Here is a 71,667-nt window from a genome sequence, read left to right on the forward strand (position 1 = left end):
CATCACCGTTTCCATGTCCCAACCCCCAAGGATGACGAGTTTAAAATATCACCCCAACACCACCTTCTCCAGGTTGAAGTCTTGACTGTGTGGAAGAAGCTGATACTGAGCTGATGCGAGCAAATGTAGCTGCCACCGCCAGTGTCAGAAACACAGATCCAAACAGCAAAATCATCTTTTAAACCCACCACTGCAAAATTCAGGGCTCAACACTCTCCACTTGTGCCATTCAGCTGTCTTAGAAAGATGAACCGGAAATCGCTATGATAGTATAAACGGGGACAACCATTCCCTTGAGCAGGAGCACACTCAACCGAGGAATTTCTTGCGCCCCTATACCATCACAGAAGGACAGGACGCTCACCTATTTCATCACAGGAGTCAGAGAATAACTCCGTGCATACATTCCCATCCCCATTTCTGGTTCAGTCTGGGCGGCTGTGCCGATTTTAATCTAAAATGCTATTGAAGCATACATTTCAACAATATCCTGTACTGTCCCCCGAGTCTTTGATGTTTTGTCGAAGTCGATCAATCTCATCTTTCAACATTCTCATTCAAGGGATCTCCACAGCCTCTGAGGATATCAAACTGAAAGATTCAGCTCATTCTCAGTTCCCACATGTCTGTCACTGTTCCCTGGGTACTGATATTGAACATGTGCTGTTCTTCCGAACATTTCCTCTGCTCGTATACTTATTGCTGCTTGCAAGCATCCTGTTCTGTGGTTACTGTGATCGTGGTTGTCGGTAATTGAATTGTGACCACAGCAACCTCGATTTGAAACCAAATCACGGCACTTAGTATTCTCTCCGTTGTCCTTTTTTTGACAAATGCTAAGAAATTAATCATTTTACCTTCAAATTCCGCTCTCTTACATCTCTGCGTTTCATTTATCAGGATTCAAACACACCCGTTGTCGGAGACTCCTCTCCTTCCCACGATCATTAAACCGCATTTCCGTCCCTCCCCCCATTTCTCTGAGGCAATGCACAATCTATCACTCTCTTTCACATTCATACTGTTCTGTCTGTGCTGCTGCTGCGGTCACTGTTGTTGGGTGAACGTGCCCCACTCCCACCATCGGGACCTTCAAACAAGTCGATCCATTTGGATACCGCGGTTGTGAAATCAATCCCCATGTAGCAACATTTACTGACATAGGCCAGAGACAATTGGAGCGTCAGGCTCATGGAAAATACGCAGGGCAGTTTGGGTGCAAAGACATTTTATTGGAAAAGATCAGCTTTTGTGGCTTTCTGCGTTGGTCTTGTGGTAATTTCATAGGAATGATAATCCAGAGACCGAGGTAATAGTCTGGGTACTCGGGCTTCAATCCCACCACGCCATGATTGTCAAATTTGGATTCAAAAAATATCTGCAAGTAAGAATCTCATGATACTATAGATCCATTGACAATTGTTGAAAAAAAAATCTGTTCCACTGATGTCATTTCGAGATGGAATTTGCTATCCTTACTTGGTTTGGGCTGCATGTGACTTCAGACACATAGCAATATGGTTGAGTCTCAACTGCCCTCTGGGCAATTCGGAATGGCTAATAAATTCTGCTTCGCCAGAATCGGCATCATTCGAATCCAGAAATTTTAAAACAAATGCTCATTAGACTCTAGCAAGAGTGTTGTGTGTAGTTTTGCAAGTCACATTACAGCAGGGATGTGATCACACTGAGAAAATTGCAGGAGATATTTCCCGGGATACTGTTTGGGCTGAAGAGTTTCAGTTGTGAAGAAAGACAGGACAGAGTGGAGTGTTTGTCGCAGCGTAAAGGAGATGTAGAGGAGACATAATTGAGTTAGGGTATGGACAGGGTTGACTGAACGAGTTTCCCATTGATGGAGGGATCGATTAGCAGGGGCCAGAGACTTAAGGAGAAAGGCAGAATTGTTTGAGAAGATGTGCGAAAAAGCTTTATTAGCCAGTGGGTGGTTGGAATTTGGAATACACTGTCTGCATTTTTTCAGAGCGGCAGAAACCCTTAGAACCTGAATAAATATTCAGATTTGAACTTGTGATACCAAGACATATAAGGCTGTGGGATAAACATTGTGAAATGGGATTCAGTTCGTTAGGCAGTTGTTTTTGACAAGTGTCACCACAATTGGTTGAAGGCCCTCCTTTGACACTCTTGTTCTCGGTAGTATGGTTAGTGTCCACGCCTCTCACAGGGCTCAATTCTCCACTGGGGACAGTGTAAATGTTTAAAAACTGTCACTCCATTCACAAGTGCGGGTATTGATATTTGTCCTTCCATTCTCGATGGGACATGTCACAGGAAGGACAGTGCTGCCTGAATCAAGTGAGGAATAACAACAGCTCTCAGGGAGGCAGATTGTCAGTGAAAGTGCAAACACGTGACTTCTGAAAACTGCACCTTGTTACGGTCTTGGAATGAAAAACATTCGGCAGACTTGTTCCGAATTGAAGTGTTTATTGAAAGCAGGAAAATGAGGAAGAAATAGCGTAAAAGCATTCAAATATGACTGCATAAACATTTCGCGCAGCACAAATCAGATTGTAAAGCACAGAGTAGCGTTTCGATACATTGAATTTGGGTTGATTTGCTTTGATGAGTCTGAGTTACCAGGGTATAAAGCGATTAAAAATGATTCAGGTTTTGCTCACTATGATGGAACATTGGCTCAGTAATTCGCATTGCTGTTCGTTCTGAGGGTTATGTTGATTGGCCAAGTTAAATTGCCCTCTCGTGTGCAGGGATGGAATTAAGTAAATTAAGATGAATTAGCTTGGGTAATGCGGCGACAATATCAGAAGTCACAGGACGCCAGGTTATAGCCCAACAGCTTTATTTGACATCATAATGGGGAGAGTTGCCCCTCTTCTGGTGAATTATAAGGGAATGGGGAGGAGAGATAGGTCTTGCAGAGATGCTCTTCAGAGAGTCAACACCGGCTCGATTGACTGAAATGCTCTTTCTGAGGTGGAGGATTCTGTGATTCTCTCGGAGAGGGTAATGACGGTATTTACTGGGGTGTAAATCCATTAGAAACGATGCTGACGGGGTGGACTGAGGATGAGATTTTATTCACGTGTTGTCTTCGAAAATTTAGAACAGTTCTCCCTGAACCAAGAAAGACTTAGTTGGGTTTTTTTCAGGTTATGAAATGTTTATACAGAGTCAGTCGGTGAAAAATTCCCTCTTTCAAGTAAGTAAACATCGAGACGCTAGACATTCAAAACCTTTGATAAAACCTTTGAAGGACAAAGAAATGAGGAGAACAGAATCGCTGTCGCTCCGAGAATCTGTTTTTCAAAATATTTGGAAAGGCACATTTGGTGACATGCAAGGAATAAATTTCACAAGGAGGGAGACAGCGTGTGGCTTGGTAAAGGTGTAGGGTTTGCGATGTTGTCGGTCTGAAGTTTCGGGGGAACAATGTCTAAGTGGGTTGACTTTAAATGTAAAGAAATTTCGTGAACGTGTGCAGCTGAATAAAATTCGGTTTCAAAAACTCTGGATGTTTAAAGATTTGGCATAATATTCTACCTGAAGCATTGTAAATGGATCTGAGTGGATTTTTCTCGTTGTGAAGGAATGATATTAATAATAATAAGAAGTGACCAGTTGCTTGGAGATCGAATTCCAGCTTTAATCATATGCGTTAAAGATGTGAGGAGAAGCACCCTGATATTTGGTCCATTTTATACTCGGTGAAATCTTCCAAAGCAACGAGCAACAAAACTGGTGTGTTTTCTTTTGCATTTTAACACTCTGATTTTCTAAGCAATATTTTCCTTAAGCTGAAATAAAGTCGGAGCAAATTTGAATACAATATTAATCGTTACAATGAGATTTATCTAATTCACTTCTGATTATTACAATGAACATTGTGAGGTTGCAGCAAAATTAAAATGAAACGAACAAAACAGCGTTTCTTGCAATTTAATCCAATTCAGGCTCAGCCATGTCAGAAAGGCCATTGAGCAACAACATCGCCTTTATTTCCCTCTCCATGGCTCCTTCTTCACGTGAGGGAGAAAGTGACTGAAGAAATTATGAGTCAAATATAGGTATGAATATGACGGAAAATTCTTGTTCTCTGTTTCATTCTGACACAGTTCTGACTCAGAATGTATCAATGACAGCTATTCATTCTGTCGTGCATGGCTATTTATTGGAATTTGCTATTATTATAATTCTGGTGCATAGAGAAACACAATGGCGTGGATACGATTCCGCTCAGCAAATTTCTCATCTCTTACTTTCACCACATGTGTCCTGATGAGGTGACATGTCACCGCTCTACAAAATGTGTTGCGAATACTGAACGATTGTGGTGTTGGGTTATTACACCACTGTGCTCCACATTCACGAGTTCGAGTTACACTCTGGTCCCTAACATCACAAACCACTCCCGCAGTTTTTATTGGCACCTCACACGTCTGGTATACACTGGATAGAGAATCTTGTTCTTGCCCTTCACTGCACTGGAGATTCACAATAATCGACACCACATTAAAGTCGAAATGCAGAGTGAGAGAAGTCATTCTATTCAATTGTAGATTAACTTGGTGTAATGAGAAAGAATGCATTTTTCTTTCCGCCCCATATTCCATCTTGTCTTTCTATGAATTTGCATCGAAAGAATGAGGAGCACAAGTTTATCCAGTGGGCTTGCACATGAGTATCTTAACCTAACACTTCACACAATGATCTGATCAGTAAGTCAAACAGTGACTCGGAATTGGAACTGCAGAAAAATTCTCCAATGAAACGAACCTTTCATTCTTTCACAAATTTCTGCTGTGTGTGAATCATACAACGAACCATCATCCAGCGTGATCACTGACTTGCCAATTGTATAAGGTCAATCAACGTTCTTCAGCATTCACTGCTTCTGTACACAGCCACCTGTGCGGTGCCCAGTGTCATTTGTTATCCCCAGGTCACAGTACATTTCGCCTTCCTGAGTTTATGAACTTTTTCCTGATCTGTCTGATCTCTTGAATAAACCTTTTCTATCACTTCATCCCATCCCCCCACAATTCTGAACTTATGAATAAAATAATGAGTTAGACAAAATGTTAAACAAGTGGGAGTTTGCCAATCAGCCCATGGAGTCTGCCCCACCATTCAACGAACTCATGGTTGATCTGATAATCTTAAACTCCTTTCTGCTCACTTTCCAAGAAAAATTTTCATTATATTTCTGATTAACTATCTGGCACAGTTTAAAAACACCCAACAACACTGATGGCACAGATTTTTTGGCCACTGAGCAAAGAGATGACTTCTCATTTCTGAATGAGATGGACACTATCTAATTCTGAGATTATGTCCTCTGGTGCTCTCGTCACAGCATGGGACAAAACACCTGCCTGTATCTACCCTGTCAAGATTCCACGAATATTGAACGTTTATGATTGGTGTTACATAATGAGAGAGTACCCCTCCACCTCCATTGTGTCGAGGAGAATAGACCCAGCCTAACCAATCATTCCATGAAGGTCCATTTTATACAGAGTTGGCAACATCCTCGTAAATCACTGCTGTCCCCTGCAGCGTCCTTACTTATTATAAAGACAGGTGGAGAAATTTCGGTGATGAAATGGGCTGACATTTCAGGCGCAGACGGGAATTGGAACTCGAAATCAGAAAGTGATTGGAATCGGATTGATCCACAGAAGGACCAAATACAGCGATGATAACTCTGACAAATGAGAATCTAATCATATTCGATTGACATTCAAAGGCTTCATTGTAACTGAAGTTCTCCGTGTAACCCGCCTGGGAGCGAGTATTTAGGAGAAATGGAACCTGATCGCGCATATAAGAAGTTGACGACAAAAACATGTCCGTCAGTCGACTTTGTTTGATTATTAACTCAACTCTTATCTCCGTGAAGCCTACATCGTCCGCAACGCACAAATTAGATGTTGAACAGAACTCTCTCCATTTGCCTAGGTGAGTGCAGCTTCAATATCACTGAAGGAACTGGACACCCTCCATGACAATGCAGTCACTTAACTGTACATTGCTCAACACCTGAATATTTATTCCCTTAACTGCTCAGGCACAATTTCAGCAGAGTGCACCACATAGAAGATTCACTGGAGTAAGTCATCCAGGCTTTGTTGACAGAACCTTCAAAGCTCAAAGACTGTACCGACCATAAGGACAAAGTTGAAGATGCACTGAAACGTCACCATTTATGAATTACCCTCCAAGGCACATACCAGCATGATTGGAGAGGAAGCAGTGATAAATTCATTGAGTGGTGAAGCGGTCTTGATGGGAAAAGAGTTATACTCGAGCCCTTCACATTTTATTTTACAATTTTGAAAAATGTTGATTATCGCATTGACCAGACTTGTGCTCATTCCTTTATTTGTTTCCGAAACTGGCGTTTGCTAAAAATCGAATATCATTCTCAGACTGAGGTCAACAAAGAGTCTCTCGTACTACTGATCTCCCTGTTCAACAATCTTCAGAGATCTGTGAAAATCTACTCCAAAATCTCTTTGTTCCTGTACACCGCTCAGAATCCTCACTGTTATTGTTTCAATTCTCCAAATTCCTTACCACGTATTGGTCTGGATTCAAATCCATTCGTCGTTTTTCCTTTCCACCTGATTGATACATCACTGCAATCCCTGATATTATTCATCATAGTCACCTACACGACCAATTGTTGCATCGTCTGTAAACATCTAAAAGTGACTCCGACAACTAAGTTTGAATTATTGATCTACATCAGGAAACAGTGGTACTCCACTGGAAACAGGCATCCAAGCATGGTTCATTGCTGGATGGGATGAACACCTGCAATAACAACAGAATCGGACCCTTGCTATCATTCGTAAACCTGAAGGCAACTCTGCAGGATGGTTTCCTGACTGATTCCTTCTCACATAGGAGAGTGGTGAATGACCTGTCCACATTGTGACTGAGGAAGTGAGTTTACATTTCAGCGGGTAATTGAATCCCTTCCTGCAGACCCAGCCCCCATGGACCTGACTTCATGGAGGCGTCGGTATCCTTGTGTCTATATAGTTTGGATAATCAGCTGAATTTGAGACCACGCTGAGACGATTCCCAATTTTCCCCATCATCCATGCATCTTTTATATCCTTCCTTATTTTCCCACGGAGTGTGGCCATCATAGTCTGAACAACAGTTGTTTTTCATCCTTAAATCTCCTTGAACTGATCCAGAAGGAATTTATGGGTAAATCGTACTATTGTTGATCTGAAGTTATATGTTGGCAAGTCTCGTTAAGGACAGCAGATTCCCCTTTTGAAGGGTCATGACTGCATAGGCTTTCAGCAAAGTAAAACTTTTTGTCACTCGTCCTCTGAGCGGGTTTATATTCCAGATTTTATTCATCGAATCTAATTACCAGTAGCTGCCATGCTCCAGTCTCCAAGTGTTGCTGGCCCAAATATTGCCATTACATTTGCAGATGAAACGAAGATTGGTGGAGTAGCAGAAAGCATAGGGTACTGTCAAAGAATGAAGGAGAATATAGATAGGGAAGTTGAGCGGAGAAGTGGCAGATGGAGTTGTATCCAGACAATTGTGAGTTGATGCATTTTGGGAAGTCGTATTCTAGAGCCAAGTATACAGTAAACAGAAGAGTCTTGGGTAAAATTGCTGAGAAGGTTGATGTGGGAGTTCAGGTTCTTTGTACCTGAAGGTGGCTGCACAGGTGCATCGAGTGGACAAGAAGGCATATGGCATGCTTGCTTTCATCGGTCCAGGCATTGAGTGTAAGAGCTGGAAGGTCATGCTAAAATTGTACAAGATTTTGGTTCAACCACACTTAGAATGCTGTGTACAGTTCTGGTTGCCAAATTACCAAAAACGACGTGGACGTTTAGGAGAGGGTGCAGAGAAGGATAATGAGGATGTTGCCTGGTATGGAAGATGCTAGCTCTGAAGAAAGGTTGAGTAGGTTACGTTTGTTTTCATTAGAAAAAACGAGATTGAGGGGGACCTGATTGACGTCTTCAAACTCATGAAGGGTATAGACAGTGTGGATAGAGATAAGCTTTTTCCCAAGGTGAGGGATTCAATAATGAGAGGTCACACGTTCAAGGTGAAAGTTGAAAAGTTTAAGACAGATAGTCATTGGAAGTATTTTACACCGAGGGTGATAGGTGCCTGGAACGTGTTGCCAGCAGATGTAGTCGAGGCAAGCACGGTAGATTCATTTCAGGTGCGCCTGGACAGATGCATATGTAGGAACTGTGCAGAGGTATACAGATGCTTTGGAATTGGGTGATAGGTTAAGACAATGGATTTGGATCAGCTCAGGATTCGACATCCAAAGGGCGTGTTCCTGGGCTGTAAATTTTCTCTGTTATTTTTTCTTCTTTGTTCACAACTCTGTCAATTTCATGCTACATTACTGCATCTCAGAGAATGATATTGTCAATTCTAATTATCACAGAGGGAATGAGAATATGACATGTGGCTGTGTCGGAATGAAAGTGATTTACGCTGGTCTGGAGTTTTTACTGGGAGCAAGAGGCTGATGCGGAGACGATGAGATCAAAAACAGCTGACTGTCAACGTAACAAAACAGCGCATTGTTCAGGAAAATTTCAGAGAATGCTTTCAATTAACCGACCTCTCGCTGAAGGCTCCAGCACGCTTCAGCAGAGCCAATCTGTCGTGCGGGTTAATGCTGGTGTTGTATCCTAATACAACAATTATGCTCTTCGTCCCCGCCTTTGACCAGGAGCACTCCCAGCTTTGGCATTTCTTGCGCCTCTGTGCCGCCATAGAAGAACAATGTGCTCACCTTCAAGCCAATCAATCCATTTCGATACTATGGTTGTGAGATCAATTCTCATGTAACCGCTTTTACCACATGGACCAGAGATTATTAGAAAACCAGGCTCTGGAAAAGGACACAGGGCAGCACTGAGGAAAAGAAAATTTATTCGAAAATACTTCTGTCTGTGGAATTCTACATCATTTATTTCACTTGCTCATTCAGCTCTGTCTTGTCTATTGTGTGCAGTTCTGCAATTCGCATTATAGAACGGATATGATAGCACTGGAAATGATGCAGGAGAGATTTACCAGGATATTGTCTGGGTAGAAGAGTTTCAGTTGTGAAGAGAAATTGGACAGACTGGAGTTGTTTTTCTTAGACTCGAAGAGATTGAGAGGAAACGTCATTGAAATGCATAAAATAATCAGGAATATGGATGGCATAGACTGAAATCAATGTTTCTCTTTGATGGTGAGATCGATCACGGGAGATGGGGCAGGGTGGCATAGATTTAAGGAAAGAAGAGGAAAGATTTGAGTGAATGTGCAGACAAATGTCTTGAAACAGCCGTGGGTTGAAATCTGGAACTCAGTGCATGCAAAGGTTGCAGAGGCAGAAATCCGCATAACTTTCAGAAGTTTTCAGATGTGAATTTGTGATGCCAACACGTACAAAGCTATAGGCCAAGTAATTTTTAAAAGTGTTCCGATAGTTAAGCGAATGTTAATTTACAGTATTAGCAAATAGGCTTATTTTTGAATAGAAATCCTGGGTAGTACCACGCCTGTCACTGCGTGAGGTCGGGTTCAATTTGCTTCCAGGACAGGCGCTTTCATATTGGGAGGGCTCAGTGGGTAGAACTGCGCCATTCAGCGTCAGAACCCCGCCTTCGATTCAAGTTTTGTGTGACTGACTGTGTGGAATTTGCACACTCCTGCTCTCTCTCTCTCCCGTGTGAGATTCCTCTGGCTGCTCCGATTGCTTCCCACAATGCAAATGTGTGCAATTCAGGCGAATGGCAAATGGCAAACAAAATCTGAATGGACTGTAAGTGCTGTAAATAAGAGACAAAATCAGAATTGCGGCTCGGGGAAAACAGATTGCTGAAATTCACTTTTTATGGCCCATTCTTATTATGTTCTTTCTTTGTCTCTTTGCAGCATTGTCTGGGAAGTGGTAGTGCACTCAGGCTCCAGTCTGTTTTAAAGAGTAGTTTGGAATTTCCCTGTTGTTAGGTGTGTGATTACTTTATGGTTCATGCCCCCCGAAACTCTCACATTTAGCAATCATGCTCGCTGTGTCTGAAAATGCATTTGGTTTTCCAGTTTTGTTTGTGTTCCGTGTTAAATGCTTTCTGTTTTGAGATTCGCTCAATATATTACGAATTAACAGGGTTTCTGAGGTAACTTCCAGCTGCAAAAATCCTCAACTGAGAATCTGGGAAACTTTCACGGAGTATGGTCAGTCGGAGCAAAAGTAAGGAAGTCGTTCGTTTCTGCAGTGTTTCACAATGCTACCTTTCCCGTGAGCAGTCGAACAGACTAAATGATTTTGCCACAGACTGCGACGGTAAGCTCCGCAAAAACGTAATTCTTGAAAGCAGGTGTAAGCAACACAACGTTATTGGGGTACACCGCGTGGAAACAGATACTTCGGTGTATCTCGTCCATGCTCACCACATTGCCAAAATTAAACAAGTTTAATTAAACAACGAGCTAACGGAAACAGAAAGGTGAAAGGTACAATGGCTTCAACTTTCAGTGCTGGATGCCACTGAGCTGCAGCGGGGGCGCCTGCGGTTTGTTTCTGTAGTGTAGTGGTTATCACGTTCGACTTACACGCGAAGGGTCCCCAGTTCGAAACTGGGCAGAAACTGTTTTGCTCTTCAACTGCAGCCTTTGACATCGACAAGAACGCAGCTTTCTTGCTTGCTTTCCCACGTGCAAACCTGCCTTCGAGTTTGCTTGAATAAATCTTCTCTCGTCGTGCAATGCAATGCGATTCCATTTAATTACTGTGCAAAGCATTGTAAAGTTTTTCTCCAACCTGGTTCTGATCATATGCCATTCTGTTTGAGAGTCTAGTTACCCCCTTCTGATCCTTCCACGAAAAGCATTACCGCATTCGCATTCCTTGCGCAGGCGGCCCGGTTCAAAGACAGGGAAGAAGCTGATGTGCTGGTGTCACAGTGCACCACGGATTCTTCAACTAGTCTGTCTGTCAAATGTATCCCAAAGTCGTCTCTGAAAGACCTCATCTGGAAGGTGTCTGTCGTTATTCAACGTGCGAGAATTGGCACCAGAGGTCCTGAATCATGTTTTGGAGCAGTTCACACGTTAGTGGCTCATTCAATCAGCAACAGCAATGAAAGAAATTACACTCTCAGAGGAACCTCTGGACCTGTGCTTTCATAGCGTCGCTAGTATTAAGGTGCGCCCCGAGATCTAAGCCACGTTGGAACTGAAACGGAGGAATCGACAGAGAGGCTACAGAATGACATCGCATCCATTTGGTTTTCTTTAAATCACTGACGAGCAGGAAAATGTAAACGGGGAGGGCGAATGGGGAAGTGAGGCAGTTGCAGCTCTGGAGAAAGTCCTTCTTTGTGATTCACTCAGCAACCAGAGACGTGACGGTGACTCAGGCGTGAGAGCTCTTCACATCATGAACAAACAGCAATCAAGGGCAGTTAGCACCTCTTCCGGAGTGGGGGTGGGGTGAGGTAATTACCATTTGACTTCTGTTACTATGTTCAGAAACTGCCTTTTGGATTGAGGTGAACAGAAACAGCATTTCTAAAAAGCACCATGGAACTTGTTAAAATGTATTGAGTCGCTTTTTCTCATCGATTCCCACACAGGTATCCAACTCAGTTGGTATCCATGAGGCTCATGTCCAGGTGTGATAATCTCTGCAGCAAATTGCACGGTTAAGGTAAAAGGCAAGGAAAGTGGCATCTCGAACCGGCCCCGAGGTCAGACCTTTCTCACAATGTAATCTGTCGTTCTCGGATTGTAATACTACCTCCGCTTTTAGGATGGAACATTCTTTGGGAACCTTATTCTGCAAAACAGACACAGTGCCTGAAACTATGCTGCACGGTATGATTTGGGACACGGCCTGCTCAGCTTTGTGCATTTTCCCTGTAGTCCGGTGTGTTTCATGTTCCGTGTAAACGTGTAAGTTGTCCTGTTTCGAGCAATGGGTTTAATCATTTAGCAAAGCAAGAATCGAAATTGCAGTAATGTCAAGTAGCTCATGGTAATTTGACCCAATCATAACCGATCATATATTCTCACGCACTCACAGATACATTTGTAGCTGAATCCAGTCTGAGAAGATAGACTCAGCTTACCAGTGATTTTTGTCTGGATTGATCGGCTATCGTTAACTGCTGAGAAATTGATATTGTAGACGGGCACATCCCAGCAGCTGTGCGAGTCGGAGAGGGATCATGGAACCTTTTTCACTTGAGTTTACATCTGTTGTTATGCAGGAACACAATTGGAAGTGCAAGAAAATGGAACCCCGGGCGTGTTGCTAGTGAGGCCGAGCGGTCTTAAACGTTGGATTAAGGCTACCGTCTCGCCCGAGGGGTGGGTTCGAATCTCACCGCTGCCGTTTCTGCGGAGCTGCTGGTTTAAATGCTGTTTCATTCCCCTGCTGCATTTCTGTTTGAAACAGAAGCAAAATGAGTTTGCTTTCCGGGGAATTGACTGCGGTGTGGGAAAGTGCCGAATTTTCCAAAGTGTCTGTGCTGTCATGATCGTGTTCGCCTCCCGCGCGGAAAATCGCCAGCGGCTCCACTGTTGCTTTCTGTTCCAGGCAAGTTGAGCTTTTACTGGAACCGAATGGAGACTGTTATTTCATCGTTGTTGCGAAACAGAGTCCTACGGTGACTCGACTCGTCGTTATTTGGTTTTCTGGCCAATGAGAAAATTTTCCAATGTCTTTCGATGTCATATGTTATTGAATTTCTCCCACTTCCTCCTTTTCCGTCCTGGAGTCATCGGAAGGGAAAGGTAATCTAATCGAGACTGTGATTGGTGAAATTCACTTTTTATGGCCCATTCTTATTATGTTCTTTCTTTGTCTCTTTGCAGCATTGTCTGGGCAGTGGTGGTGCACTCAGGCTCCAGTATGTTTGAAAGAGTAGTTTGGAATTGCCCTGTTGTTATTTGTGTGATTACTTTATGGCTCATGCCCCCGGACTGTCTCACATTTAGCATACATGCTCGCTGTATCTGAAAATGCATTTGGTTTTCCAGTTTTGTTTGTGTTCCGTTTTAAATGCTTTCTGTTTTGCGATTCTCTCAATACATTACGAATTAACAGGGTTTCTGAGGTAACTTCCAGCTGCAAAAATCCTCAACTGAGAATCTGGGAAACTTTCACGGAGTATGGTCAGTCGGAGCAAAAGTAAGGAAGTCGTTCGTTTCTGCAGTGTTTCACAATGCTACCTTTCCCGGGAGCCGTCGAACAGACTAAATGATTTTGCCACAGACTGCGACGGTAAGCTCCGGAAAAACGAAATTCTTTAAAGCAGGTGTAAGCAACACAACGTTACCGGGGTACACCGCGTGGAAACAGATACTTAGGTGTATCTCGTCCATGCTCAACACATAGCCAAATTTAAACAAGTCCCATGAAACAACGAGTTAACGGAAACAGAAAGGTGAAAGGTACAATGGCTTCAGCTTTCAGTGTTGGATGCCACTGAGCTGCAGCGGACGCGACCGCGGCTTGTTTTTGTAGTGTAGCGGTCATCACGTTCGCCTTACACGCGAAAGGTCCCCAGTTCGAAACTGGGCAGAAACTGCTTTGCTCTTCAACTGCAGCCTTTGACATCGACAAGAACGGAGCTTTCTTGCTTGCTTTCCCATGTGCAAACCTGCCTTCGCGTTTGCTTGAATAAATTTTCTCTCGTAGTGCAATGCAATGCAATTCCATTTAATTACTGTGCAAAGCATTGTAAAGTTTTTCTCCAACATGGTTCTGATCATACGCCATTCTGTTTGAGAGTGTAGTTACCCCCTTCTGATCCTTCCACGAAAAGCATGACCGCATTCGCATTCCTTGCGCAGGCGGCCCGGTTCAAAGACAGGGAAGAAGCTGATGTGCTGGTGTCACAGTGCACCACGGATTCCTCAACTAGTCTGTCTGTCAAATGTATCCCAAAGTCGTCTCTGAAAGACCTCATTTGGAAGGTGTCTGTCGTTATTCAACGTGCGAGAATTGGCACCAGAGGTCCTGAATCATGTTTTGGAGCAGTTCACACGTTAGTGGCTCATTCAATCAGCAACAGCAATGAAAGAAATTACACTCTCAGAGGAACCTCTGGACCTGTGCTTTCATAGCGTCGCTAGTATTAAGGTGCGACCCGAGATCTAAGCCACGTTGGAACTGAAACGGAGGGATCGACAGAGAGGCTACAGAATGACATCGCATCCATTTGGTTTTCTTTAAATCACTGACGAGCAGGAAAATGTAAACGGGGAAGGCGAGTGGGGAAGTGAGGCAGTTGCAGCTCTGGAGAAAGTCCTTCTTTGTGATTCACTCAGCAACCAGAGACGTGACGGTGACTCAGGCGTGAGAGCTCATCACATCATGAACAAACAGCAATCAAGGGCAGTTAGCACCTCTTCCGGAGTGGGGGTGGGGTGAGGAAATTACCTTTTGTCTTCTGTTACTATGTTCAGAAACTGCCTTTTTAATTGAGGTGAACAGAAACTGCATTTCTAAAAAGCACCATGGAACTTGTTAAAATGTATTGAGTCGCTTTTTCTCATCGATTCCCACACAGGTTTCCAACTCAGTTGGTATCCATGAGGCTCATGTCCAGGTGTGATAATCTCTGCAGCAAATTGCACGGTTAAGGTAAAAGGCAAGGAAAGTGGCATCTCGAACCGGCCCCGAGGTCAGACCTTCCTCACAATGTAATCTGTCGTTCTCGGATTGTAATACTACCTCCGGTTTTAGGATGGAATATTCTTTGGGAACCTTATTCTGCAAAACAGACACAGTGCCTGAAACTATGCTGCACGGTATGATTTGGGACACGGCCTGCTCAGCTTTGTGCATTTTCCCTGTAGTCCGGTGTGTTTCATGTTCCGTGTAAACGTGTAAGTTGTCCTGTTTCGAGCAATGGGTGAAATCATTTAGCAAAGTAAGAATCGAAATTTCAGTAATGTCAAGTAGCTCATGGTAATTTGACCCAATCATAACCGATCATATATTCTCACGCACTCACAGATAAATTTGTAGCTGAATCCAGTCTGAGAAGATAGACTCAGCTTACCAGTGATTTTTGTCTGGATTGATGGGCTGTCGTTAACTGCTGAGAAATTGATATTGTAGACGGGCACATCCCAGCAGCTGTGCGAGTCGGAGAGGGATCATGGAACCTTTTTCACTTGAGTTTACATCTGTTGTTATGCAGGAAAACAATTGGAAGTGCAAGAAAATTGACAGGCCGGCGTGTTGCTAGTGTGGCCGAGCGGTCTAAGGCGCGGGATTAAGACTCCCGTCGCGCCCGAGGGGTGGGTTCGAATCCCACCGCTGCCGTTTCTGCGGAGCTGCTGGTTTAAATGCTGTTTCATTCCCCTGCTGCATTTCTGTTTGAAACAGAAGCAAAATGAGTTTGCTTCCCGGGGAATTTCCTGCGGTGTGGGAAAGTGCCGAATTTTCCAAAGTGTCTGTGCTGTCATGATCGTGTTCGCCTCCCGCGCGGAAAATCGCCAGCGGCTCCACTGTTGCTTTCTGTTCCAGGCAAGTTGAGCTTTTACTGGAACTGAATGGAGACTGTTGTTGCGAAACAGAGTCCTACGGTGACTCGACTCGTCGTTATTTGGTTTTCTGGCCCATGAGAAAATCGTTCCAATGTATTTCGATGTCATATGTTATTGAATTTCTCCCACTTCCTCCTTTTCCGTCCTGGAGTCATCGGAAGGGAAAGGTAATCTAATCGAGACTGTGATTGGTGAAATTCACTTTTTATGGCCCATTCTTATTATGTTCTTTCTTTGTCTCTTTGCAGCATTGTCTGGGCAGTGGTGGTGCACTCAGGCTCCAGTATGTTTGAAAGAGTAGTTTGGAATTGCCCTGTTGTTATTTGTGTGATTACTTTATGGCTCATGCCCCCGGACTGTCTCACATTTAGCATTCATGCTCGCTGTGTCTGAAAATGCATTTGGTTTTCCAGTTTTGTTTGTGTTCCGTGTTAAATGCTTTCTGTTTTGCGATTCTCTCAATACATTACGAATTAACAGGTTTTCTGAGGTAACTTCCAGCTGCAAAAATCCTCAACTGAGAATCTGGGAAACTTTCACGGAGTATGGTCAGTCGGAGCAAAAGTAAGGAAGTCGTTCGTTTCTGCAGTGTTTCACAATGCTACCTTTCCCGGGAGCCGTCGAACAGACTAAATGATTTTGCCACAGACTGCGACGGTAAGCTCCGGAAAAAAGAAATTCTTTAAAGCAGGTGAAAGCAACACAACGTTACCGGGGTACACCGCGTGGAAACAGATACTTAGGTGTATCTCGTCCATGCTCACCACATAGCCAAAATTAAACAAGTCCCATGAAACAACGAGTTAACGGAAACAGAAAGGTGAAAGGTACAATGGCTTCAACTTTCAGTGTTGGATGCCACTGAGCTGCAGCGGCTGCGACCGCGGCTTGTTTCTGTAGTGTAGTGGTCATCACGTTCGCCTTACACGCGAAAGGTCCCCAGTTCGAAACTGGGCAGAAACTGCTTTGCTCTTCAACTGCAGCCTTTGACATCGACAAGAACGGAGCTTTCTTGCTTGCTTTCCCATGTGCAAACCTGCCTTCGCGTTTGCTTGAATAAATCTTCTCTCGTAGTGTAGTGCAATGCAATGCAATTCCATTTAATTACTGTGCAAAGCATTGTAAAGTTTTTCTCCAACATGGTTCTGATCATACGCCATTCTGTTTGAGAGTGTAGTTACCCCCTTCTGATCCTTCCACGAAAAGCATTACCGCATTCGCATTCCTTGCGCAGGCGGCCCGGTTCAAAGACAGGGAAGAAGCTGATGTGCTGGTGTCACAGTGCACCACGGATTCTTCAACTAGTCTGTCTGTCAAATGTATCCCAAAGTCGTCTCTGAAAGACCTCATTTGGAAGGTGTCTGTCGTTATTCAACGTGCGAGAATTGGCACCAGAGGTCCTGAATCATGTTTTGGAGCAGTTCACACGTTAGTGGCTCATTCAATCAGCAACAGCAATGAAAGAAATTACACTCTCAGAGGAACCTCTGGACCTGTGCTTTCATAGCGTCGCTAGTATTAAGGTACGCCCCGAGATCTAAGCCACGTTGGAACTGAAACGGAGGAATCGACAGAGAGGCTATAGAATGACATCGCATCCATTTGGTTTTCTTTAAATCACTGACGAGCAGGAAAATGTAAACGGGGAAGGCGAGTGGGGAAGTGAGGCAGTTGCAGCTCTGGAGAAAGTCCTTCTTTGTGATTCACTCAGCAACCAGAGACGTGACGGTGACTCAGGCGTGAGAGCTCTTCACATCGTGAACAAACAGCAATCAAGGGCAGTTAGCACCTCTTCCGGAGTGGGGGTGGGGTGAGGTAATTACCTTTTGACTTCTGTTACTATGTTCAGAAACTGCCTTTTGGATTGAGGTGAACAGAAACTGCATTTCTAAAAAGCACAATGGAACTTGTTAAAATTTATTGAGTCGCTTTTTCTCATCGATTCCCACACAGGTTTCCAACTCAGTTGGTATCCATGAGGCTCATGTCCAGGTGTGATAATCTCTGCAGCAAATTGCACGGTTAAGGTAAAAGGCAAGGAAAGTGGCATCTCGAACCGGCCCCGAGGTCAGACCTTCCTCACAATGTAATCTGTCGTTCTCGGATTGTAATACTACCTCCGGTTTTAGGATGGAACATTCTTTGGGAACCTTATTCTGCAAAACAGACACAGTGCCTGAAACTATGCTGCACGGTATGATTTGAGACACGGCCAGCTCAGCTTTGTGCATTTTCCCTGTAGTCCGGTGTGTTTCATGTTCCGTGTAAACGTGTAAGTTGTCCTGTTTCGAACAATGGGTGAAATCATTTAGCAAAGCAAGAATCGAAATTTCAGTAATGTCAAGTAGCTCATGGTAATTTGACCCAATCATAACCGCTCATATATTCTCACGCACTCACAGATAAATTTGTAGCTGAATCCAGTCTGAGAAGATAGACTCAGCTTACCAGTGATTTTTGTCTGGATTGATGGGCTATCGTTAACTGCTGAGAAATTGATATTGTAGACGGGCACATCCCAGCAGCTGTGCGAGTCGGAGAGGGATCATGGAACCTTTTTCACTTGAGTTTACATCTGTTGTTATGCAGGAACACAATTGGAAGTGCAAGAAAATGGACTCGCGGGCGTGTTGCTAGTGTGGCCGAGCGGTCTAAGGCGCTGGATTAAGGCTCCCGTCGCGCCCGAGCGGTGGGTTCGAATCCCACCGCTGCCGTTTCGGCGGAGCTGCTGGTTTAAATGCTGTTTCATTCCCCTGCTGAAATTCTGTTTAAACCAGAAGAAAAATGAGTTTGCTTCCCGGGGAATTGACTGCGTTGTGGGAATTTTCCAAAGTGTCTGTGCTGTCATGATCGTGTTCGCCTCCCGCGCGGAAAATCGCCAGCGGCTCCACTGTTGCTTTCTGTTCCAGGCAAGTTGAGCTTTTACTGGAACTGAATGGAGACTGTTGTTGCGAAACAGAGTCCTACGGTGACTCGACTCGTCGTTATTTGGTTTTCTGGCCAATGAGAAAATCGTTCCAATGTATTTCGATGTCATATGTTATTGAATTTCTCCCACTTCCTCCTTTTCCGTCCTGGAGTCATCGGAAGGGAAAGGTAATCTAATCGAGACTGTGATTGGTGAAATTCACTTTTTATGGCCCATTCTTATTATGTTCTTTCTTTGTCTCTTTGCAGCATTGTCTGGGCAGTGGTGGTGCACTCAGGCTCCAGTATGTTTGAAAGAGTAGTTTGGAATTGCCCTGTTGTTATTTGTGTGATTACTTTATGGCTCATGCCCCCGGACTGTCTCACATTTAGCATTCATGCTCGCTGTGTCTGAAAATGCATTTGGTTTTCCAGTTTTGTTTGTGTTCCGTGTTAAATGCTTTCTGTTTTGCGATTCTCTCAATACATTACGAATTAACAGGTTTTCTGAGGTAACTTCCAGCTGCAAAAATCCTCAACTGAGAATCTGGGAAACTTTCACGGAGTATGGTCAGTCGGAGCAAAAGTAAGGAAGTCGTTCGTTTCTGCAGTGTTTCACAATGCTACCTTTCCCGTGAGCCGTCGAAGAGACTAAATGATTTTGCCACAGACTGCGACGGTAAGCTCCGGAAAAACGAAATTCTTTAAAGCAGGTGAAAGCAACACAACGTTACCGGGGTACACCGCGTGGAAACAGATACTTAGGTGTATCTCGTCCATGCTCACCACATAGCCAAAATTAAACAAGTCCCATGAAACAACGAGTTAACGGAAACAGAAAGGTGAAAGGTACAATGGCTTCAACTTTCAGTGTTGGATGCCACTGAGCTGCAGCGGCTGAGACCGCGGCTTGTTTCTGTAGTGTAGTGGTCATCACGTTCGCCTTACACGCGAAAGGTCCCCAGTTCGAAACTGGGCAGAAACTGCTTTGCTCTTCAACTGCAGCCTTTGACATCGACAAGAACGGAGCTTTCTTGCTTGCTTTCCCATGTGCAAACCTGCCTTCGCGTTTGCTTGAATAAATCTTCTCTCGTAGTGTAGTGCAATGCAATGCAATTCCATTTAATTACTGTGCAAAGCATTGTAAAGTTTTTCTCCAACATGGTTCTGATCATACGCCATTCTGTTTGAGAGTGTAGTTACCCCCTTCTGATCCTTCCACGAAAAGCATTACCGCATTCGCATTCCTTGCGCAGGCGGCCCGGTTCAAAGACAGGGAAGAAGCTGATGTGCTGGTGTCACAGTGCACCACGGATTCCTCAACTAGTCTGTCTGTCAAATGTATCCCAAAGTCGTCTCTGAAAGACCTCATTTGGAAGGTGTCTGTCGTTATTCAACGTGCGAGAATTGGCACCAGAGGTCCTGAATCATGTTTTGGAGCAGTTCACACGTTAGTGGCTCATTCAATCAGCAACAGCAATGAAAGAAATTACACTCTCAGAGGAACCTCTGGACCTGTGCTTTCATAGCGTCGCTAGTATTAAGGTGCGACCCGAGATCTAAGCCACGTTGGAACTGAAACGGAGGAATCGACAGAGAGGCTACAGAATTACATCGCATCCATTTGGTTTTCTTTAAATCACTGACGAGCTGGAAAATGTAAACGGGGAAGGCGAGTGGGGAAGTGAGGCAGTTGCAGCTCTGGAGAAAGTCCTTCTTTGTGATTCACTCAGCAACCAGAGACGTGACGGTGACTCAGGCGTGAGAGCTCTTCACATCGTGAACAAACAGCAATCAAGGGCAGTTAGCACCTCTTCCGGAGTGGGGGTGGGGTGAGGTAATTACCTTTTGACTTCTGTTACTATGTTCAGAAACTGCCTTTTGGATTGAGGTGAACAGAAACTGCATTTCTAAAAAGCACAATGGAACTTGTTAAAATTTATTGAGTCGCTTTTTCTCATCGATTCCCACACAGGTTTCCAACTCAGTTGGTATCCATGAGGCTCATGTCCAGGTGTGATAATCTCTGCAGCAAATTGCACGGTTAAGGTAAAAGGCAAGGAAAGTGGCATCTCGAACCGGCCCCGAGGTCAGACCTTCCTCACAATGTAATCTGTCGTTCTCGGATTGTAATACTACCTCCGGTTTTAGGATGGAACATTCTTTGGGAACCTTATTCTGCAAAACAGACACAGTGCCTGAAACTATGCTGCACGGTATGATTTGAGACACGGCCAGCTCAGCTTTGTGCATTTTCCCTGTAGTCCGGTGTGTTTCATGTTCCGTGTAAACGTGTAAGTTGTCCTGTTTCGAACAATGGGTGAAATCATTTAGCAAAGCAAGAATCGAAATTTCAGTAATGTCAAGTAGCTCATGGTAATTTGACCCAATCATAACCGCTCATATATTCTCACGCACTCACAGATAAATTTGTAGCTGAATCCAGTCTGAGAAGATAGACTCAGCTTACCAGTGATTTTTGTCTGGATTGATGGGCTATCGTTAACTGCTGAGAAATTGATATTGTAGACGGGCACATCCCAGCAGCTGTGCGAGTCGGAGAGGGATCATGGAACCTTTTTCACTTGAGTTTACATCTGTTGTTATGCAGGAACACAATTGGAAGTGCAAGAAAATGGACTCGCGGGCGTGTTGCTAGTGTGGCCGAGCGGTCTAAGGCGCTGGATTAAGGCTCCCGTCGCGCCCGAGCGGTGGGTTCGAATCCCACCGCTGCCGTTTCGGCGGAGCTGCTGGTTTAAATGCTGTTTCATTCCCCTGCTGAAATTCTGTTTAAACCAGAAGAAAAATGAGTTTGCTTCCCGGGGAATTGACTGCGTTGTGGGAATTTTCCAAAGTGTCTGTGCTGTCATGATCGTGTTCGCCTCCCGCGCGGAAAATCGCCAGCGGCTCCACTGTTGCTTTCTGTTCCAGGCAAGTTGAGCTTTTACTGGAACTGAATGGAGACTGTTGTTGCGAAACAGAGTCCTACGGTGACTCGACTCGTCGTTATTTGGTTTTCTGGCCAATGAGAAAATCGTTCCAATGTATTTCGATGTCATATGTTATTGAATTTCTCCCACTTCCTCCTTTTCCGTCCTGGAGTCATCGGAAGGGAAAGGTAATCTAATCGAGACTGTGATTGGTGAAATTCACTTTTTATGGCCCATTCTTATTATGTTCTTTCTTTGTCTCTTTGCAGCATTGTCTGGGCAGTGGTGGTGCACTCAGGCTCCAGTATGTTTGAAAGAGTAGTTTGGAATTGCCCTGTTGTTATTTGTGTGATTACTTTATGGCTCATGCCCCCGGACTGTCTCACATTTAGCATTCATGCTCGCTGTGTCTGAAAATGCATTTGGTTTTCCAGTTTTGTTTGTGTTCCGTGTTAAATGCTTTCTGTTTTGCGATTCTCTCAATACATTACGAATTAACAGGTTTTCTGAGGTAACTTCCAGCTGCAAAAATCCTCAACTGAGAATCTGGGAAACTTTCACGGAGTATGGTCAGTCGGAGCAAAAGTAAGGAAGTCGTTCGTTTCTGCAGTGTTTCACAATGCTACCTTTCCCGTGAGCCGTCGAAGAGACTAAATGATTTTGCCACAGACTGCGACGGTAAGCTCCGGAAAAACGAAATTCTTTAAAGCAGGTGAAAGCAACACAACGTTACCGGGGTACACCGCGTGGAAACAGATACTTAGGTGTATCTCGTCCATGCTCACCACATAGCCAAAATTAAACAAGTCCCATGAAACAACGAGTTAACGGAAACAGAAAGGTGAAAGGTACAATGGCTTCAACTTTCAGTGTTGGATGCCACTGAGCTGCAGCGGCTGAGACCGCGGCTTGTTTCTGTAGTGTAGTGGTCATCACGTTCGCCTTACACGCGAAAGGTCCCCAGTTCGAAACTGGGCAGAAACTGCTTTGCTCTTCAACTGCAGCCTTTGACATCGACAAGAACGGAGCTTTCTTGCTTGCTTTCCCATGTGCAAACCTGCCTTCGCGTTTGCTTGAATAAATCTTCTCTCGTAGTGTAGTGCAATGCAATGCAATTCCATTTAATTACTGTGCAAAGCATTGTAAAGTTTTTCTCCAACATGGTTCTGATCATACGCCATTCTGTTTGAGAGTGTAGTTACCCCCTTCTGATCCTTCCACGAAAAGCATTACCGCATTCGCATTCCTTGCGCAGGCGGCCCGGTTCAAAGACAGGGAAGAAGCTGATGTGCTGGTGTCACAGTGCACCACGGATTCCTCAACTAGTCTGTCTGTCAAATGTATCCCAAAGTCGTCTCTGAAAGACCTCATTTGGAAGGTGTCTGTCGTTATTCAACGTGCGAGAATTGGCACCAGAGGTCCTGAATCATGTTTTGGAGCAGTTCACACGTTAGTGGCTCATTCAATCAGCAACAGCAATGAAAGAAATTACACTCTCAGAGGAACCTCTGGACCTGTGCTTTCATAGCGTCGCTAGTATTAAGGTGCGACCCGAGATCTAAGCCACGTTGGAACTGAAACGGAGGAATCGACAGAGAGGCTACAGAATTACATCGCATCCATTTGGTTTTCTTTAAATCACTGACGAGCTGGAAAATGTAAACGGGGAAGGCGAGTGGGGAAGTGAGGCAGTTGCAGCTCTGGAGAAAGTCCTTCTTTGTGATTCACTCAGCAACCAGAGACGTGACGGTGACTCAGGCGTGAGAGCTCATCACATCATGAACAAACAGCAATCAAGGGCAGTTACCACCTCTTCCGGAGTGGGGGTGGGGTGAGGAAATTACCTTTTGTCTTCTGTTACTATGTTCAGAAACTGCCTTTTGGATTGAGGTGAACAGAAACTGCATTTCTAAAAAGCACCATGGAACTTGTTAAAATGTATTGAGTCGCTTTTTCTCATCGATTCCCACACAGGTTTCCAACTCAGTTGGTATCCATGAGGCTCATGTCCAGGTGTGATAATCTCTGCAGCAAATTGCACGGTTAAGGTAAAAGGCAAGGAAAGTGGCATCTCGAACCGGCCCCGAGGTCAGACCTTCCTCACAATGTAATCTGTCGTTCTCGGATTGTAATACTACCTCCGGTTTTAGGATGGAACATTCTTTGGGAACCTTATTCTGCAAAACAGACACAGTGCCTGAAACTATGCTGCACGGTATGATTTGGGACACGGCCTGCTCAGCTTTGTGCATTTTCACTGTAGTCCGGTGTGTTTCATGTTCCGTGTAAACGTGTAAGTTGTCCTGTTTCGAGCAATGGGTGAAATCATTTAGCAAAGCAAGAATCGAAATTTCAGTAATGTCAAGTAGCTCATGGTAATTTGACCCAATCATAACCGATCATATATTCTCACGCACTCACAGATACATTTGTAGCTGAATCCAATCTGAGAAGATAGACTCAGCTTACCAGTGATATTTGTCTGGATTGATGGGCTGTCGTTAACTGCTGAGAAATTGATATTGTAGACGGGCACATCCCAGCAGCTGTGCGAGTCGGAGAGGGATCATGGAACCTTTTTCACTTGAGTTTACATCTGTTGTTATGCAGGAAAACAATTGGAAGTGCAAGAAAATGGACCCGCGGGCGTAATGCTAGTGTGGCCGAGCGGTCTAAGCCGCTGGATTAAGACTCCCGCCTCGTCCGAGGGGTGGGTTCGAATCCCACCGCTGCCGTTTCTGCGGAGCTGCTGGTTTAAATGCTGTTTCATTCCCCTGCTGCATTTCTGTTTGAAACAGAAGCAAAATGAGTTTGCTTCCCGGGGAATTTCCTGCGGTGTGGGAAAGTGCCGCATTTTCCAAAGTGTCTGTGCTGTCATGATCGTGTTCGCCTCCCGCGCGGAAAATCGCCAGCGGCTCCACTGTTGCTTTCTGTTCCAGGCAAGTTGAGCTTTTACTGGAACTGAATGGAGACTGTTGTTGCGAAACAGAGTCCTACGGTGACTCGACTCGTCGTTATTTGGTTTTCTGGCCAATGAGAAAATCGTTCCAATGTATTTCGATGTCATATGTTATTGAATTTCTCCCACTTCCTCCTTTTCCGTCCTGGAGTCATCGGAAGGGAAAGGTAATCTAATCGAGACTGTGATTGGTGAAATTCACTTTTTATGGCCCATTCTTATTATGTTCTTTCTTTGTCTCTTTGCAGCATTGTCTGGGCAGTGGTGGTGCACCCAGGCTCCAGTATGTTTGAAAGAGTAGTTTGGAATTGCCCTGTTGTTATTTCTGTGATTACTTTATGGCTCATGCCCCCGGACTGTCTCACATTTAGCATTCATGCTCGCTGTGTCTGAAAATGCATTTGGTTTTCCAGTTTTGTTTGTGTTCCGTGTTAAATGCTTTCTGTTTTGCGATTCTCTCAATACATTACGAATTAACAGGGTTTCTGAGGTAACTTCCAGCTGCAAAAATCCTCAACTGAGAATCTGGGAAACTTTCACGGAGTATGGTCAGTCGGAGCAAAAGTAAGGAAGTCGTTCGTTTCTGCAGTGTTTCACAATGCTACCTTTCCCGGGAGCCGTCGAACAGACTAAATGATTTTGCCACAGACTGCGACGGTAAGCTCCGCAAAAACGAAATTCTTTAAAGCAGGTGAAAGCAACACAACGTTACCGGGGTACACCGCGTGGAAACAGATACTTAGGTGTATCTCGTCCATGCTCACCACATAGCCAAATTTAAACAAGTCCCATGAAACAACGAGTTAACGGAAACAGAAAGGTGAAAGGTACAATGGCTTCAACTTTCAGTGTTGGATGCCACTGAGCTGCAGCGGCTGCGACCGCGGCTTGTTTCTGTAGTGTAGTGGTCATCACGTTCGCCTTCCGCGCGAAAGGTCCCCAGTTCGAAACTGGGCAGAAACTGCTTTGCTCTTCAACTGCAGCCTTTGACATCGACAAGAACGGAACTTTCTTGCTAGCTTTCCCATGTGCAAACCTGCCTTCGCGTTTGCTTGAATAAATCTTCTCTCGTAGTGTAGTGCAATGCAATGCAATTCCATTTAATTACTGTGCAAAGCATTGTAAAGTTTTTCTCCAACATGGTTCTGATCATACGCCATTCTGTTTGAGAGTGTAGTTACCCCCTTCTGATCCTTCCACGAAAAGCATTACCGCATTCGCATTCCTTGCGCAGGCGGCCCGGTTCAAAGACAGGGAAGAAGCTGATGTGCTGGTGTCACAGTGCACCACGGATTCCTCAACTAGTCTGTCTGTCAAATGTATCCCAAAGTCGTCTCTGAAAGACCTCATTTGGAAGGTGTCTGTCGTTATTCAACGTGCGAGAATTGGCACCAGAGGTCCTGAATCATGTTTTGGAGCAGTTCACACGTTGGTGGCTCATTCAATCAGCAACAGCAATGAAAGAAATTACACTCTCAGAGGAACCTCTGGACCTGTGCTTTCATAGCGTCGCTAGTATTAAGGTGCGACCCGAGATCTAAGCCACGTTGGAACTGAAACGGAGGAATCGACAGAGAGGCTACAGAATTACATCGCATCCATTTGGTTTTCTTTAAATCACTGACGAGCAGGAAAATGTAAACGGGGAAGGCGAGTGGGGAAGTGAGGCAGTTGCAGCTCTGGAGAAAGTCCTTCTTTGTGATTCACTCAGCAACCAGAGACGTGACGGTGACTCAGGCGTGAGAGCTCATCACATCATGAACAAACAGCAATCAAGGGCAGTTAGCACCTCTTCCGGAGTGGGGGTGGGGTGAGGAAATTACCTTTTGTCTTCTGTTACTATGTTCAGAAACTGCCTTTTGGATTGAGGTGAACAGAAACTGCATTTCTAAAAAGCACCATGGAACTTGTTAAAATGTATTGAGTCGCTTTTTCTCATCGATTCCCACACAGGTTTCCAACTCAGTTGGTATCCATGAGGCTCATGTCCAGGTGTGATAATCTCTGCAGCAAATTGCACGGTTAAGGTAAAAGGCAAGGAAAGTGGCATCTCGAACCGGCCCCGAGGTCAGACCTTCCTCACAATGTAATCTGTCGTTCTCGGATTGTAATACTACCTCCGGTTTTAGGATGGAACATTCTTTGGGAACCTTATTCTGCAAAACAGACACAGTGCCTGAAACTATGCTGCACGGTATGATTTGGGACACGGCCTGCTCAGCTTTGTGCATTTTCCCTGTAGACCGGTGTGTTTCATGTTCCGTGTAAACGTGTAAGTTGTCCTGTTTCGAGCAATGGGTGAAATCATTTAGCAAAGTAAGAATCGAAATTTCAGTAATGTCAAGTAGCTCATGGTAATTTGACCCAATCATAACCGATCATATATTCTCACGCACTCACAGATAAATTTGTAGCTGAATCCAGTCTGAGAAGATAGACTCAGCTTACCAGTGATTTTTGTCTGGATTGATGGGCTATCGTTAACTGCTGAGAAATTGATATTGTAGACGGGCACATCCCAGCAGCTGTGCGAGTCGGAGAGGGATCATGGAACCTTTTTCACTTGAGTTTACATCTGTTGTTATGCAGGAAAACAATTGGAAGTGCAAGAAAATTGACCGGCGGGCGTGTTGCTAGTGTGGCCGAGCGGTCTAAGGCGCTGGATTAAGGCTCCCGTCGCGCCCGAGGGGTGGGTTCGAATCCCACCGCTGCCGTTTCTGCGGAGCTGCTGGTTTAAATGCTGTTTCATTCCCCTGCTGCATTTCTGTTGGAAACAGAAGCAAAATGAGTTTGCTTCCCGGGGAATTTCCTGCGGTGTGGGAAAGTGCCGAATTTTCCAAAGTGTCTGTGCTGTCATGATCGTGTTCGCCTCCCGCGCGGAAAATCGCCAGCGGCTCCACTGTTGCTTTCTGTTCCAGGCAAGTTGAGCTTTTACTGGAACTGAATGGAGACTGTTGTTGCGAAACAGAGTCCTACGGTGACTCGACTCGTCGTTATTTGGTTTTCTGGCCAATGAGAAAATCGTTCCAATGTATTTCGATGTCATATGTTATTGAATTTCTCCCACTTCCTCCTTTTCCGTCCTGGAGTCATCGGAAGGGAAAGGTAATCTAATCGAGACTGTGATTGGTGAAATTCACTTTTTATGGCCCATTCTTATTATGTTCTTTCTTTGTCTCTTTGCAGCATTGTCTGGGCAGTGGTGGTGCACTCAGGCTCCAGTATGTTTGAAAGAGTAGTTTGGAATTGCCCTGTTGTTATTTGTGTGATTACTTTATGGCTCATGCCCCCGGACTGTCTCACATTTAGCATTCATGCTCGCTGTGTCTGAAAATGCATTTGGTTTTCCAGTTTTGTTTGTGTTCCGTGTTAAATGCTTTCTGTTTTGCGATTCTCTCAATACATTACGAATTAACAGGTTTTCTGAGGTAACTTCCAGCTGCAAAAATCCTCAACTGAGAATCTGGGAAACTTTCACGGAGTATGGTCAGTCGGAGCAAAAGTAAGGAAGTCGTTCGTTTCTGCAGTGTTTCACAATGCTACCTTTCCCGGGAGCCGTCGAACAGACTAAATGATTTTGCCACAGACTGCGACGGTAAGCTCCGCAAAAACGAAATTCTTTAAAGCAGGTGAAAGCAACACAACGTTACCGGGGTACACCGCGTGGAAACAGATACTTAGGTGTATCTCGTCCATGCTCACCACATAGCCAAATTTAAACAAGTCCCATGAAACAACGAGTTAACGGAAACAGAAAGGTGAAAGGTACAATGGCTTCAACTTTCAGTGTTGGATGCCACTGAGCTGCAGCGGCTGCGACCGCGGCTTGTTTCTGTAGTGTAGTGGTCATCACGTTCGCCTTCCGCGCGAAAGGTCCCCAGTTCGAAACTGGGCAGAAACTGCTTTGCTCTTCAACTGCAGCCTTTGACATCGACAAGAACGGAACTTTCTTGCTAGCTTTCCCATGTGCAAACCTGCCTTCGCGTTTGCTTGAATAAATCTTCTCTCGTAGTGTAGTGCAATGCAATGCAATTCCATTTAATTACTGTGCAAAGCATTGTAAAGTTTTTCTCCAACATGGTTCTGATCATACGCCATTCTGTTTGAGAGTGTAGTTACCCCCTTCTGATCCTTCCACGAAAAGCATTACCGCATTCGCATTCCTTGCGCAGGCGGCCCGGTTCAAAGACAGGGAAGAAGCTGATGTGCTGGTGTCACAGTGCACCACGGATTCCTCAACTAGTCTGTCTGTCAAATGTATCCCAAAGTCGTCTCTGAAAGACCTCATTTGGAAGGTGTCTGTCGTTATTCAACGTGCGAGAATTGGCACCAGAGGTCCTGAATCATGTTTTGGAGCAGTTCACACGTTAGTGGCTCATTCAATCAGCAACAGCAATGAAAGAAATTACACTCTCAGAGGAACCTCTGGACCTGTGCTTTCATAGCGTCGCTAGTATTAAGGTGCGACCCGAGATCTAAGCCACGTTGGAACTGAAACGGAGGAATCGACAGAGAGGCTACAGAATTACATCGCATCCATTTGGTTTTCTTTAAATCACTGACGAGCAGGAAAATGTAAACGGGGAAGGCGAGTGGGGAAGTGAGGCAGTTGCAGCTCTGGAGAAAGTCCTTCTTTGTGATTCACTCAGCAACCAGAGACGTGACGGTGACTCAGGCGTGAGAGCTCATCACATCATGAACAAACAGCAATCAAGGGCAGTTAGCACCTCTTCCGGAGTGGGGGTGGGGTGAGGAAATTACCTTTTGTCTTCTGTTACTATGTTCAGAAACTGCCTTTTGGATTGAGGTGAACAGAAACTGCATTTCTAAAAAGCACCATGGAACTTGTTAAAATGTATTGAGTCGCTTTTTCTCATCGATTCCCACACAGGTTTCCAACTCAGTTGGTATCCATGAGGCTCATGTCCAGGTGTGATAATCTCTGCAGCAAATTGCACGGTTAAGGTAAAAGGCAAGGAAAGTGGCATCTCGAACCGGCCCCGAGGTCAGACCTTCCTCACAATGTAATCTGTCGTTCTCGGATTGTAATACTACCTCCGGTTTTAGGATGGAACATTCTTTGGGAACCTTATTCTGCAAAACAGACACAGTGCCTGAAACTATGCTGCACGGTATGATTTGGGACACGGCCTGCTCAGCTTTGTGCATTTTCCCTGTAGACCGGTGTGTTTCATGTTCCGTGTAAACGTGTAAGTTGTCCTGTTTCGAGCAATGGGTGAAATCATTTAGCAAAGTAAGAATCGAAATTTCAGTAATGTCAAGTAGCTCATGGTAATTTGACCCAATCATAACTGATCATATATTCTCACGCACTCACAGATAAATTTGTAGCTGAATCCAGTCTGAGAAGATAGACTCAGCTTACCAGTGATTTTTGTCTGGATTGATGGGCTATCGTTAACTGCTGAGAAATTGATATTGTAGACGGGCACATCCCAGCAGCTGTGCGAGTCGGAGAGGGATCATGGAACCTTTTTCACTTGAGTTTACATCTGTTGTTATGCAGGAAAACAATTGGAAGTGCAAGAAAATTGACCGGCGGGCGTGTTGCTAGTGTGGCCGAGCGGTCTAAGGCGCTGGATTAAGGCTCCCGTCGCGCCCGAGGGGTGGGTTCGAATCCCACCGCTGCCGTTTCTGCGGAGCTGCTGGTTTAAATGCTGTTTCATTCCCCTGCTGCATTTCTGTTGGAAACAGAAGCAAAATGAGTTTGCTTCCCGGGGAATTTCCTGCGGTGTGGGAAAGTGCCGAATTTTCCAAAGTGTCTGTGCTGTCATGATCGTGTTCGCCTCCCGCGCGGAAAATCGCCAGCGGCTCCACTGTTGCTTTCTGTTCCAGGCAAGTTGAGCTTTTACTGGAACTGAATGGAGACTGTTGTTGCGAAACAGAGTCCTACGGTGACTCGACTCGTCGTTATTTGGTTTTCTGGCCAATGAGAAAATCGTTCCAATGTATTTCGATGTCATATGTTATTGAATTTCTCCCACTTCCTCCTTTTCCGTCCTGGAGTCATCGGAAGGGAAAGGTAATCTAATCGAGACTGTGATTGGTGAAATTCACTTTTTATGGCCCATTCTTATTATGTTCTTTCTTTGTCTCTTTGCAGCATTGTCTGGGCAGTGGTGGTGCACTCAGGCTCCAGTATGTTTGAAAGAGTAGTTTGGAATTGCCCTGTTGTTATTTGTGTGATTACTTTATGGCTCATGCCCCCGGACTGTCTCACATTTAGCATTCATGCTCGCTGTGTCTGAAAATGCATTTGGTTTTCCAGTTTTGTTTGTGTTCCGTGTTAAATGCTTTCTGTTTTGCGATTCTCTCAATACATTACGAATTAACAGGTTTTCTGAGGTAACTTCCAGCTGCAAAAATCCTCAACTGAGAATCTGGGAAACTTTCACGGAGTATGGTCAGTCGGAGCAAAAGTAAGGAAGTCGTTCGTTTCTGCAGTGTTTCACAATGCTACCTTTCCCGGGAGCCGTCGAACAGACTAAATGATTTTGCCACAGACTGCGACGGTAAGCTCCGGAAAAAAGAAATTCTTTAAAGCAGGTGAAAGCAACACAACGTTACCGGGGTACACCGCGTGGAAACAGATACTTAGGTGTATCTCGTCCATGCTCACCACATAGCCAAAATTAAACAAGTCCCATGAAACAACGAGTTAACGGAAACAGAAAGGTGAAAGGTACAATGGCTTCAACTTTCAGTGTTGGATGCCACTGAGCTGCAGCGGCTGCGACCGCGGCTTGTTTCTGTAGTGTAGTGGTCATCACGTTCGCCTTACACGCGAAAGGTCCCCAGTTCGAAACTGGGCAGAAACTGCTTTGCTCTTCAACTGCAGCCTTTGACATCGACAAGAACGGAGCTTTCTTGCTTGCTTTCCCATGTGCAAACCTGCCTTCGCGTTTGCTTGAATAAATCTTCTCTCGTAGTGTAGTGCAATGCAATGCAATTCCATTTAATTACTGTGCAAAGCATTGTAAAGTTTTTCTCCAACATGGTTCTGATCATACGCCATTCTGTTTGAGAGTGTAGTTACCCCCTTCTGATCCTTCCACGAAAAGCATTACCGCATTCGCATTCCTTGCGCAGGCGGCCCGGTTCAAAGACAGGGAAGAAGCTGATGTGCTGGTGTCACAGTGCACCACGGATTCTTCAACTAGTCTGTCTGTCAAATGTATCCCAAAGTCGTCTCTGAAAGACCTCATTTGGAAGGTGTCTGTCGTTATTCAACGTGCGAGAATTGGCACCAGAGGTCCTGAATCATGTTTTGGAGCAGTTCACACGTTAGTGGCTCATTCAATCAGCAACAGCAATGAAAGAAATTACACTCTCAGAGGAACCTCTGGACCTGTGCTTTCATAGCGTCGCTAGTATTAAGGTACGCCCCGAGATCTAAGCCACGTTGGAACTGAAACGGAGGAATCGACAGAGAGGCTATAGAATGACATCGCATCCATTTGGTTTTCTTTAAATCACTGACGAGCAGGAAAATGTAAACGGGGAAGGCGAGTGGGGAAGTGAGGCAGTTGCAGCTCTGGAGAAAGTCCTTCTTTGTGATTCACTCAGCAACCAGAGACGTGACGGTGACTCAGGCGTGAGAGCTCTTCACATCGTGAACAAACAGCAATCAAGGGCAGTTAGCACCTCTTCCGGAGTGGGGGTGGGGTGAGGTAATTACCTTTTGACTTCTGTTACTATGTTCAGAAACTGCCTTTTGGATTGAGGTGAACAGAAACTGCATTTCTAAAAAGCACAATGGAACTTGTTAAAATTTATTGAGTCGCTTTTTCTCATCGATTCCCACACAGGTTTCCAACTCAGTTGGTATCCATGAGGCTCATGTCCAGGTGTGATAATCTCTGCAGCAAATTGCACGGTTAAGGTAAAAGGCAAGGAAAGTGGCATCTCGAACCGGCCCCGAGGTCAGACCTTCCTCACAATGTAATCTGTCGTTCTCGGATTGTAATACTACCTCCGGTTTTAGGATGGAACATTCTTTGGGAACCTTATTCTGCAAAACAGACACAGTGCCTGAAACTATGCTGCACGGTATGATTTGAGACACGGCCAGCTCAGCTTTGTGCATTTTCCCTGTAGTCCGGTGTGTTTCATGTTCCGTGTAAACGTGTAAGTTGTCCTGTTTCGAACAATGGGTGAAATCATTTAGCAAAGCAAGAATCGAAATTTCAGTAATGTCAAGTAGCTCATGGTAATTTGACCCAATCATAACCGCTCATATATTCTCACGCACTCACAGATAAATTTGTAGCTGAATCCAGTCTGAGAAGATAGACTCAGCTTACCAGTGATTTTTGTCTGGATTGATGGGCTATCGTTAACTGCTGAGAAATTGATATTGTAGACGGGCACATCCCAGCAGCTGTGCGAGTCGGAGAGGGATCATGGAACCTTTTTCACTTGAGTTTACATCTGTTGTTATGCAGGAACACAATTGGAAGTGCAAGAAAATGGACTCGCGGGCGTGTTGCTAGTGTGGCCGAGCGGTCTAAGGCGCTGGATTAAGGCTCCCGTCGCGCCCGAGCGGTGGGTTCGAATCCCACCGCTGCCGTTTCGGCGGAGCTGCTGGTTTAAATGCTGTTTCATTCCCCTGCTGAAATTCTGTTTAAACCAGAAGAAAAATGAGTTTGCTTCCCGGGGAATTGACTGCGTTGTGGGAATTTTCCAAAGTGTCTGTGCTGTCATGATCGTGTTCGCCTCCCGCGCGGAAAATCGCCAGCGGCTCCACTGTTGCTTTCTGTTCCAGGCAAGTTGAGCTTTTACTGGAACTGAATGGAGACTGTTGTTGCGAAACAGAGTCCTACGGTGACTCGACTCGTCGTTATTTGGTTTTCTGGCCAATGAGAAAATCGTTCCAATGTATTTCGATGTCATATGTTATTGAATTTCTCCCACTTCCTCCTTTTCCGTCCTGGAGTCATCGGAAGGGAAAGGTAATCTAATCGAGACTGTGATTGGTGAAATTCACTTTTTATGGCCCATTCTTATTATGTTCTTTCTTTGTCTCTTTGCAGCATTGTCTGGGCAGTGGTGGTGCACTCAGGCTCCAGTATGTTTGAAAGAGTAGTTTGGAATTGCCCTGTTGTTATTTGTGTGATTACTTTATGGCTCATGCCCCCGGACTGTCTCACATTTAGCATTCATGCTCGCTGTGTCTGAAAATGCATTTGGTTTTCCAGTTTTGTTTGTGTTCCGTGTTAAATGCTTTCTGTTTTGCGATTCTCTCAATACATTACGAATTAACAGGTTTTCTGAGGTAACTTCCAGCTGCAAAAATCCTCAACTGAGAATCTGGGAAACTTTCACGGAGTATGGTCAGTCGGAGCAAAAGTAAGGAAGTCGTTCGTTTCTGCAGTGTTTCACAATGCTACCTTTCCCGTGAGCCGTCGAAGAGACTAAATGATTTTGCCACAGACTGCGACGGTAAGCTCCGGAAAAACGAAATTCTTTAAAGCAGGTGAAAGCAACACAACGTTACCGGGGTACACCGCGTGGAAACAGATACTTAGGTGTATCTCGTCCATGCTCACCACATAGCCAAAATTAAACAAGTCCCATGAAACAACGAGTTAACGGAAACAGAAAGGTGAAAGGTACAATGGCTTCAACTTTCAGTGTTGGATGCCACTGAGCTGCAGCGGCTGAGACCGCGGCTTGTTTCTGTAGTGTAGTGGTCATCACGTTCGCCTTACACGCGAAAGGTCCCCAGTTCGAAACTGGGCAGAAACTGCTTTGCTCTTCAACTGCAGCCTTTGACATCGACAAGAACGGAGCTTTCTTGCTTGCTTTCCCATGTGCAAACCTGCCTTCGCGTTTGCTTGAATAAATCTTCTCTCGTAGTGTAGTGCAATGCAATGCAATTCCATTTAATTACTGTGCAAAGCATTGTAAAGTTTTTCTCCAACATGGTTCTGATCATACGCCATTCTGTTTGAGAGTGTAGTTACCCCCTTCTGATCCTTCCACGAAAAGCATTACCGCATTCGCATTCCTTGCGCAGGCGGCCCGGTTCAAAGACAGGGAAGAAGCTGATGTGCTGGTGTCACAGTGCACCACGGATTCCTCAACTAGTCTGTCTGTCAAATGTATCCCAAAGTCGTCTCTGAAAGACCTCATTTGGAAGGTGTCTGTCGTTATTCAACGTGCGAGAATTGGCACCAGAGGTCCTGAATCATGTTTTGGAGCAGTTCACACGTTGGTGGCTCATTCAATCAGCAACAGCAATGAAAGAAATTACACTCTCAGAGGAACCTCTGGACCTGTGCTTTCATAGCGTCGCTAGTATTAAGGTGCGACCCGAGATCTAAGCCACGTTGGAACTGAAACGGAGGAATCGACAGAGAGGCTACAGAATTACATCGCATCCATTTGGTTTTCTTTAAATCACTGACGAGCAGGAAAATGTAAACGGGGAAGGCGAGTGGGGAAGTGAGGCAGTTGCAGCTCTGGAGAAAGTCCTTCTTTGTGATTCACTCAGCAACCAGAGACGTGACGGTGACTCAGGCGTGAGAGCTCATCACATCATGAACAAACAGCAATCAAGGGCAGTTAGCACCTCTTCCGGAGTGGGGGTGGGGTGAGGAAATTACCTTTTGTCTTCTGTTACTATGTTCAGAAACTGCCTTTTGGATTGAGGTGAACAGAAACTGCATTTCTAAAAAGCACCATGGAACTTGTTAAAATGTATTGAGTCGCTTTTTCTCATCGATTCCCACACAGGTTTCCAACTCAGTTGGTATCCATGAGGCTCATGTCCAGGTGTGATAATCTCTGCAGCAAATTGCACGGTTAAGGTAAAAGGCAAGGAAAGTGGCATCTCGAACCGGCCCCGAGGTCAGACCTTCCTCACAATGTAATCTGTCGTTCTCGGATTGTAATACTACCTCCGGTTTTAGGATGGAACATTCTTTGGGAACCTTATTCTGCAAAACAGACACAGTGCCTGAAACTATGCTGCACGGTATGATTTGGGACACGGCCTGCTCAGCTTTGTGCATTTTCACTGTAGTCCGGTGTGTTTCATGTTCCGTGTAAACGTGTAAGTTGTCCTGTTTCGAGCAATGGGTGAAATCATTTAGCAAAGCAAGAATCGAAATTTCAGTAATGTCAAGTAGCTCATGGTAATTTGACCCAATCATAACCGATCATATATTCTCACGCACTCACAGATACATTTGTAGCTGAATCCAATCTGAGAAGATAGACTCAGCTTACCAGTGATTTTTGTCTGGATTGATGGGCTGTCGTTAACTGCTGAGAAATTGATATTGTAGACGGGCACATCCCAGCAGCTGTGCGAGTCGGAGAGGGATCATGGAACCTTTTTCACTTGAGTTTACATCTGTTGTTATGCAGGAAAACAATTGGAAGTGCAAGAAAATGGACCCGCGGGCGTAATGCTAGTGTGGCCGAGCGGTCTAAGCCGCTGGATTAAGACTCCCGCCTCGTCCGAGGGGTGGGTTCGAATCCCACCGCTGCCGTTTCTGCGGAGCTGCTGGTTTAAATGCTGTTTCATTCCCCTGCTGCATTTCTGTTTGAAACAGAAGCAAAATGAGTTTGCTTCCCGGGGAATTTCCTGCGGTGTGGGAAAGTGCCGCATTTTCCAAAGTGTCTGTGCTGTCATGATCGTGTTCGCCTCCCGCGCGGAAAATCGCCAGCGGCTCCACTGTTGCTTTCTGTTCCAGGCAAGTTGAGCTTTTACTGGAACTGAATGGAGACTGTTGTTGCGAAACAGAGTCCTACGGTGACTCGACTCGTCGTTATTTGGTTTTCTGGCCAATGAGAAAATCGTTCCAATGTATTTCGATGTCATATGTTATTGAATTTCTCCCACTTCCTCCTTTTCCGTCCTGGAGTCATCGGAAGGGAAAGGTAATCTAATCGAGACTGTGATTGGTGAAATTCACTTTTTATGGCCCATTCTTATTATGTTCTTTCTTTGTCTCTTTGCAGCATTGTCTGGGCAGTGGTGGTGCACCCAGGCTCCAGTATGTTTGAAAGAGTAGTTTGGAATTGCCCTGTTGTTATTTGTGTGATTACTTTATGGCTCATGCCCCCGGACTGTCTCACATTTAGCATTCATGCTCGCTGTGTCTGAAAATGCATTTGGTTTTCCAGTTTTGTTTGTGTTCCGTGTTAAATGCTTTCTGTTTTGCGATTCTCTCAATACATTACGAATTAACAGGGTTTCTGAGGTAACTTCCAGCTGCAAAAATCCTCAACTGAGAATCTGGGAAACTTTCACGGAGTATGGTCAGTCGGAGCAAAAGTAAGGAAGTCGTTCGTTTCTGCAGTGTTTCACAATGCTACCTTTCCCGGGAGCGGTCGAACAGACTAAATGATTTTGCCACAGACTGCGACGGTCAGCTCCGCAAAAGCGTAATTCTTTAAAGCAGGTGTAAGCAACACAACGTTACCGGGTTACACCGCGTGGAAACAGATACTTCGGTGTATCTCGTCCATGCTCACCACATAGCCAAATTTAAACAAGTCCCATGAAACAACGAGGTAACGGAAACAGAAAGGTGAAAGGTACAATGGCTTCAACTTTCAGTGTTGGATGCCACTGAGCTGCAGCGCCTGCGACCGCGGCTTGTTTCTGTAGTGTAGTGGTCATCACGTTCGCCTTACACGCGAAAGGTCCCCAGTTCGAAACTGGGCAGAAACTGCTTTGCTCTTCAACTGCAGCCTTTGACATCGACAAGAACGGAGCTTTCTTGCTTGCTTTCCCATGTGCAAACCTGCCTTCGCGTTTGCTTGAATAAATCTTCTCTCGTAGTGTAGTGCAATGCAATGCAATTCCATTTAATTACTGTGCAAAGCATTGTAAAGTTTTTCTCCAACATGGTTCTGATCATACGCCATTCTGTTTGAGAGTGTAGTTACCCCCTTCTGATCCTTCCACGAAAAGCATTACCGCATTCGCATTCCTTGCGCAGGCGGCCCGGTTCAAAGACAGGGAAGAAGCTGATGTGCTGGTGTCACAGTGCACCACGGATTCCTCAACTAGTCTGTCTGTCAAATGTATCCCAAAGTCGTCTCTGAAAGACCTCATTTGGAAGGTGTCTGTCGTTATTCAACGTGCGAGAATTGGCACCAGAGGTCCTGAATCATGTTTTGGAGCAGTTCACACGTTGGTGGCTCATTCAATCAGCAACAGCAATGAAAGAAATTACACTCTCAGAGGAACCTCTGGACCTGTGCTTTCATAGCGTCGCTAGTATTAAGGTGCGACCCGAGATCTAAGCCACGTTGGAACTGAAACGGAGGAATCGACAGAGAGGCTACAGAATTACATCGCATCCATTTGGTTTTCTTTAAATCACTGACGAGCAGGAAAATGTAAACGGGGAAGGCGAGTGGGGAAGTGAGGCAGTTGCAGCTCTGGAGAAAGTCCTTCTTTGTGATTCACTCAGCAACCAGAGACGTGACGGTGACTCAGGCGTGAGAGCTCATCACATCATGAACAAACAGCAATCAAGGGCAGTTAGCACCTCTTCCGGAGTGGGGGTGGGGTGAGGAAATTACCTTTTGTCTTCTGTTACTATGTTCAGAAACTGCCTTTTGGATTGAGGTGAACAGAAACTGCATTTCTAAAAAGCACCATGGAACTTGTTAAAATGTATTGAGTCGCTTTTTCTCATCGATTCCCACACAGGTTTCCAACTCAGTTGGTATCCATGAGGCTCATGTCCAGGTGTGATAATCTCTGCAGCAAATTGCACGGTTAAGGTAAAAGGCAAGGAAAGTGGCATCTCGAACCGGCCCCGAGGTCAGACCTTCCTCACAATGTAATCTGTCGTTCTCGGATTGTAATACTACCTCCGGTTTTAGGATGGAACATTCTTTGGGAACCTTATTCTGCAAAACAGACACAGTGCCTGAAACTATGCTGCACGGTATGATTTGGGACACGGCCTGCTCAGCTTTGTGCATTTTCCCTGTAGACCGGTGTGTTTCATGTTCCGTGTAAACGTGTAAGTTGTCCTGTTTCGAGCAATGGGTGAAATCATTTAGCAAAGTAAGAATCGAAATTTCAGTAATGTCAAGTAGCTCATGGTAATTTGACCCAATCATAACCGATCATATATTCTCACGCACTCACAGATAAATTTGTAGCTGAATCCAGTCTGAGAAGATAGACTCAGCTTACCAGTGATTTTTGTCTGGATTGATGGGCTATCGTTAACTGCTGAGAAATTGATATTGTAGACGGGCACATCCCAGCAGCTGTGCGAGTCGGAGAGGGATCATGGAACCTTTTTCACTTGAGTTTACATCTGTTGTTATGCAGGAAAACAATTGGAAGTGCAAGAAAATTGACCGGCGGGCGTGTTGCTAGTGTGGCCGAGCGGTCTAAGGCGCTGGATTAAGGCTCCCGTCGCGCCCGAGGAGTGGGTTCGAATCCCACCGCTGCCGTTTCTGCGGAGCTGCTGGTTTAAATGCTGTTTCATTCCCCTGCTGCATTTCTGTTGGAAACAGAAGCAAAATGAGTTTGCTTCCCGGGGAATTTCCTGCGGTGTGGGAAAGTGCCGAATTTTCCAAAGTGTCTGTGCTGTCATGATCGTGTTCGCCTCCCGCGCGGAAAATCGCCAGCGGCTCCACTGTTGCTTTCTGTTCCAGGCAAGTTGAGCTTTTACTGGAACTGAATGGAGACTGTTGTTGCGAAACAGAGTCCTACGGTGACTCGACTCGTCGTTATTTGGTTTTCTGGCCAATGAGAAAATCGTTCCAATGTATTTCGATGTCATATGTTATTGAATTTCTCCCACTTCCTCCTTTTCCGTCCTGGAGTCATCGGAAGGGAAAGGTAATCTAATCGAGACTGTGATTGGTGAAATTCACTTTTTATGGCCCATTCTTATTATGTTCTTTCTTTGTCTCTTTGCAGCATTGTCTGGGCAGTGGTGGTGCACTCAGGCTCCAGTATGTTTGAAAGAGTAGTTTGGAATTGCCCTGTTGTTATTTGTGTGATTACTTTATGGCTCATGCCCCCGGACTGTCTCACATTTAGCATTCATGCTCGCTGTGTCTGAAAATGCATTTGGTTTTCCAGTTTTGTTTGTGTTCCGTGTTAAATGCTTTCTGTTTTGCGATTCTCTCAATACATTACGAATTAACAGGTTTTCTGAGGTAACTTCCAGCTGCAAAAATCCTCAACTGAGAATCTGGGAAACTTTCACGGAGTATGGTCAGTCGGAGCAAAAGTAAGGAAGTCGTTCGTTTCTGCAGTGTTTCACAATGCTACCTTTCCCGGGAGCCGTCGAACAGACTAAATGATTTTGCCACAGACTGCGACGGTAAGCTCCGCAAAAACGAAATTCTTTAAAGCAGGTGAAAGCAACACAACGTTACCGGGGTACACCGCGTGGAAACAGATACTTAGGTGTATCTCGTCCATGCTCACCACATAGCCAAATTTAAACAAGTCCCATGAAACAACGAGTTAACGGAAACAGAAAGGTGAAAGGTACAATGGCTTCAACTTTCAGTGTTGGATGCCACTGAGCTGCAGCGGCTGCGACCGCGGCTTGTTTCTGTAGTGTAGTGGTCATCACGTTCGCCTTCCGCGCGAAAGGTCCCCAGTTCGAAACTGGGCAGAAACTGCTTTGCTCTTCAACTGCAGCCTTTGACATCGACAAGAACGGAACTTTCTTGCTAGCTTTCCCATGTGCAAACCTGCCTTCGCGTTTGCTTGAATAAATCTTCTCTCGTAGTGTAGTGCAATGCAATGCAATTCCATTTAATTACTGTGCAAAGCATTGTAAAGTTTTTCTCCAACATGGTTCTGATCATACGCCATTCTGTTTGAGAGTGTAGTTACCCCCTTCTGATCCTTCCACGAAAAGCATTACCGCATTCGCATTCCTTGCGCAGGCGGCCCGGTTCAAAGACAGGGAAGAAGCTGATGTGCTGGTGTCACAGTGCACCACGGATTCCTCAACTAGTCTGTCTGTCAAATGTATCCCAAAGTCGTCTCTGAAAGACCTCATTTGGAAGGTGTCTGTCGTTATTCAACGTGCGAGAATTGGCACCAGAGGTCCTGAATCATGTTTTGGAGCAGTTCACACGTTAGTGGCTCATTCAATCAGCAACAGCAATGAAAGAAATTACACTCTCAGAGGAACCTCTGGACCTGTGCTTTCATAGCGTCGCTAGTATTAAGGTGCGACCCGAGATCTAAGCCACGTTGGAACTGAAACGGAGGAATCGACAGAGAGGCTACAGAATTACATCGCATCCATTTGGTTTTCTTTAAATCACTGACGAGCAGGAAAATGTAAACGGGGAAGGCGAGTGGGGAAGTGAGGCAGTTGCAGCTCTGGAGAAAGTCCTTCTTTGTGATTCACTCAGCAACCAGAGACGTGACGGTGACTCAGGCGTGAGAGCTCATCACATCATGAACAAACAGCAATCAAGGGCAGTTAGCACCTCTTCCGGAGTGGGGGTGGGGTGAGGAAATTACCTTTTGTCTTCTGTTACTATGTTCAGAAACTGCCTTTTGGATTGAGGTGAACAGAAACTGCATTTCTAAAAAGCACCATGGAACTTGTTAAAATGTATTGAGTCGCTTTTTCTCATCGATTCCCACACAGGTTTCCAACTCAGTTGGTATCCATGAGGCTCATGTCCAGGTGTGATAATCTCTGCAGCAAATTGCACGGTTAAGGTAAAAGGCAAGGAAAGTGGCATCTCGAACCGGCCCCGAGGTCAGACCTTCCTCACAATGTAATCTGTCGTTCTCGGATTGTAATACTACCTCCGGTTTTAGGATGGAACATTCTTTGGGAACCTTATTCTGCAAAACAGACACAGTGCCTGAAACTATGCTGCACGGTATGACTTGGGACACGGCCTGCTCAGCTTTGTGCATTTTCCCTGTAGACCGGTGTGTTTCATGTTCCGTGTAAACGTGTAAGTTGTCCTGTTTCGAGCAATGGGTGAAATCATTTAGCAAAGTAAGAATCGAAATTTCAGTAATGTCAAGTAGCTCATGGTAATTTGACCCAATCATAACCGATCATATATTCTCACGCACTCACAGATAAATTTGTAGCTGAATCCAGTCTGAGAAGATAGACTCAGCTTACCAGTGATTTTTGTCTGGATTGATGGGCTATCGTTAACTGCTGAGAAATTGATATTGTAGACGGGCACATCCCAGCAGCTGTGCGAGTCGGAGAGGGATCATGGAACCTTTTTCACTTGAGTTTACATCTGTTGTTATGCAGGAAAACAATTGGAAGTGCAAGAAAATTGACCGGCGGGCGTGTTGCTAGTGTGGCCGAGCGGTCTAAGGCGCTGGATTAAGGCTCCCGTCGCGCCCGAGGGGTGGGTTCGAATCCCACCGCTGCCGTTTCTGCGGAGCTGCTGGTTTAAATGCTGTTTCATTCCCCTGCTGCATTTCTGTTGGAAACAGAAGCAAAATGAGTTTGCTTCCCGGGGAATTTCCTGCGGTGTGGGAAAGTGCCGAATTTTCCAAAGTGTCTGTGCTGTCATGATCGTGTTCGCCTCCCGCGCGGAAAATCGCCAGCGGCTCCACTGTTGCTTTCTGTTCCAGGCAAGTTGAGCTTTTACTGGAACTGAATGGAGACTGTTGTTGCGAAACAGAGTCCTACGGTGACTCGACTCGTCGTTATTTGGTTTTCTGGCCAATGAGAAAATCGTTCCAATGTATTTCGATGTCATATGTTATTGAATTTCTCCCACTTCCTCCTTTTCCGTCCTGGAGTCATCGGAAGGGAAAGGTAATCTAATCGAGACTGTGATTGGTGAAATTCACTTTTTATGGCCCATTCTTATTATGTTCTTTCTTTGTCTCTTTGCAGCATTGTCTGGGCAGTGGTGGTGCACTCAGGCTCCAGTATGTTTGAAAGAGTAGTTTGGAATTGCCCTGTTGTTATTTCTGTGATTACTTTATGGCTCATGCCCCCGGACTGTCTCACATTTAGCATTCATGCTCGCTGTGTCTGAAAATGCATTTGGTTTTCCAGTTTTGTTTGTGTTCCGTGTTAAATGCTTTCTGTTTTGCGATTCTCTCAATACATTACGAATTAACAGGTTTTCTGAGGTAACTTCCAGCTACAAAAATCCTCAACTGAGAATCTGGGAAACTTTCACGGAGTATGGTCAGTCGGAGCAAAAGTAAGGAAGTCGTTCGTTTCTGCAGTGTTTCACAATGCTACCTTTCCCGGGAGCCGTCGAAGAGACTAAATGATTTTGCCACAGACTGCGACGGTAAGCTCCGGAAAAACGAAATTCTTTAAAGCATGTGAAAGCAACACAACGTTACCGGGGTACACCGCGTGGAAACAGATACTTAGGTGTATCTCGTCCATGCTCACCACATAGCCAAAATTAAACAAGTCCCATGAAACAACGAGTTAACGGAAACAGAAAGGTGAAAGGTACAATGGCTTCAACTTTCAGTGTTGGATGCCACTGAGCTGCAGCGGCTGCGACCGCGGCTTGTTTCTGTAGTGTAGTGGTCATCACGTTCGCCTTACACGCGAAAGGTCCCCAGTTCGAAACTGGGCAGAAACTGCTTTGCTCTTCAACTGCAGCCTTTGACATCGACAAGAACGGAGCTTTCTTGCTTGCTTTCCCATGTGCAAACCTGCCTTCGCGTTTGCTTGAATAAATCTTCTCTCGTAGTGTAGTGCAATGCAATGCAATTCCATTTAATTACTGTGCAAAGCATTGTAAAGTTTTTCTCCAACATGGTTCTGATCATACGCCATTCTGTTTGAGAGTGTAGTTACCCCCTTCTGATCCTTCCACGAAAAGCATTACCGCATTCGCATTCCTTGCGCAGGCGGCCCGGTTCAAAGACAGGGAAGAAGCTGATGTGCTGGTGTCACAGTGCACCACGGATTCCTCAACTAGTCTGTCTGTCAAATGTATCCCAAAGTCGTCTCTGAAAGACCTCATTTGGAAGGTGTCTGTCTTATTCGACGTGCGAGAATTGGCACCAGAGGTCCTGAATCATGTTTTGCAGCAGTTCACACGTTAGTGGCTCATTCAATCAGCAACAGCAATGAAAGAAATTACACTCTCAGAGGAACCTCTGGACCTGTGCTTTCATAGCGTCGCTAGTATTAAGGTGCGACCCGAGATCTAAGCCACGTTGGAACTGAAACGGAGGAATCGACAGAGAGGCTACAGAATTACATCGCATCCATTTGGTTTTCTTTAAATCACTGACGAGCAGGAAAATGTAAACGGGGAAGGTGAGTGGGGAAGTGAGGCAGTTGCAGCTCTGGAGAAAGTCCTTCTTTGTGATTCACTCAGCAACCAGAGACGTGACGGTGACTCAGGCGTGAGAGCTCATCACATCATGAACAAACAGCAATCAAGGGCAGTTAGCACCTCTTCCGGAGTGGGGGTGGGGTGAGGAAATTACCTTTTGTCTTCTGTTACTATGTTCAGAAACTGCCTTTTGGATTGAGGTGAACAGAAACTGCATTTCTAAAAAGCACCATGGAACTTGTTAAAATGTATTGAGTCGCTTTTTCTCATCGATTCCCACACAGGTTTCCAACTCAGTTGGTATCCATGAGGCTCATGTCCAGGTGTGATAATCTCTGCAGCAAATTGCACGGTTAAGGTAAAAGGCAAGGAAAGTGGCATCTCGAACCGGCCCCGAGGTCAGACCTTCCTCACAATGTAATCTGTCGTTCTCGGATTGTAATACTACCTCCGGTTTTAGGATGGAACATTCTTTGGGAACCTTATTCTGCAAAACAGACACAGTGCCTGAAACTATGCTGCACGGTATGATTTGGGACACGGCCTGCTCAGCTTTGTGCATTTTCCCTGTAGTCCGGTGTGTTTCATGTTCCGTGTAAACGTGTAAGTTGTCCTGTTTCGAGCAATGGGTGAAATCATTTAGCAAAGCAAGAATCGAAATTTCAGTAATTTCAAGTGGCTCATGGTAATTTGACCCAATCATAACCGATCATATATTCTCACGCACTCACAGATAAATTTGTAGCTGAATCCAGTCTGAGAAGATAGACTCAGTTTACCAGTGATTTTTGTCTGGATTGATGGGCTATCGTTAACTGCTGAGAAATTGATATTGTAGACGGGCACATCCCAGCAGCTGTGCGAGTCGGAGAGGGATCATGGAACCTTTTTCACTTGAGTTTACATCTGTTGTTATGCAGGAAAACAATTGGAAGTGCAAGAAAATGCACTCGCGGGCATAATGCTAGTGTGGCCGAGCGGTCTAAGGCGCTGGATTGAAGCTCCCGTCGCGCCCGAGGGGTGGGTTCGAATCCCACCGCTGCCGTTTCTGCGGAGCTGCTGGTTTAAATGCTGTTTCATTCCCCTGCTGCATTTCTGTTGGAAACAGAAGCAAAATGAGTTTGCTTCCCGGGGAATTTCCTGCGGTGTGGGAAAGTGCCGCATTTTCCAAAGTGTCTGTGCTGTCATGATCGTGTTCGCCTCCCGCGCGGAAAATCGCCAGCGGCTCCACTGTTGCTTTCTGTTCCAGGCAAGTTGAGCTTTTACTGGAACTGAATGGAGACTGTTGTTGCGAAACAGAGTCCTACGGTGACTCGACTCGTCGTTATTTGGTTTTCTGGCCAATGAGAAAATCGTTCCAATGTATTTCGATGTCATATGTTATTGAATTTTTCCCACTTCCTCCTTTTCCGTCCTGGAGTCATCGGAAGGGAAAGGTAATCTAATCGAGACTGTGATTGGTGAAATTCACTTTTTATGGCCCATTCTTATTATGTTCTTTCTTTGTCTCTTTGCAGCATTGTCTGGGCAGTGGTGGTGCATTCAGGCTCCAGTATGTTTGAAAGAGTAGTTTGGAATTGCCCTGTTGTTATTTGTGTGATTACTTTATGGCTCATGCCCCCGGACTGTCTCACATTTAGCATTCATGCTCGCTGTGTCTGAAAATGCATTTGGTTTTCCAGTTTTGTTTGTGTTCCGTGTTAAATGCTTTCTGTTTTGCGATTCTCTCAATACATTACGAATTAACAGGGTTTCTGAGGTAACTTCCAGCTGCAAAAATCCTCAACTGAGAATCTGGGAAACTTTCACGGAGTATGGTCAGTCGGAGCAAAAGTAAGGAAGTCGTTCGTTTCTGCAGTGTTTCACAATGCTACCTTTCCCGGGAGCGGTCGAACAGACTAAATGATTTTGCCACAGACTGCGACGGTCAGCTCCGCAAAAGCGTAATTCTTTAAAGCAGGTGTAAGCAACACAACGTTACCGGGTTACACCGCGTGGAAACAGATACTTCGGTGTATCTCGTCCATGCTCACCACATAGCCAAATTTAAACAAGTCCCATGAAACAACGAGGTAACGGAAACAGAAAGGTGAAAGGTACAATGGCTTCAACTTTCAGTGTTGGATGCCACTGAGCTGCAGCGCCTGCGACCGCGGCTTGTTTCTGTAGTGTAGTGGTCATCACGTTCGCCTTACACGCGAAAGGTCCCCAGTTCGAAACTGGGCAGAAACTGCTTTGCTCTTCAACTGCAGCCTTTGACATCGACAAGAACGGAGCTTTCTTGCTTGCTTTCCCATGTGCAAACCTGCCTTCGCGTTTGCTTGAATAAATCTTCTCTCGTAGTGCAATGCAATGCAATTCCATTTAATTACTGTGCAAAGCATTGTAAAGTTTTTCTCCAACATGGTTCTGATCATACGCCATTCTGTTTGAGAGTGTAGTTACCCCCTTCTGATCCTTCCACGAAAAGCATTACCGCATTCGCATTCCTTGCGCAGGCGGCCCGGTTCAAAGACAGGGAAGAAGCTGATGTGCTGGTGTCACAGTGCACCACGGATTCCTCAACTAGTCTGTCTGTCAAATGTATCCCAAAGTCGTCTCTGAAAGACCTCATTTGGAAGGTGTCTGTCGTTATTCAACGTGCGAGAATTGGCACCAGAGGTCCTGAATCATGTTTTGGAGCAGTTCACACGTTAGTGGCTCATTCAATCAGCAACAGCAATGAAAGAAATTACACTCTCAGAGGAACCTCTGGACCTGTGCTTTCATAGCGTCGCTAGTATTAAGGTGCGACCCGAGATCTAAGCCACGTTGGAACTGAAACGGAGGAATCGACAGAGAGGCTACAGAATTACATCGCATCCATTTGGTTTTCTTTAAATCACTGACGAGCTGGAAAATGTAAACGGGGAAGGCGAGTGGGGAAGTGAGGCAGTTGCAGCTCTGGAGAAAGTCCTTCTTTGTGATTCACTCAGCAACCAGAGACGTGACGGTGACTCAGGCGTGAGAGCTCATCACATCATGAACAAACAGCAATCAAGGGCAGTTAGCACCTCTTCCGGAGTGGGGGTGGGGTGAGGAAATTACCTTTTGTCTTCTGTTACTATGTTCAGAAACTGCCTTTTGGATTGAGGTGAACAGAAACTGCATTTCTAAAAAGCACCATGGAACTTGTTAAAATGTATTGAGTCGCTTTTTCTCATCGATTCCCACACAGGTTTCCAACTCAGTTGGTATCCATGAGGCTCATGTCCAGGTGTGATAATCTCTGCAGCAAATTGCACGGTTAAGGTAAAAGGCAAGGAAAGTGGCATCTCGAACCGGCCCCGAGGTCAGACCTTCCTCACAATGTAATCTGTCGTTCTCGGATTGTAATACTACCTCCGGTTTTAGGATGGAACATTCTTTGGGAACCTTATTCTGCAAAACAGACACAGTGCCTGAAACTATGCTGCACGGTATGATTTGGGACACGGCCTGCTCAGCTTTGTGCATTTTCCCTGTAGACCGGTGTGTTTCATGTTCCGTGTAAACGTGTAAGTTGTCCTGTTTCGAGCAATGGGTGAAATCATTTAGCAAAGTAAGAATCGAAATTTCAGTAATGTCAAGTAGCTCATGGTAATTTGACCCAATCATAACCGATCATATATTCTCACGCACTCACAGATAAATTTGTAGCTGAATCCAGTCTGAGAAGATAGACTCAGCTTACCAGTGATTTTTGTCTGGATTGATGGGCTATCGTTAACTGCTGAGAAATTGATATTGTAGACGGGCACATCCCAGCAGCTGTGCGAGTCGGAGAGGGATCATGGAACCTTTTTCACTTGAGTTTACATCTGTTGTTATGCAGGAACACAATTGGAAGTGCAAGAAAATGGACTCGCGGGCGTGTTGCTAATGTGGCCGAGCGGTCTAAGGCGCTGGATTAAGGCTCCCGTCGCGCCCGAGGGGTGGGTTCGAATCCCACCGCTGCCGTTTCGGCGGAGCTGCCGGTTTAAATGCTGTTTCATTCCCCTGCTGCATTTCTGTTTAAAACAGAAGAAAAATGATTTTGCTTCCCGGGGAATTGACTGCGGTGTGGGAAAGTGCCGAATTTTCCAAAGTGTCTGTGCTGTCATGATCGTGTTCGCCTCCCGCGCGGAAAATCGCCAGCGGCTCCACTGTTGCTTTCTGTTCCAGCCAAGTTGAGCTTTTCCTGGAACCGAATGGAGACTGTTATTTCATCGTTGTTGCAAAACAGACTCCCCCGGTGACTCGACTCGTCGTTATTTGGTTTTCTGGCCAATGAGAAAATCGTTGCAATGTATTTCGATGTCATATGTTATTAAATTTCTCCCACTTCCTTCATTTCCGTCCTGGAGTCATCGGAAGTGAAAGGTAATCTAATCGAGACTGTGATTGGTGAAATTCACTTTTTATGGCCCATTCTTATTATGTTCTTTCTTTGTCTCTTTGCAGCATTGTGTGGGAAGTGGTGGTGCACTCAGGCTCCAGTCTGTTTGAAAGAGTAGTTTGGAATTGCCCTGTTGTTATTTATGTGATTACTTTATGGCTCATGCCCCCGGACTGTCTCACATTTAGCATTCATGCTCGCTGTGTCTGAAAATGCATTTGGTTTTTCAGTTTTGTTTGTGTTCCGTGTTAAATGCTTTCTGTTTTGCGATTCGCTCAATACATTACGAATTAACAGGGTTTCTGAGGTAACTTCCAGCTACAAAAATCCTCAACTGAGAATCTGGGAAACTTTCACGGAGTATGGTCAGTCGGAGCAAAAGTTAGGAAGTCGTTCGTTTCTGCAGTGTTTCACAATGCTACCTTTCCCGGGAGCGGTCGAACAGACTAAATGATTTTGCCACAGACTGCGACGGTCAGCTCCGCAAAAGCGTAATTCTTTAAAGCAGGTGTAAGCAACACAACGTTACCGGGTTACACCGCGTGGAAACAGATACTTCGGTGTATCTCGTCCATGCTCACCACATAGCCAAATTTAAACAAGTCCCATGAAACAACGAGTTAACGGAAACAGAAAGGTGAAAGGTACAATGGCTTCAACTTTCAGTGTTGGATGCCACTGAGCTGCAGCGCCTGCGACCGCGGCTTGTTTCTGTAGTGTAGTGGTCATCACGTTCGCCTTACACGCGAAAGGTCCCCAGTTCGAAACTGGGCAGAAACTGCTTTGCTCTTCAACTGCAGCCTTTGACATCGACAAGAACGGAGCTTTCTTGCTTGCTTTCCCATGTGCAAACCTGCCTTCGCGTTTGCTTGAATAAATCTTCTCTCGTAGTGCAATGCAATGCAATTCCATTTAATTACTGTGCAAAGCATTGTAAAGTTTTTCTCCAACATGGTTCTGATCATACGCCATTCTGTTTGAGAGTGTAGTTACCCCCTTCTGATCCTTCCACGAAAAGCATTACCGCATTCGCATTCCTTGCGCAGGCGGCCCGGTTCAAAGACAGGGAAGAAGCTGATGTGCTGGTGTCACAGTGCACCACGGATTCCTCAACTAGTCTGTCTGTCAAATGTATCCCAAAGTCGTCTCTGAAAGACCTCATTTGGAAGGTGTCTGTCGTTATTCAACGTGCGAGAATTGGCACCAGAGGTCCTGAATCATGTTTTGGAGCAGTTCACACGTTAGTGGCTCATTCAATCAGCAACAGCAATGAAAGAAATTACACTCTCAGAGGAACCTCTGGACCTGTGCTTTCATAGCGTCGCTAGTATTAAGGTACGACCCGAGATCTAAGCCACGTTGGAACTGAAACGGAGGAATCGACAGAGAGGCTACAGAATGACATCGCATCCATTTGGTTTTCTTTAAATCACTGACGAGCTGGAAAATGTAAACGGGGAAGGCGAGTGGGGAAGTGAGGCAGTTGCAGCTCTGGAGAAAGTCCTTCTTTGTGATTCACTCAGCAACCAGAGACGTGACGGTGACTCAGGCGTGAGAGCTCATCACATCATGAACAAACAGCAATCAAGGGCAGTTAGCACCTCTTCCGGAGTGGGGGTGGGGTGAGGAAATTACCTTTTGTCTTCTGTTACTATGTTCAGAAACTGCCTTTTGGATTGAGGTGAACAGAAACTGCATTTCTAAAAAGCACCATGGAACTTGTTAAAATGTATTGAGTCGCTTTTTCTCATCGATTCCCACACAGGTTTCCAACTCAGTTGGTATCCATGAGGCTCATGTCCAGGTGTGATAATCTCTGCAGCAAATTGCACGGTTAAGGTAAAAGGCAAGGAAAGTGGCATCTCGAACCGGCCCCGAGGTCAGACCTTCCTCACAATGTAATCTGTCGTTCTCGGATTGTAATACTACCTCCGGTTTTAGGATGGAACATTCTTTGGGAACCTTATTCTGCAAAACAGACACAGTGCCTGAAACTATGCTGCACGGTATGATTTGGGACACGGCCTGCTCAGCTTTGTGCATTTTCCCTGTAGACCGGTGTGTTTCATGTTCCGTGTAAACGTGTAAGTTGTCCTGTTTCGAGCAATGGGTGAAATCATTTAGCAAAGTAAGAATCGAAATTTCAGTAATGTCAAGTAGCTCATGGTAATTTGACCCAATCATAACCGATCATATATTCTCACGCACTCACAGATAAATTTGTAGCTGAATCCAGTCTGAGAAGATAGACTCAGCTTACCAGTGATTTTTGTCTGGATTGATGGGCTATCGTTAACTGCTGAGAAATTGATATTGTAGACGGGCACATCCCAGCAGCTGTGCGAGTCGGAGAGGGATCATGGAACCTTTTTCACTTGAGTTTACATCTGTTGTTATGCAGGAACACAATTGGAAGTGCAAGAAAATGGACTCGCGGGCGTGTTGCTAATGTGGCCGAGCGGTCTAAGGCGCTGGATTAAGGCTCCCGTCGCGCCCGAGGGGTGGGTTCGAATCCCACCGCTGCCGTTTCGGCGGAGCTGCCGGTTTAAATGCTGTTTCATTCCCCTGCTGCATTTCTGTTTAAAACAGAAGAAAAATGATTTTGCTTCCCGGGGAATTGACTGCGGTGTGGGAAAGTGCCGAATTTTCCAAAGTGTCTGTGCTGTCATGATCGTGTTCGCCTCCCGCGCGGAAAATCGCCAGCGGCTCCACTGTTGCTTTCTGTTCCAGCCAAGTTGAGCTTTTCCTGGAACCGAATGGAGACTGTTATTTCATCGTTGTTGCAAAACAGACTCCCCCGGTGACTCGACTCGTCGTTATTTGGTTTTCTGGCCAATGAGAAAATCGTTGCAATGTATTTCGATGTCATATGTTATTAAATTTCTCCCACTTCCTTCATTTCCGTCCTGGAGTCATCGGAAGTGAAAGGTAATCTAATCGAGACTGTGATTGGTGAAATTCACTTTTTATGGCCCATTCTTATTATGTTCTTTCTTTGTCTCTTTGCAGCATTGTGTGGGAAGTGGTGGTGCACTCAGGCTCCAGTCTGTTTGAAAGAGTAGTTTGGAATTGCCCTGTTGTTATTTATGTGATTACTTTATGGCTCATGCCCCCGGACTGTCTCACATTTAGCATTCATGCTCGCTGTGTCTGAAAATGCATTTGGTTTTTCAGTTTTGTTTGTGTTCCGTGTTAAATGCTTTCTGTTTTGCGATTCGCTCAATACATTACGAATTAACAGGGTTTCTGAGGTAACTTCCAGCTACAAAAATCCTCAACTGAGAATCTGGGAAACTTTCACGGAGTATGGTCAGTCGGAGCAAAAGTAAGGAAGTCGTTCGTTTCTGCAGTGTTTCACAATGCTACCTTTCCCGTGAGCAGTCGAACAGACTAAATGATTTTGCCACAGACTGCGACGGTTAGCTCCGCAAAAACGTAATTCTTTAAAGCAGGTGTAAACAACACAACGTTATTGGGGTACACCGCGTGGAAACAGACACTTCAGTGTATCTCGTTCATGCTCACCACGTAGCCAAAATTAAACAAGTCCCATTAAACAACGAGCTAACGGAAACAGAAAGGTGAAAGGTAGAATGGCTTCAACTTTCAGTGCTGGACGCCACTGAGCTGCAGCGGGGGCGACTGCGGCTTGTTTCTGTAGTGTAGTGATCATCACGTTGGCCTTATACGCGAAAAGTCCCCTGTTTGAAAGTGGGCAGAAACTGTTTTGTTCTTCAACTGCAGCCTTTTACATGGACAGGAACGCAGCTTTCTTGCTTGATTTCCCAACTTCAAACCTGCCTTCGAGTTTGCTTGAACAAATCTTCTCTCGTAGTGAAATGAAATGCAATTAAATTTACCTACAGTGCAAAGCATTGCAAAGTTTTTCTCCAACCTGGTTCTGATCATCTGCCATTCTGTTTGAGAGTGTAGTTACTCCCTTCTGATCCTTCCACGAAAAGCATTACCGCATTCGCATTCCTTGCGCAAGTGGCCCGGTTCAAAGACAGGGAAGAAGCTGATGTGCTGGTGTCACAGTGCACCACGGATTCTTCAACTAGTCTGTCTGTCAAATGTATCGCAAAGTCGTCTCTGAAAGACCTCATTTGGAAGGTGTCTGTCGTTGTTCAACGTGCGAGAATTGGCACCAGATGTCCTGAATCATGTTTTGGAGCAGTTCGCACGTTAGTGGCTCATTCAATCAGCAACAGCAATGAAAGAAATTACACTCTCAGAGGGACCTTTGGGCTTTCACCAGAGCTGCAACTGCTTCACTTCCCCACTCGCCCTCCCCGATTACATTTTCCTGCTCGTCAGTGATTTAAAGAAAACCAAATGGATGCGATGTCATTCTGTAGCCTTTCTGTCGATTCCTCGGTTTCAGTTCCAACATGGCTTAGATCTCGGGGCCCACCCTAACTCTCGCGACGCCACGAAAGCAACCCTGTTTCCCTCAGTGTAATAACAGGCCAATTGTTTGAAAAAAATGACCCTCCGAATAGTAAGCCACCCAAACACATTTCCCGATCATATTTCTTAAAATTTATTGCTGACTGATGCACGTATCCCTGAACACAATGTGCGATTTAGCATGGCCAGCTCACCTAACCTGCACATGTGGGATTGTGGGAGGACACCACAGCAAAGTCACATAGACATGGGGAGAACGTGCAAATTCCCCACAGTCACCCGAGGACAGAATCAAACCAATGTCCCTGGCGCTGTGAGGCAGCATTGCTAACCACTGAGGTACCATGTAATCTTATGCAATAAGTAAAATCAGTGAAGTATACGAGAAAAACAAGTGGGCACAGTGGCACAGTGGTTTGCCCTGCTGCCTCACAGCGCCAGAGACCCGGGTTCAATTCCCGCCTCAGGCGACTGACTGTGTGGAGTTTGCACAATCTCCCCGTGTCTGCGTGGGTTTCCTCCCACAGTCCAAAAGAAATGTGCAGGTCAGGTGAATTGGCCATGCTAAATTGCCCGTAGTGTTAGGTAAGGGGTAGATGTATGGGTGGGTTGCGCTTCGGCGGGTCGGTGTGGACTTGTTGGGCCGAAGGGCCTGTTTCCACACTGTAAGTAATCTAATTTAAAAAAAATGGACACTCTCCGACATTGTCAAAGCATGTCAATCTTACGTTCAATACGAATCGGTGTATTGAAAACGAAAAAAGTCCCTGAAATTCATTAATTATTAACAATAATTAAAAATTTAATTTAATCAAAGGTCATAACAATTTAGACGAATTGCAATTTTTAATGACAAATGTAAGTAATTAGCTGACTAATGAATAATTAGAAGTGGCATATATTTACATAATGCTGAAGAAAGCGACTTGTTTTTCCCCTTGTTACACAGCAGAATAACAGTGTGTGTGTGTGTGTGTGTTCGAAATGTTTGAATCATGCTCTTTCTAACAAAATAAATGATGACTTACGATCACTTCGCCTTGTCACTTTTAAAACCACAACATTCTCAAATATTTTCCAGGAATTTACAACCAGAAGAACTAGTTAATTTCTTTTCATTGGAACCCAAAGAGAATAAGTAGCGGACACTGTGAATTAGTGAGTCAATGCAAGCATTCAACTGAAGACAACATCCCTTCTTTCCAAAATGTTCAAAATTTAAAAAATCAAAATTTATTGCCATTGTTGAATGAAAGAATAGAGATGCTAATTCTACATTTGATTTTGTTGCATGAAACATCCGTAAGTCGAATTATGATTACAAACACAATAAATGTGAGCATTGAAGTCAAATATAATTAATTGAATTCAACTATGTTTCAACAGGTAAAATAAAAATTGATATTTACAATGATTGAGAGATTGTGCACTGCAATATCTTTACAGTGGTTAATATACTGTTCCGTAAATCCACATTTGCGCAATCTACTGGATTGAATAATTATTATTTTTATTCTAAATCAGCAACAATTGTATTATCAAAGTCTGTCAATGTATTCAAGAATAATGAAAAATTATCAAGCATTTTCATACTGTACTATTAGTACTCAGAAATAATGGATTAAATGAAAATGTGAATCTCACTATACTTGTTCAGAAGACTTTTTTTTATAAATAATTGTGCCATTATTATAATGGCAATGACTTGATAATGAATGCGCTTTTGAAGAATTAAAATGATTCAATATTTCAAAAGCACTTGTTGTGAGGGGGATACGCCAGACCATGCGGTTGTGCGGGAGTACAATTAGATTAGATTACTTACAGCGTGGAAACAGGCCCTTTGGCCCAACAAGTCCACACCGCCCCACCGAAGCGTAACCCACCCATACCTCTACATCTACATTTACCCCTTACCTAACACTATGGTTATATGTAGCATTCACCTGGCCTGCACATCTTTGTGACTGTGGGAGGAAACCAGAGCACCCAGAGGGGACCCACGCAGACATGGGGAGAACATGCAAACTCCACACAGTCAGTCACCTGAGGCGGGAATTGAACCCGGGTCTCAGGCACTGTGAGGCAGCAGTGCTAACCACTGTGCCACCGTGCCGCCCACGTGCCACCGTGCCGCACACGTTGATTGGATATTTATTAAGATCAATAAACTGAGGAATAAAACATTGTACCTAGCTTTATGGATTGAAGAAAAATGAGCCATTCGGTGATAATTGAGCGAAATTCTTCTTTTTTAAAGTAAAAAAATATACGTAATACAAGAATTGTGAATTTCCATACACCGGATTCCTTGTAGAGATATGTTACATCAATTTATATGATCAATATTATGATCAATGTTTAAAGATTTGTGTCAGAATTAGGAAGAGAATTCGTAAGTCATGAAAGTGAGCTTGAAACTGAGCAATGTAGTCAATGACATGTGGCGTATATGCGATTTTAATAATATTGTCATTTTTGGACAATGATGAAAAATGTTGGAATAGAAATGCCAAAAAAATCAACATGGTCAAAGCAGTTCTTTTCTTACAATGAAATGAAAACAATAATCATTTTGTAGCACGCATGATTTGAAATAGAAGTTTTTTTAATGTGACATATACAGTGAAGACTAACCCTTTTGTAAAAATGTAGGAACTTCACAAATTTAAAATGCAGTATTTGTTCAATTTGTAATAAAAATGGTTATAATTTCAATTGTCTCTTGTATACACACACAACAAAAAAGGAGTTTAAAGATTGTTAGATTGACAAAAAATTTCCTTCCCAACGTTATTGTAGTACAGTCAATATCCGTGATAAAGTAGAATTATTGGTTTAAACAATATAAATCAACATTAACGACTGAACTGAAATATAACACATCAATTGCATTAACTGCATAGAATAGTAAATAAATGCTTACTGTTGTCATTTTCCCAGGAACAATAAGATACTTACTCAGGTTATTCCACTGAATAGTAATCAGCTGAATATCTTTGTGTCGCTTTATGTGCACTGTTTTGTGTGAACATTAATTTCAATATACTTAGATATTTATATGAATTAGGAACTGATTGATAACTGGGTGTGAAAGTTCTTATTTAAGATTAGACAATTTTTAGGATTCACTAGGTTTGCTGAACAAAACACAGTTAAGTCATCATGCAATAAACTGGATCAGAGAGAAATATGCAAATTCAATTTCAAATGGATGCACCCGGATATTTTCACAACATTTCAATCTTACATTTAATATAAATAGATGAATGGAAAACTAAAAACAAATTTCAGACAACTCATAAACAGATCAATAACTAAAAATTGATATATAGTAGGAAGTGGCATTTGTTTATTTAACTGAAGAAGAACTTGATTTTTTTTCTCATGTTTATACCTTTGAAGCATCAAGTTCAATGTGCAGTCTGAACTCAGCTCTTCAGAAAAAAAGAAAATCAAGGAATATCTGTACTTTGTATATTTCATCTTTGTGAGTGCAACATTATCAAATATTTTGCAAAGAATATTGATTGAGTGGAATTAGATACATTCTGTTCTTTGCGGACTGAAGAAAATATATAGCAGGTACTGTGATTATTGGAATGAACAACAAATGAAAACATATCCAATGTTGAATTGAAACGCAATTCATTCGATTCTTCGATATTTTCTTTTCAACATTCAGAGCTGCTCTGGCACAGCTCTGTGCAAGGTGGGAATTGAAATTGTACCCTCTGGTCTGGTAACAGACACACGACCAGAGTTGCACAATATTCCTTCATAACTTTCCCAACCAGGCTGGGCAGGGCTGAAAACTAATCAGAAGTTTATTGCGACAATTGGATTGGAATTAAATGGTTGGATACTGAAAATTCAGTTGTAATTTACAATAATGATGGGAGTTAACAAATGTCTTAATTAAACATGATTTTTATGATCACTTGTGGAACGACAACTTGACAGAATTGTGTGATTACTGTGCATTATAAATAAAAATGAATACAATTATTCTATATGTTCATAAGTTTCTCATTTTCTGAAATGCAAATTAAAATCTTTTTGTTCTACACATAAATTGGAACAAAATGATGAATTGGTCAGTCAATGTGCCTATTCAGCTGAAGAATACTTTCATTCTTTCTGAAAATGTACGATTTCTAAGAAGTCACCATTTCCTGTGATTGTTTAATGAAATAAGATAGATGCCAACCCTTTTTTGTGTGCTTCAAAAAATTAATGGGGAATTAAATGATTTTGCACATTAAAAATATTCAATTGTTCTTGTGATTAAAAACACAATAAATGTTAACATTAAAATGATTTCCAATCAAATCAATTCAAAAGAGTTTCCAAGTTTAAAATGAAAAGCAATATTCAGAATGATTGAGTGATTGTACAGTGCAATGTCCTTGCATTAGTTATTATATGAAAACATAGTTCCACATGTACACCCCTTACCGAATTGAACAATTATTAGGTATTGGCAACAAATCGATTTGAAAACTTTTATTAATAAATTTAAGAATAATGAGGTATCTCCTCTTCCTATTCCACTGAGTAATGTTCAGAAATGAATAGAAATATTGCAGTGCAAAGTAACTGGTGTTCTCTGAATTTCAATGGCGGAGAAGACTGTGATCTTTCAAATGAGCAAAAATCAGATATTTACAAATGATGTTGCAATGGCAATTATTGGTCTTTTGTGGGTGTATTGGCGTGATCAAACAGATTTTAATATTGTAGCACTCACACTCAGAAATAATCAAGATATTAAAGGCACATTGTAGTTGTTATAAAGTCTAGGTTAAAGTATTGCGTAATTATTGCAATTGATCATTGTTTCTAAAATCCTGATAGATAAATTGACTTAATATTTTGAATGCACTTTGCTCTGATGTCGATTGTATATTCATTAAGATTAATAAACTGAAAATAAAAATATAAAACGTGGCTTTAATAATTAAAAAATCTCAGCAACAATTGAACATAGTTCAACTTTATTTTGGTCAGTTCATGTCTATTTTATAAATGTAACTTTAATCATGATAAATGTTTAGATAAATGTCAGAACTAGGAAGAAAATAATTAGGCCGGGAAAGTGAGTATTATTATGAACAAAACATCGAGTTAATGACATTTGGTCCAGGAAGTCATTTTGTCGCAAATGAGTAATAATTTTGTGATTATTGTTCATTGACAACTAATGTTGGAAGAAAATAAAACTACCTCAAAATGAAAGTAAAATAAATATCGTTTTGGAGGTCACATGTTTTGAAAAACGGAAATTTCCAGTTAATGTGACATTTGAGCTGAAGAATCGTCCTTCATCCACCCCCCCCCCCCCCACGTGTAGTCTTTTCAATAAATTTAAATTTAGTATAAGTTGAACTAAATAACAAATGGATGTACCTACATTGTTTTCTTGCACACACAAAAAGTTCAAATAATAACATGAAAATGATATCGCTCTGCAAGTAATAATTTCACAGATAATAAGTGTTTGTATTGAATTTAAATGTCACCATCGCTGTAGGAGTGATTTCCCCTGACAGGGAATGAAGACTGAGGAGATAGGCAGAACTCAGGCAAGTGGAAGATGTTTACTCATGCTGCAATGAGTTAGTGCAGAGATCATCTCCCGAGGCCAATCGAGGAAGGGAGGTCCATGACACACTGTAACGTGTACAGTAAAAAGCAGTACTTTTACAAACTTGCTGTGTTACAATATCCACATGCAATGTAGTTACAGTCCTTCCCTCCTTATACAGACACCTGATCCTGTAGAACACCTAATCTCAGATGGGCATCGCTATAGATAGCCGCAGCTTTCTATTGCTTCATGGTGTTTTACAGGTGCTATAATCTCCAGGCCTTGGGATCTCTCTGTGCGTTTTATTTCCTCAGATTACAAAATTAATTGCTGCAGTCCTTTGGGCCTCTCACTCTGCCTTATTTACGATTCTCAAGAATATGTAATTAGAAACTTTTTAAATGTTCTGAGCAACTTTAAAATAGTAAATATTTCTGACAATTAAACCCTGTCTGTTTCCATGATAGCAACTGTGGAAGTTAGCTGGGCTTTATTCTGCAGTTGGCGTTTATTCATTCACTGGGACAATTATTCTTTCATTAATGAAAGTCAGGATTGGTCATTTTTCTGTATGCTGGCATTCTCTTATCATTATCTGGAATATGACTGTCTGGAATGGCATACTTATAGACTTGGAGTACGATTGTACAAAATATTCTTTTCTTTTACTTAAGACTGAAACAGACTGTTCGTCTTATTTATCTCCCCTCCACCATTTTGTGTTTTAATTTCAAGGCAGGCTAATCGGGGCATCCCTACAGCAGCAAATCAACAAGGATTTCAGCATTAAAATAAAAATCAGCATTCGCTACCATTAGGAAACAGTACCATGCAATATGCTTACGTCACTGAAACTTAATTCCACACTTAAAGCCGACTATATTGGATTTGATCAATGATTAAATATTAGATATAATTAACAATTCGTGTTAAAACTGGTCACTGTAAACTTAAAATGATTAGAAATGTCATATTACTCTCCGTAACATGTAGAATTCAACATTAATTATTGGAGTCTAAAACAATCAGACGTATCTTCATTTGTAATATTAATATTAATATTAATCCAATGATTTCTGTGAACATTCAAAGAGAAGATATCAGATATATCCTGTCAGTGTTGGATGAGCAATTATTGCTTGGTTTGTGGTTGTGTTGACTTGGAATAAAAGATCCATTTTTCTTTGTAAAATTGGCACTGCGAAATAAATTGAAATGTGATTTAAATTGAAATGTGAATCTCATGATATTTGTTACAAAACCTGAACTGAATTACTGTGTGATTGTTGGACTAACAATGAATTGGTAATCTATTTTAGAACGCTCACACATTAAGTGATTCAATATTTTCGAACGAAGTTTGCTGTGATTTTGATTACATAATAATTCGTATCAGTGAACTGAGAATTAGAATGCTGACATGATGCTTTGGAAAATACATTCGATATGCTGTCATTATTGATCATTCAACATTCTCAGAATGTCCTGCAATCTGTACTTGGTGTCTCAGCTTTTCTTCTGTAGAAATAAAATATATAACCCATGCAACTTTTCATGTCATCAATATTCAGACATTTATGTCAGCATTACAAAGAAAATAAATCGACAAGGAACATGGGTATCATCGCAAAAAACGGTCAACAGCATTTATAGAGGAAATTTTTAAACATTGCCTCTTAGTGAATACATGAAAAAGTTTAATGGGGATCTGTTACAATGTACTGAGACGCAATTGCATTGTTTTCATGATGACTGGGGGGAACCTATCAGAAAACTCGCCTATATTTAAAAACATGTTACTATCAGCATCCTTAGTCGCAAATAATGAAGTCTGATTAATGGTGTGGGAAAGATGTGTGTAAATTATAAGAAGGTATCTGTTGCATATATTTGGGATGGTGTGAAAGTGTGATGTTTGCTGTGGTTATTCATCTTGAGAACAATACAATACTGACAAAAAGTTTTGCACTGAACAGTAATTAGATGGCCTTGAATACCATCGTGTGGCTTTATGTGCAGTGATTAATATATTTCAAGAGCTTTGAGATATTTTCCATGATTTGTAAAATGATTAATAATTTTGTGACAAACATCCACATGTGGTTATGAGCTGGATTTAAAAAATCCAATGTGTTGGTGTGAAAACCCTTCATTATTGACATTTCCAAGATAAGTGTATAATGCTCAGGTAGTGGCTGGAAGTCAAGGTGTATGAAAATCTGATTCATCCTGGAGATGATTGATTCTAGCTGCTGTTTGATTGAGTTTGATTGATTTGTATTTGTCCCGATTTTTCTGCCTGTAGGTGAATTTAGAACATCCAATTTCTGTCCAAGGGTCACTTCACATTACTGGAGAGTGAAAATATAATTCATATATTGTGATAACAATGAGTTTTCAATTAAAGTTTGTGTTTTAATAAACAAAACGATTTCTTGTTTTCTGGGAATTTACACTGACATTGATTAGATATTTATTAAGACAGATAAACTGAGAATTATAATCTAGTTGCAGGATTGTTGAATTGTTAAACCGCAGACTTAAGTGTTTTACTTTTTGAAAGATTTGGAGGCGCCAGTGTTGGACTGGGCTGTACAAAGTTAAAAATCAAACACCAGCAGGTTATTAACCAACATGTTTATTTTGAAGAACTAGATTTCAGAGCGCTGCTCGTTCATCAGGTGGTTGAAGGAGCAGCGCTCCGAAAGCCAGTGCTTCCAAATAAACATATTGGACTATACCCTGGTGTTGTGTGATTTTTAACTTTGTTTTTTGGAAGGAATGTTTTCTTTATTCAAATATACAGGCTGTTCAAGAATTCTATCTCGCCTTTCATGATTTTCTTTTAGAGACCACTCATGTATAATTCATACAATTTTCACTGTAATCAGTATTTCGAATTTCCATCAGATCTAAGATGAAAATGAGGACCAATTAATGGTAATTCCATGAATGGAAAGCACAATAAATTCACTTTACAGAGGCAAGATTCAAATTTGATCTGAATAAGCAAATAAACATTTTGAATGGAAAATATCTGAAAATGTTTGCATTTAATTTGGAACGAAGTCAAATTACTTCTTTTTGAAATACATGGCCTGATAACCTGTTTGAAAACATGAACAAATCAGGACTATCAACATGTCTTGCTGTCAGTGTCCTCGGCCAATTGTCATAAAGGATAAATACCACTTTCAGCAACAAGTATCATGTGTAATTACTGAACTGAAAAGTAAGAGGATAGCTCTTGTATTTATTGGCAAGAATGATAACCAGATGTTTACTGGGGTTATTGCACTCAGTAACAATAAGATCAAGACCAATGGCTATTAGAATCATTGGCCACTCGTAATGAAGAATAAACACTGCTTTGAGCAACAAGTATCACGGATAATTACTGAACAGAAATTTCAGAGGACACCCATTCTACTTATTGGAGGGAATGATGACCAGATGCTTACTGTGATGATTAATCTCAGGAACAATAAGACAATTACTCAGATGATTTCCTGAGCAGCAATTAAATAGTCATGAAGATCATTGTGTGGCTTTATGTATCGTGCTTTGTGTGAGCATTGATTTCAATAACATTCTGATAGTATACAAGTGTGCAGCTGAGGTGAGTTGGCCATGCTAAATTGCTCATAATGTTAATGGATGTTTAGGTTAGGTGTATTAGTTTTTGTTAGTGTGGTGCTAGAAAAGCACAGCAGTTCAGGCAGCATCCGAGGAGCAGTAGAATCGACGTTTTGGGCAAAAGCCTTTCATTAGGAATACAGCCTGGATCCCTGATGAAGGGCTTTTGCCCGAATCGTCGATTTTACTGCTCCTCGGATGCTGCCTGAACTGCTGTGCTTTCCAGCACCACTCTAATCTAAACTCTGGTTTCCAGTATCTGCAGTCATTGTTTTTAACGATGTTAGGTGCATTAGTCAGAGGAAATTTCGAGTTATAGAGCAAGGAAATGTCTGGGTGTGTTCCTCTTAGGAGGTTCAGTGTAGATTGTTTGGCTAAATGGCCTGTTTCAACACTGTAGGAATTCTATGACTCTATGATCATATGATTTTGGAATAGATTGATAAGTGAGTGCGAAAGATACTACTTAAAGTCAACAAAATCTGTAAGTTTAGCAAAGTGCATTGAAGCCATCATGCATGAAGTGAGATAAGTGAGAGAGAGACAAATTAAATGTTGAAATAAAAAAACATGCCAATAGTTTCACAGCATATCAATCTTACATTCAATATGAATAGGTGAATGGAAAATAAAAACAAATTCCTGATATTTCATGAATGACTAATAATTAGAAATTTAATTTGATTCAAGCACATACCAGTATTTAGATTTATTGCAATATTTAGTTACAAATGTAGGTGATCAGCTGACCAATGAATAGCATGAAGTTGCATTTGGTTATTTTTCTGAAGAGGAATTTCGACTGTTAATATTTTCATCTTTATAATACCGGAGAATAAGAATTTATGTGCTTGAAATGTTTGAACTAGGTTCCTTTAAACAGTAAAACAAATCATGAGTATCATTTCGTAGACTCTTCCAACTTTAAGAGTGCAACATCGTCAACTATTTTTCCAAGGAATGTAGAATCAGCAGAATTAGGTGCATCATTTTATTAGTGAAAGATGTGGTGATGATTGAAATGCAGAACAGATTGAAGAATATCTAATGTTGTTTTGAAAAGCAGTTCAATCTATACTTAAATATTTTCTAATGAAATTTCCGAGCTGCTCTGACACATCTCTACTGAAGATGGGAATTGAAGTCATTCCTCCTGATCTTGTCGTAGAGACACTGTCAGAGCTCCACAAGGACCCGTCATAATGTGACCAACCGGGAAGGGCAGGTGCATAGTCACATGCTTATGGTGGTAACACAAATGAAAATTAATCAGATGGTTCTTGTAATTATTTGAATGGGAATTAATTACGTATTTCCTGTGTGTAATGAACTGACAAAACGGTTTAGTGATTTACAATAATGATGTAGCAAAGCAATAATGACTTTAATTACATATGAATCTAATGATTATACATGATACGAAAAAAGCTAATCATTTGATTAGTGTACACTGATGAACGAAACTCAATCAATCAAATAGTTCCATATGTTCAATGCTGTTTGTCACAGAATGAAAAGAGAATTAATATACATTTGCAACATAAATGATTAGGAAAATAAATGAATTAGTCACTCAATGCGGCTATTCATCTGAAGACAACTTCCGCTCTTTCCAGAAATGTTCAACTTCCTAAAGTTCAAAATGTACTCTGACTATTTCATGAAACAACAAAGAGATGTTTGTTCCTTTTGGTGTACTTCAAACATTCACAAAAATTTTAAATGATTTTGTTCCATGAAAAGTGATTAACTTGTATTGTTTTTATAAATACAGCAGTGTTAACATTGAAGTTAAACATAATTAAATCAATTCAACTGTTTCCACGATTAAAATAAAAATTGATATTCACAATGCACACTGCAAACTCTTTACTTTTTTTAATTTATAAGCCATAATTTTGTTGTCATATCCTGAACTATATTGAGCAACGATAATAGCAACAATTGGATGGCCAAAATTATATTATTTAATTTAAGACTACTGAGAAATCTCAGTTGATTATTTAACTGAGCAATGTGGAGAAACGACCAGGAATTGATCTGATGAAAATAATTGCAGTTCTCTGAATGCTTCAGGCTGAGATTACTGCGATCATTCAAATGTGCACAATTAGATCCGCATCGAATGGGAAGTCATTGGTTCCATTATGGGATCGTTACCCTGAGCAGTAAATTGATTTATCTCTTGTCGTGTTCGTACTAAGAAACAATTGATGCAATTAAAATGCGAATCACGCTATATTTGTGATAAAGACTAACTCCTATAATTGTGCAATTATTTTCATGGCAGTGACTGGAAAATTGCGTTGTAATCTAAAAAAATAAATTGATTCATGTTTTAAAAGCACTTTGTTGTGATGATGGTTGGATATTCATTAAGTTCGGTAAACTGAGAAATACAATATTATAGCTAGTTTTATGGATTCACAAAAATGAGCCATTCAGTGATTATTCAGCAGAATTGCTTTTGGTTCAAAAATGCAGGATTACAAGAATTACATGTTTCCATCCATTGGTTTGCTTATTGAGATGTACCTTTAATTTACAACTTTTTGTTCTTGATCAATGTTTAGATATTCATGTCAGACGTAGGAAGTAAAAAAGTAGATAGTGAAAGTGCATATTGCATTGAACATAGGATACAGGGATCTTCCATAATTTTGTGATTATTGTACATCGACAAATAACTTGGCAGTAAAACTAATTAGAAATCAACATGGAAAGCAGTTTTTTTTCTTCTAACAAATCGAAAGAAATCCTTATGCGTTGCACATGGTTTGAAAACACGTCAGTCACCAAAACACCAGTCAGAAATAAAATCAAGGTCATAAAAAGCATCGGTTTAAGACAATAAGACCCATATGAAGAGTATTCTGCTCAGCAGTAATTAAAGGACCTTGAATATCTTCATGTCGTTCTTGCAGAGAAAACTCTTTCATTATTCATAAAGAGTTAATATCGTAAATATTTTGACATTTGTATCAGAACTGGAAGAAAATGAGAAGCAATTCACATGATTGTTTTCGTGAACGAAACTCAAAATAAATTAAATGTACAGTGCCACCTTTCAGTATTTTCTCTGAATAAGCCGATCAAGGTTTTTAATGCGCAAAATCAACATGTTTTCACCTACAGTTGTACTAAACCGAAATTAAATTATTTTATTTTGCAATACTTCAACTGGAACCCTGAGTGGCAAGCTGCTACATATGTTGATGTTACCATCCTCGGTCATTTGTAATAAAGCATGGTTATTGGTTTTAGCTAAATAATTTGTGTGCAATTACTGAACCAAAATGAAAGAAATCAAATGCATTTATTGGATGGAACTGCTCACGAAATGTTTGTTGTGGCTCCTGTTCTCAGGAACGATAAGATGACCGATAACTCCGGTTTTTCTCCTGAGCAGTAATTAGATGACCAGGAAGACATTTGTGTATCTGTATGTGCCCTATTGTGTGAGCATTGATTTCATTGACATTGAGATATTTAACTAATCTCGGAAGGGATTAATAATCGCTTGTTAAAGTGCTTATTTAAAGTCATATTTTCTTCTTAGAAATTATGAGAATTCCTTTGAGAAACTATGATTTAGAGATGCTGGAGTTGGACTAGGGTGAGCAAAGTTAAAAATCACATGACAACAGGTTATAGTCCAACAGGTGTATTGGGAAGCACAAGCTTTCAAGGTACTGCCTCTTCATCAGGCGATCTTCATCTCTTCATCTGCTGGGACTAGAGAATAAGGAGTGATGTACGTGAGGTGTTGAAATGCACAATAATGATGTGCTAAATGTTTATTGAATCTCTTCTGCAGCATTAAGTTCACAGAATAAACAACATTTGAGCATTCATGAGCTAACTGGAAGTAAAATCGTGTTGCCCACCATATGAATAATACCCGAATGTATTTTGATTAAATAAAATGAATTTCATTACTTACATACTTTAAAATTTTAAAAATTGCAGTGTCGTCAAATCTAAAATTTGGATATAATATGATACATAATGGTATTAATGACCTGAAGATAATAAATTGCAGATTGAGAGATTATTGGAATGAACAACAGACAGAAGCAGATCCAGAACTGGATTGAAAATCAATTCAAACTCTGCTTAGATATTTTCTAATCACCATTCTCAGCTGCTCTGGCGTATCTCTGTTGGAGAAGGGAAGTGAAGCCACACCTCCTAGTCTCATAGGAGAGACACTACTAGAGCTGCACAAGTGTCTTTCGTTATGTTCCTAACAAGGAAGGGTAGGATTATCATAAATTGTGATTACTCAAATGAAAACTAATCAATATTCATTCCGATAATTTGGCTGGGAATTAATTAGACTGTTTCTGTGTGTAACGGACTTAGAATGAAATAGTAATTCCCAATAATGATGGTACTAAGCATATATGCTCTTACTTAAAAATTAAAATCATGACAATTGAAAGAAAGATAAATACACATATCATGCGCTTATTGCTAATTCACGAAAAATATGACTGTGGAATGTGTTTAAAATAGTTTTTCGTATCACGAAAAGATAGCTAGAATGCTTAACAGCAGGATGTAATCGCAAAAAAAATCAATGTGACTATTCTGCTGCAGGCAGCTCCCCTTCCTTACACAAATGTATAACTTCCAACAATTCAAAATTTACTCTGATAAAGAAAAGAACATACGTATGTAAATTCTTCTTTCTTGTTGACAAAAAAGTCACAAATTTGATTTTTTAGCTTTAAAATATTTAATTATTACTGTGATCAGAAATACAATAAGTCTTCACGTTGAAGAAAAATATAATCAAATCAAATCAAATCAAATCAAAATACACATCGATATTCACAATAATTGGGAGAGTGAACACAACAATATCTTTCCATCAGTTAATGTACGGAGCCATAATTCCACTGTTATACCCCTTACTGGAATGATCAATTATTAGATATTACAAATAACTAAATCATTAATGTGCTGTCAGTGAACTGAATATTAATGAGAAATCTCACATTGGTGTTTCAACGAGCAATTTGTCGAAATAAACAGTAATTATTACTGAAATGTCTTAGATATCTCTTAATCGATGAGGCTGTGATTACTTTGATTGTTGAAACGAGAAGCATTCAGATATTTATAATGACCATTGGCTGGAAATCAATGCTTTTCGGTGTAGACCTGAAAGATTTTGTTATTGTAGTATTGGCAGTAAGAAATAATGGATTAAATTATGATGTGCATCTCACCTTACTGAATATTGTCAAGTTTTCTAACAGGCTTCTGGTCCAATCTTCAGTTTAACAATGGTAATTTTGGGTCAGAACATCAGTAACTGCAAACATTTTCGAAACATCTCCATCAAAGTTATTAATCTGATAATTCAGAACGAATATCATAAAAACTTTGTAAATTAAACTGACTATGTTTTTCGATTGTAGTCAAGTTCGTTCTCTACTTATTTCCTTCCTATTTCTGACACCAGTGCCTAAATATTGATTAGATTAAATGTCGTATGAGTTAGACGTTAGTTTTCTCTCAAAGATCTGTGCAGCACAGGAATTGGTCATTTGGCCCATAAAGTTGTGCTAAACGTAATGCAAAAGAAACTCATCCCTTCTGCCTACTCTTGGTCCATATCCTTCCAAATTATCGAAATGAACATTAAAGAGCCTTAATGTATCTGCCTCCACCACCAACCCTGGATGTTCATTCCAGACAACGACCACTTTCTGTGTTACAACAAATTTCCCCTTACATGCCCCTTGAACTTTCCCCCTCACCTTAAATGCATATCACATAGTTTTTGACGTTTCAACTCTGGGAAAAACATTCTGACCGTCAACCCTATCTATGTATCTCATGATTGTACAGCTATCCATCAAGTATTCCCCCAGTTTCTGCCATTCCACAAAAAGCAATCTGAGATTTTCTCTCCTCTCCCAATCCAGGCAGCATCCTGATAAACGCCCTCTGTGCCCTCTCCAAAGCCTCCATACCCTTCCTGTCATGTGGTGAACAGAAGTGAATACAATACTTCAAGTATGCCTTAACCAAAGTCTTATAAAGTTACAATATGTCGTCCTGACTCTTGTAACCAGTTCCCTGACTAATAAAGGCAAGCATGCCATTTGCCTTCCTAACCACCTAATTACTTGCATGGTCACTTTCAGGGAATCATGGTCTTGAACGCCAAGATCCCTTTGAATAATAAAGCTATTAGGATCCTGCCATTAACTATCTGCTTTTCCTTAACATTTGAGCTTCCAAAGTGAAACACTTCACACTTGTATGGATTAAACTTTACCTTTAATTTATCTGCCCATATCTGCAATTTATCTTTTTCCTGCTCAACATTGTCCTCAACTGCACTGAACGTTATATCATCTGCAAACGTATTAACTCCCCCAATTAGATTTTAATCCATTTCACTTCGATATATTTGTATCGCAAACAGAAGGGTTCCAGTACTGATACCTGTCGAAAAAAGACATAAAATGAGGGAAATGCAGAATTCTTGAAGAAATGAGGTTATTTCAATGACAGAACAATTCTGATGAATAATCTTCGAAGGTTTGATTTTTTGGTTTTAAATTAACCCAATATTTTAATTCTCAGTATACTGATCGTAATGCATATCCAGGAGAAACAGCTTTGAATGTATTGAATCATTTTAAGTGTTGAGTTCTAACATTAATTATTATTTAATTGTTATTTCAATTCACACACCATCATGAGAATCACATTTTTGTTGAATCCATTATTTCTTAGTGCCAGTATCGTAATGAAATATTAACATTCTTTTCAGGTCAACACACCTTCAATCAACCAAAGTTTTTTCATCCAACAATCATTCTAATTATCTCATTCTCTTTCATTTGAATTCTCATATTAATGGAAGGTTCATGAATCAGTCTTATCAATTAAGAGATGGCGAAGTATTTTTCACATAAATATTTCATATTTTCCCCAACATATTGCAGAATTACATTGCAATAAGGGTTTTCTCATCATTCATAAATTTGTTATCAGCCATTTTAAAACTAATTATTGACAATATCTAATCGGTTATCATTGTTGAAATCCAATATCTCCAGCTGTAGATGTGGAACTATGTCTCAGTACATCAACTGGTACAAACAATATTGCACTCAACAATCTCTTAAGCTTAGCAAAAATAATTTTAAGTGTGGAAGTTAATATGGATTGAATTGGTTGTGAGCAAAAATGCAGTCTGAAAAAAGGTCACTGGCCCAAAAGTATTAACACTGATTTCTTTCCACAGAGGCTGCCAGACCTGCTGAGTTATTTTCCAGCAATTACTGATTTTGTTTGTGATTTCCACCATCCACAGTTTTGTTTACATTCTTGTATTGATTGTATTTCACTTCAATTCTAACATTTCTTTATTTCTGATTATTACAATAACAACTCAGTATTTTTCATGTTAAACATTATTTAAATTTTACGAGATTCTTGTGTAAATAAACCAGAATTAACAAATGTTTGTTCTATGCTTTTGCAATCGATCTTGAATTCTTCGAAATCACAATTTTTTGAAAATGAGGGAAGTTGTCTTTCGCTGAGTAGTCACATTGAATGACTAATGTTTTATTTCCAATTCATGTGCATTACAAAGCAGGTTAATTTTTATTTATGCAGATGAATAACTGCTTCAAACATATTGACTTACTTGATTATCATGAGATCTATGCTTATTTAAGATCATTGTTGCTTCGTTCCTCCATTATTAGAAATGACTAATTCTTTATATCGGTCCATTACACTATGGAACTGTCTAATGCAATCCTTGTCCAATTCTAACAATAAATATCTGAGTAGTTTTCTCTGTGAATAAACACAGTAAGTATGTGATTATAGTCCTGCCCTTCCTGCAGGGCAATATGATGGACGACTCCGGTAATGTCTGGACGAGTAGACCAGGGGGCATGGATTCAATTCCCACCTTCAACAGCAATGTGTAAAAACACCTCAGAGTTGATTTAAAAATATCGAAGTGTCGATTGAATTGCTTTTCAATCAACATTGTCCCAACTTGTAACTGTTGTTCATTATAATGATCACAACATCTTGAATTTATTTGCTTCACATCATTGATTAAAGTATGAATGTCATTACGCTGCTTCTAAATACCTCTCAACTTTTAATAATTTTGCAGTCGTAAAGGTTCTACGGTGTAAATAATTTTTAAGATGAGGGGGAAAGATTTAAAAGGGGTCTGAGGGGAAACTTTTCCACACAGTATGTTTCACATATTGGGATGAGCTGTGAGAGGAAGGGCAGTGGCTGGTACAATTACAACATCTAAAAGACTTTTGGACAGTTTATTGGATAGAAAACGTCCAAAGGGTTATGGGACAAACACAGGGAAATGGGACTAGTTTAGTTTAGGAAACCTGGCCGGAATGCCAAGTTGGGCTGAATGGTCTGTTTCTGTGCTGTGTCAGTCTAGCATTCTACAATTCAAACTTCACTGTGATTGGTAAAGGAAAGAAAAAACGGGTGTTAATTGTATTTTGTGTCCATAAAAAAGTGACATGAATTTTAAATAATTTTGTCACATGAAATATTTCGCTCTTATTGTGATTAGAAATACAATGAACGTGAGCATCAAAGTGAAATATAATTAAATCAATTCAACTGGTTGCATGGTTAAGATAAAATTTGATATTCACAATCATTGTGAGTTTGTACATTGCAATATCTTCACATTACTTTATGTACTGAGCCATTATTACACATTTATACCCCTTACTGAATTGAACAATACTTAGATATTAGCAAAACTTAGATTTTCTAAAATCTATCAGTACACTTAGAAGGAGAAATCTAATTTTGTTGCATGACTGTGCAATGCGCAGATATGAACAGAAATTATTGCAGAGAAAAGAAGTTACAGTTCTCTGAATTCATAAGGCTGAGATTACTGTGATTATTCAAATGAGCAAAAGTCAGTTTGCAAAGCGTGTTGGATGCAAAATGATTGGTTCCATTGTGCGATAGTTGACCTGAAAACAATAGCATTGTTGCAATGGATTAAATTAAAATATGAAATAAAATAATATATGGATCTGATGATGCACGTTAGAAAGACAAACAACTTATTCAGCAATTATTATAAGGATAATGAAGTCCTAATAAATGTTGTATTATGAACAAATAAATTTACTCAATATTTTAAAAACACTTTGCTCTAGTGTTGATTAGACGTACATTAAGATCGGTAAACTGAAGACTGAAATATAAAATCTAGATTGATGGATTGAGGACAATAAATGAGCCATTCATTAGTTTTTGAAAATAATTTTTTTGTTAAAATGCAGACAATACAGAAGTAATGTATTTCATTCAATTAGTTTACTTGTAGAAAAATGTGTTTTTATTTTATGTAATTTAATTCTGATCGATGCTCAAACATTTGTGTCTGAATTAGGAAGCAAATAAAAAGATAATGAAAGTGAATATGATAGTGACCACAAGATACAGTCCATGACATTTGATAGAAAAATGAATTTGCATAATCTCATGACTATTTAATATTAATAAATAATTAAATCCTCAGGTACTGAAGCAGTCCAAGTCCAACTACAACAAGATCTGGACAATATCCAGGCTTGGGCTGACAAGGGGTAAGTAACATACATGCCACACAAATGCAGGCTATGACCATCACGTATAAGAAATAACCTAACCACCATCCCTTGACATTCGATGGTGTTACCATCACTGAACACTCACTATCAACACTATCCTGGGGATAATCATTGATGAGGAACTGAATTAGTCTCACCCCATAAACACAGTGGCTACAAGAGTAATTCAACTCCTGGCTCCTGAAATCCTGTCCAAACGCTACCAGGCATAAGTCAGGAGTATGATGGAACACTCCCCACTTGCCTGGTTGAGTGCAGCCCTAACAACACTCAAGAAACTTGATACCATCCGGAATAAAGCAGCCCACTTGATTGGCACTGCTGCTACTGAGCATCAG

At 42.2% G+C, this 71,667-nt stretch overlaps 13 non-coding genes across 13 annotated transcripts; all 13 read left to right on the forward strand.

The window, feature by feature from the left end:
• The first annotated feature begins 13,509 nt into the window (after positions 1 to 13,509).
• Positions 13,510 to 13,582, forward strand: trnav-uac (transfer RNA valine (anticodon UAC)). Its single transcript has one exon. It is a non-coding gene; the product is annotated as a tRNA-Val (tRNA).
• Positions 13,583 to 16,442: 2,860 nt separating this feature from the next.
• On the forward strand, positions 16,443 to 16,515 carry trnav-uac (transfer RNA valine (anticodon UAC)). Its single transcript has one exon. It is a non-coding gene; the product is annotated as a tRNA-Val (tRNA).
• Positions 16,516 to 19,371: 2,856 nt separating this feature from the next.
• Positions 19,372 to 19,444, forward strand: trnav-uac (transfer RNA valine (anticodon UAC)). Its single transcript has one exon. It is a non-coding gene; the product is annotated as a tRNA-Val (tRNA).
• Positions 19,445 to 22,300: 2,856 nt separating this feature from the next.
• Positions 22,301 to 22,373, forward strand: trnav-uac (transfer RNA valine (anticodon UAC)). Its single transcript has one exon. It is a non-coding gene; the product is annotated as a tRNA-Val (tRNA).
• Positions 22,374 to 25,238: 2,865 nt separating this feature from the next.
• Positions 25,239 to 25,311, forward strand: trnag-ucc (transfer RNA glycine (anticodon UCC)). Its single transcript has one exon. It is a non-coding gene; the product is annotated as a tRNA-Gly (tRNA).
• A 2,865-nt stretch (positions 25,312 to 28,176) lies between these two features.
• On the forward strand, positions 28,177 to 28,249 carry trnag-ucc (transfer RNA glycine (anticodon UCC)). Its single transcript has one exon. It is a non-coding gene; the product is annotated as a tRNA-Gly (tRNA).
• Positions 28,250 to 31,114: 2,865 nt separating this feature from the next.
• trnav-uac (transfer RNA valine (anticodon UAC)) lies at positions 31,115 to 31,187 on the forward strand. Its single transcript has one exon. It is a non-coding gene; the product is annotated as a tRNA-Val (tRNA).
• Positions 31,188 to 34,043: 2,856 nt separating this feature from the next.
• On the forward strand, positions 34,044 to 34,116 carry trnav-uac (transfer RNA valine (anticodon UAC)). Its single transcript has one exon. It is a non-coding gene; the product is annotated as a tRNA-Val (tRNA).
• A 2,865-nt stretch (positions 34,117 to 36,981) lies between these two features.
• Positions 36,982 to 37,054, forward strand: trnav-uac (transfer RNA valine (anticodon UAC)). Its single transcript has one exon. It is a non-coding gene; the product is annotated as a tRNA-Val (tRNA).
• A 2,865-nt stretch (positions 37,055 to 39,919) lies between these two features.
• Positions 39,920 to 39,992, forward strand: trnag-ucc (transfer RNA glycine (anticodon UCC)). Its single transcript has one exon. It is a non-coding gene; the product is annotated as a tRNA-Gly (tRNA).
• Positions 39,993 to 42,857: 2,865 nt separating this feature from the next.
• trnav-uac (transfer RNA valine (anticodon UAC)) lies at positions 42,858 to 42,930 on the forward strand. Its single transcript has one exon. It is a non-coding gene; the product is annotated as a tRNA-Val (tRNA).
• Positions 42,931 to 45,794: 2,864 nt separating this feature from the next.
• trnav-uac (transfer RNA valine (anticodon UAC)) lies at positions 45,795 to 45,867 on the forward strand. The gene has a single exon. It is a non-coding gene; the product is annotated as a tRNA-Val (tRNA).
• A 2,871-nt stretch (positions 45,868 to 48,738) lies between these two features.
• Positions 48,739 to 48,811, forward strand: trnav-uac (transfer RNA valine (anticodon UAC)). Its single transcript has one exon. It is a non-coding gene; the product is annotated as a tRNA-Val (tRNA).
• The last annotated feature ends 22,856 nt before the right edge of the window (positions 48,812 to 71,667 follow it).

Source organism: Chiloscyllium punctatum, chromosome 18 (genome assembly GCF_047496795.1).
Source record: "Chiloscyllium punctatum isolate Juve2018m chromosome 18, sChiPun1.3, whole genome shotgun sequence".
Classification (NCBI taxonomy): Eukaryota; Metazoa; Chordata; class Chondrichthyes; order Orectolobiformes; family Hemiscylliidae; genus Chiloscyllium; species Chiloscyllium punctatum.